Below are 72,089 nucleotides of genomic sequence, written 5' to 3' on the forward strand. Positions count from 1 at the left end.
AACTCCTCAATGAAGTTCAAACATCACTAATACATGGCAGCCCAGTATGATCCAAGCCATTTGGAATCCTGTTTTTTTTAATGTTTAATTAAATTTTAGGTTTAAATTTGATTGAGCAACAAACTGTTCTTGCAGTATACGGCCTTTCCCATTGCTATTCTTGCTCTTATTTCTGTGTTGCATTTTCCAGCATGGTGGCACAGTAGTTCGCAATGCTGTCTCACAGCACAAGGGACTCGGGTTCAATTCCAGCCTCAGGTGACTTCATTTTTCATTCATTCATGGGACATGGGTATCACTGGCTGGCCAGTATTTATTGCCCATCCCTAGTTGCCCTTGTTCAGAGGGCAGTTGAGAATAAACCACATTACTGTGGCACTGGAGTCACAGTAATGTAGGGCAGACCGGGTAAGGATGACAGATTTCCTTCCCTAAAGGACATCAGTGAACTAGATGATTTTTTCTGACAATTGACAATGGTTTCATCATCATCAGTAGATTCTTAACTCCAGTTAACTCGAGTTTGCATGTTCTCCCCATGTCTGTGTGGGTTTCCTCCGGGTGCTCTGCTTTCCTCCCACAGTCAAAAGACATGCAGGTTAGGTGGATTAGTCATGCTAACTTGCATCTTAGTGTCCAAAGATGTGTAGGTTGGGGGATTAGTAGGTAAATATGTAGGGTTACAGGGATAGGGCCTGATGTTGTTGGTGCAGCCTCAATGGGCCTAATGGCCACCTTCTGCACTATTGGGATTCCATTCTATGGAACTGTGGCTATTTTGCTCCCTAAATTTTTGAATCCTTGCACCTGTTCTAGTTCTTTACCTTCTATGAATATGCAAATAGTTCTTGATGATTTTGAGATATGTATCAAGTTGACTTTGCCAATGTTGGCATTCATGTCAAAGTTCATTTCTTCTGTTACAGTCTATTTACTAGTTCTTGTAATATTTCTTCTCTGATTCCTTTAAAGTGTTTTGTCATCTGCAGATAACTGATATTGACATTCATTCCCCAATTTTAATGCCAAATTCCACCCCCCCCACCCCTTTCCCCTGTCCCCCTCTCTGGAATCTAAACTTCTTTGTACTCTGTGCCTTTGCATCCACTCTCTTTTACAATTCTCAACACACCTTTCAATGCATGAACCATTAGACTAATTGTATGAAAGTCAGGAAAACGTTTGGCGCCTTTCCTGCGGTGAGCATTATTGTGTGTATGAAGTCTTCTGGCCATTCTCCTGATGAGTAATTATTTTTGCATGGCTTAATAAACATTGACATTAAGTTCTTTCTCATGTTTTTAAACGGTTCTGCTTTTCCAGTTTTCATCTCATCTTATTTCATTCATTCGTATTTCTATTCTTGTTCTTCTAATTCAATCATTTCATGTTTTTCACTTCTGCATAAAGTTCTTCAGTATGTTCCTTCTATATTTTCTTCTTTCATCAGCATTCGCTAAGGAAACACATTCCTTAACATCTATTGCTGTTTTCTTTCTCTCCCTCATGCTAAGTGCCAATCATCTACTTTGCTTTTACGTACATAAGATCTTCGCTTCTACTCTGTCCAACTACTTGATTAAACCAAACAGAAAATGCTGAAAATCTCAGCAGATCTGACAGCATCTGTGTGTAGAGAATAGAGCCAACGTGTCCCTTCATCAGAGCTCAATACATCAAGATCTATTCTCTCCCCACAGATGCTATGAGACCTGCTGAGATTTTCCAGTATTTTCTGTTCTTGTTTCAGATTCCAGCATCCACAGTATTTTGTTTTCAACTACTTGAGTATACCACAACACATTGTTCATCTGCCTTCGTATAGCACTATACCACTGAGAAGGCAAACAGAAACAGACATGTGAAAATGTAGGGAACATTCATCAAGTTGGGCAGCACTTACAGAGAGAAGAACAGAATTGAAAGGTCATTGATGTGATTGATTCTGTCTTCTCAGATGCTGCTTTATTTGCTGAGCATTTCCTGTATTCTATATCATATCACTCAATGGTGGATTTTTAAGACAGGTTGACAGGTCAGAATGAAGGTCTGAATTTTTTCATAGAATCACACAATTCTCTACAGCACAGAAACAGGCCATTCAGTCTGAAGGGCCCATGTTTACGATCAACTTCCCTTTCAGTATGCGTATATGCTCTCACAGTCTTTTCTTTATATAGTCCATGCTAGCTTAATCTTATTTTCTCTTCCTATTGCAATTCTCCTTCAGGTCGTCTGAGTGACAGGAACTGGAAACATTTAGTGTAGATTGGTACACTATGCCAGGTATTTTCCAATATCCTGCTATGATCGCACTGGAAGATTGGTGGTGACCATGAAGAAATACCGTCATTAGCATTCTGCAACATTTCTGCCCATAAGATTGCAGCAGTTGATGGGGACAACCACAACAGAAACTCAATTCTTTGTGTCCACTTTTGGCTAATTATGTCTATTGCAATTTCACTTTTTTTTCCAATTTAATGCAGGATGGTGTAAAGCAGCCTCCTGCTGTGTGTTGAATCTGCCTTGTTGGTTCGCCCTGCTGTTTAGGACTGGTTACACTTTATATAACAATGGTTAAATGTCGTGAAACAGCACAGATCCAGCACACATTGCAGGCCATTGAAGCGTCAAGTCTGGCTCAAGTTCCTGCTGCTGCGCAGGTGATATGCATCCAGCTCCAACAAAAAAAAAATGCCTTTACAGTGCACATTTATTATCATAATACATACTCAGGTCCTTTACAAGAGCACAGACAGACACAATTGACACTGATTCAAATTGAAACATTAGGAAAGGTGAGTAAAAGCTTGGTTATAGAAGTCAATGTGAGGAGCATTTTTAAAGGTGGACAGTTGGGTAGTTCAGGTAGAGAGTTATACAGGACAAATTGTAGAGCTAATTGTCCAGGCAGCAAGGCACATGGCTGCCAATAGAGAGGTGAAGTAAATCGGGGAATTGGAAGAATGCAGAATTGGAGGAGTGCAGAGATCTTCAAAGATGAAGGGGTAAGGCTTAACCATTGAGAGAATTGAACCTGAGAGTGAGGATATAAAAATTGATAGACTTCCAGAATGGGACCAATTGGTGATGGTATGGCTGGAAGGTGAACATGCAGCTGGACTGAAAATGATCCAGTCACAAGATCGGAATGATCAGGAAGACATAGGCATGGTGGCTCAGTGGTTTGCACTGCTACCTCACGGCGCAAGAAACCCAGTATCGATACTGGCCTTGGGTGCTTATCTGTGTGGAGTTTGCATTTGCTCCCTGTGTCGGCGTGGAGTTCCTTGGGGTACTTCAATTTCCTCCCACACTCCAAAGATGTGCAGGTTAGGTGGATTGGCCATGATAAATTGTCCTTTAGTGTCCCAAGATGTAAAATTTAGGGAAATTAGTGGGGTAAATATGTTGAGTTGCGTGGACAGGACCTGGATAAGATGCTGAGTCGGTGCAGACTAAATGGACCGAATGGGCTCCATCTACATTTTAGGGATTCTATGATTCTATGATTCTCACGCCCTGCTACCATTGCCAGCGAAAATGGAGATATTTACGCTCAACTAAATCTCCTTTCTCAGCAGCAGGACCAGATAATCGCAGCCATGGGTGAGATCGGAGAACTCTGGCCAAATTTCCTTTCAGTTCAACAGCACTTTCCTTTAGCAGTTTAAATGATTCATGTGTTCCCTTATCAAAGTGGCCCTGGCTGCATCGAAACATCAGACACTGAGTCTTCGATGTGCACATGAGAATCCGTGCAGATTTTCATACAGTTTCAGATAAAACCGTGAAAATGCATTTTTAAAGCGCCTGTCTCATTAAACTGGCCATGAAACAGTACTGACAAAATTTTTTGTAGCTAAACGTTTTCACAATAGACTGGATTGCTAAACCAGTTTAATTACATACAGTGAGAAAGCGAGTGTAGATGTAGCACAAATCTCAAATTACAAGTTTCAGCTCCAATGATCAAACTCTGATTTGCTGAAAGAAAACCAGGAACAACTCTGGCATTGGTGACAATGAATTTAAGAAGACAGGACGGGCAGACTCTACTTGGAAGCAGAAGTCGGTGATCAAGGTAAGGTTACTATTGGTCCCGAGCCTATCTTTCTTTGAAAGGTGATTTGATGTGGTGGGATTATGTTGCACAGAACTTTGTAGCTATTCCTTTCCCTTATGACCATGATCATTTGCAAAATGTCCCCTTGGACAATGAAAGCAGTGAAAGTCACAGAATCAGCTTTCTCCTGGTCTGCATTCTTCTTACATTTTTAAGTAAGAAGTCTCACAACACCAGGTTAATGTCTGTTATAGGTAAAAAAAACCTCTGACACTATTAGTGGATCAAAGTGCAGGTTTATTTTCACAATTGTGGGGAAGGTGGGGTTCCTAACAGTGGACACCCAGCCTTCTCTTCGAACACAAGTAAGAACAGAGTTTTATATCCTTTGGTATACAGATTCTCACTGTATGAGCTATCTCCAAGGCCGCGATCGTTCGTCATTGCCTTGAAACAATATCACAGGTTTTGCACAAACAAGTTAATCTGATATACATTCAGGAGACAACGGTTTTCCCTTATCTGGTCCGAATGTAAGAAACAATGAATTCTAACCAAAACAATGAATTCTACAGCACTTGTCATACAAGCTCTAAATATCACAGAGGTCATTTTGACACTTTGAGTTTTGAAGTTTATTAACCCATTCCCGACTTCAAGTCCAATAGCTTTATTTGGAATCATGATCTTTCAGAGCGCTGCTTCTTCACCAGGTGAGTCACCTGATGAAGGGGCAATGCTCCGAAAGCTCGTGCTACCAAATAAACCTGTTGGACTTTAACCTGGTGTTGTGAGACTTCTTATTGTGCCCACGCCAGGCCAACGCTGGCATCTCCACATCATGGCTACATTTCTAAGACGGATGGAGGGACATGAATCAATGTTATCCCATCTGAGGCAGCCACGATAGGTGGGGACGTGGACTCTTGCTCTGTAGGTGTTACCACACCACATGCTGCATCTTTTGGTGGATTTTTTAAGTAGGGGAGGACCAGGTTTGTGAACTCTGGCAGTCTTCGTTCGCCCAGGGTTTAGGCGCATCCATCCACCCCCCACCTCCCCAGTCCATACACAGAAACTCAGATTCTGAAAGCAGCCTCCGGAGTTAGGCGAAAACGAAAAAAAACAGGTTGTTAGTCAGACATTCCATAATGCTGAAATCAAATTATATTTAGTGTGGTGTCTGTTTCACTGAATGTCCTGAGCAGGAAATGATTTTTTTTTTAAATTTGGTTTAACTTTTGTAAATTTGTTTTATCATTCTTTTGCCTGAGTTTCACCCACTGGTGAGATTAATTTTCTCTGTTTTTTTAGTGAGAGCCTGTCTGATAAAATCAAACTGAAGCGGATTGGCAAGTCCTTGCCTCCAGGACCTCAGATAAAATCAATCTCACCAGTGACTGAAACTCAAGCAAAAAGAATGATAAACAAAAATCAGCTGAATACCGACGACTTCCACTGAGATAACGGGATTGGCTGCAATGAAGGGTGCGATTTTGCTGCAATGTGATGCTGCTGGACCACCAGGAGAGAGGAGTGGGTCAGTGCAGCTGGCCCAGTGGGATCAATGTTAAATGATCATAGCTTCTGAATTTGTGAGTCTCTCTGTATTCATTCCCTCCTCTACCCATTTAAAGTTACCTTCTTGCATGGTGCATAAACTCCTGTGTTAAATCTATCCCTTTGAAGCGATAACTATGGCTTAACTTATCAATTATAAATATTTTAATCTAATTAATTGCCCCACCCCCTCATGCACTCCCCCTCACTATATTTTCCACCATTGATGAGGTTTACAACAGGTTCCCCAGACGTGAACCTGTCGTGGGGGAAGAGGGTGCTGGGATGATCTGGGAGAAGGGGGCCAATCCCGGTGATGATTGGCAGGGTAGAGGGAGGAGGCCACAGATACCTTCGTGGTGGAATGGGGGTTGAGGGAGATTAATTTTTTTCCCAGTGATGTCAATGGAACCATTTCCCGCCTCTAAGTGTCCCTGCCTCACCAGAGTGATGAACAAACCACACTGATTATTTTTTGTAGTTAAAATGACAAGATCCAAGTGGCTAGATATAGCACTTGGGGCAAATGGGATCAAAGGTTATGGGGAGAAAGCAGGATTAGACTATTGAGTTGGACGATCAGCCATGCTCATGATGAATGGCGGAGCAGGCTCGAAGGGTTGAATGGCCTCCTCCTGTTCCTGTCTGCTATGTTTGTATCTGGAGAGAAATCTGGCCAATGGAACTGGAGAGTTCCATACCAGTTTTCTCACCAAAACTAACACGTTGCCAAGTAGTCGTAAGATCCAGCCCTTTGAATTTAAAAATTATAGATTGGAAATGCAGGTGAGCAGCAAGTTATCCAGCAGTTACCTCTGGATAAAACAATCATAAAGGCTGGAATTTTCCAGCCACATTCCCTGCCACTGCTGCAATTGGGGATGGAGATGGAGAACTTGGCGCTCACTAAAACTCCATTTACAGCAGCGGGACCAGAAAATTCTGCTGGTGTGAACAGCTGGAAAATTCTACCCGATGTATTCCGATTTGGATGCCTATCCCAGGAAGAACACTGTGGCTCTGGAGAGAATCCATTTCTCATTGTTTAAGTTAACACCTGAGATGAAGGGACTAGTATATGATGATGGATTAGGTTAAGTTTAATTATACTTCCAGGGATACATTGGTATCTAATTTATTGTTTCCCTCTTTATTATCATTTACCTGTGCTGATAATTCATTCTCTGTAATATTGTGTCAATTCTCTTCATGTTACATATGGACAGGAAAAGATTATTCACTCTGGATAGAAATATAGAGGAGTATAGGAATACAGAAATATATAAGGAGTATTCCATTTCGCCCTTCAAATCCACTCTGCCATTCAATATGTCACGGCTGATCCTCTATTTCAATACCATATTTCTGCTTTCTCCCCATACCTCTTGATGCCATTAAAACCTAAAAAAAATCTTTCCACTTTCTTGAATATTTTCAGTGATTTGGCCTCCACAGCCTTGTATGGTAGAGAATTCCCCATGTTCACTACCGTATTAGTGAAAACATTTTTCCTCATCTCAGTATCCTAAGACTGTGCTCCTTGCTTCTAGATTCCCCATTCATGAAAAACATCCTCCCTGCATCTATATTAGGGGGTCTTCCCTGAATGCTTTTGGAGCTGTCTTCAAGAAGCTCACTGGAACTTGTTTGAAGTTCCTCCCATTTAGCCCGGCGAATGCAATGGAAGCATTGCTCGTGAAATTTCTCTCTCAATCTTCTGTCACTGATGCACTGTCCAGGCGTTACTGTGGTACAGGTGTGTGACAAAACCAACAGCTCTGTATATTGGGACTTTTACTGAATTGAAGAGGTCTTTGTTGTCAAACACTCATTGCCATACTTTGTAGAAAGCTGAGCTGGGGTCAGTGTCAGATCTCTCTGCCAATAGTGGCCTTTGTAGAGAGGTTTCGATGCAAGTGGCTCAAATATTTGACTGGATTACTCCTTTTACTTTGTAAAAGGGTCAATGGATGGCTATGAGTGACGAAAATATTTACAGACAATGGGAGAGAATTGTGTCCATGCCTCACCATCACCCTGTCATGTCTGAGTCTGTTGCAAAAGAAATGGTAGAGATTGAATGTGATGATTGGGTCACAGCTCCATTAATTTTGTAGGTCCACTGACTGATAGTTCGATTGGGCACAGCACACACAGACAAGCAGACAAGCGGAGAATATTCAACAACCTACAATTTTATAGCACCGAACATAACAAATCACCCCAAGCCATTTAACAAGAACATTATCAATTCAGAAAAAAAACCAAATGACAATAGACACCGAAGGAGTGTCAGGGCAGGTGACCAAAAACTTTAGTCAGAGAGGAAGACTTTTTATGGACAATCTTAAAGGAGATGAGAAAATTAGAACAGCCAAGGGGCTTAAGCAGGGAATTCCAGAGGAGAGCATTTGGTCCCGCAGTTGTGGTTGAATTCTGATCAGGATGCACAACATCAGATTTGGAAAGTGAATGGGCAGGAAGGAGCGAAAGAGGGCAGGAAGAAGAGTGAAGGCCGAAAAGAGACAGAGGAGGTACAGGCAAGTGAGAGAGTGGCAGGAAGGGAGGTTGGAAGGGAGGAGCCATAGAGAGATTTGAGACACCAGGCCGAGGATTTTAAAGTTCAGTTGTTTTCAGATTGCAGTAGTTGTGGCTCAGTTATCACAGGAGTTGAATAAAAGATGTGTGCTGTGAGTTGAGACACAGAAAGCAGAGTTTCAGAGCAGTGATAAATCAGAGCTGAGTGTCATCAGCTTCCATGTGGAAAATGGTACAATCTTGCCATGTGGATGCATCTTGATGAGAAATAGAAGTGCATCATTGGGCACCTCCAGCGATAATGGTGTGGGAGTGCAAGAGAAACCAACGTCAATGATTCTCTGGCTACAATTCAATAGATAGGAGTTGAACGAGGAACCTTTGACACTGAATGAGAGTGGAGAGGCATTGAAGGAGGATGGCATGGCCAACCGTGTCAAAGAGTACAGGGAGGTTAAGATGAATGAAGATGCTTCATTTTCCACTGTCAGAGAGAACCATATAAGTTATTATTTGTGATGTTGGTAAGGACTATATTGGTATTATGGCAGTGTAGAAACTTGATTGGAGGTATTTAGACATGGAATTCCAAGAGACGGTACAATTTAGGGCTAACAACATGTCTAAGGACTTTGAAGAGGGAATGGGAGGCTGGAGATGGAACAGAGATTTGGAAGTACAAAGGGGACAAGAGTGAATGTTTTAAGGAGAGGGTGATGAAAGCTCCTAGATTGTGAAACACCATCAAATCTAGCAAACTTCATGGTGTTTGTGAGATTGCAAAACCTCTAAAGATATCCCCCAAAAAATTGCATCACTGCACGCTTTAAAGCTGTCAACGTTCTCCTTTCTCATTTTAATATTTACGTCTAACCCCACTGGTAATGTTGTATTTATCATAGAGCATTGGTATCTGGGAACACCAGTTAACATGATGGCTGAAGGTTCAAGCAGGGGAGAAGGTCCATCACCTCCTAAAGTAATGAGAATGGACACAGGTAGGTTCACAAAATATTCTAAATAAAATTCTCTCTTGATAGAGAGACCACTTGAGCCAGAATCTGCAGATCACACACAAAGAGGTGGCAGAACAGAGGCTGAGTAGAAAGAGAGAAATGAGTGATCATTTGAGAGGTGTCACAGCCACAACTGGAGGGAACCCCTGAGAATTGGAACGTTCCAACAGACAGGATGAATATTATGTCCCCATACTGACCACTTTGAAGGCCGAGCACATATAAAGTAAACTGGGTGACTGTCTCACTGTCTTCTTGCCCACCCCTGCCCTGCCATCCACAATACTAAGGTTGTTGGGCTGGAAAATTGTCAGGCACTTCCCTCTCCCAGGTTCTGAGGTTCTCAGTTGGTGATTTAATGGCCACTTAAGGATCTCACTTCACCTCTGCCACTATGATATGGGCGATTGGGCATAACGACCACCCTGCAGCTTTCACTACATTGACGAAAAGTAGACAGGATGGGAGGTTGCCTATTTTGGGGCATCCACATTGCCCCCTCGGATAATATACCCTTTTGTGTCTCCTCACTCTAGCCTCTAAAACCAAACACCCCACTTAACTGGTCCCGCTCGCTGGGGTTTCCAATTCCTGCCTGCCCTAGCGCCAGAATGCCTGGGCTTACCATAAATTCTATGAGACATCTTCTTCATTTCCAGGCCTGTCTGTAGTTCCAGCAGTGGTTAGTACACAGTTTTCTGGGACTACTGGGAATACAGAACTGCTGGTCAATGAGGTTGCCTCGCTGCTATCTAGAGCGGTACTACTTGTTGGTGAGGTGGGCAAATCCCAATCTCAAACAATTGAGGATGCCCCAGGTGAATTGAAACAGTAATTCAGAGGAAGGGTCTTTCTGAGCAACAGTGTGACACGAGGGAACGGGAGATCACCCTAAATGGGGTGGGGATGGGAAGCAGCAGGGATACAGAAATAGGAGAGCCATCGTAGTGGGATTTCTATGGTTCGAGGAATAGGCAGAAACTACTGCTGCCAGGAACAGATTCCCAATGGTAAGGTACTTTCCTGGTATCCAAGGGAAGAAGATCCTGGAAAGGTTGGAACCATTTCTGGGAAGAAAGAGGAACAAAAAATGGTCGGAAAAAGTAACATAGAAACATATTCAAAGGGGGAATGTTTGGACAGGTACTGGAGTCAAAAACACCACTGGTTTGTGTTAGTTGGGTTGCTTTGCAAATTGGTTAATTAAGGAGGGAGAGATGAACCGGCTACGTGTGCAGCCTCAAACCTCGGGCAAGATGGAAGGATTCTCATTCTTGGACTCAGTGGAAGGACAAGAACAGCTGTGATTTAAATCCAAAAATACAAAGCGTTTTGCAGGAAATGTGAATGGAAAAGTGGAAAGGGATAAACAATTTTAAAAAGTGGGACAGATACTTGTGGCTGGAATGGTGGAAGAAACAGCAATGGGTCATAAAACAGATCGTAAGATCTATGGAATATGAAAATTAGATTGCACAGGATATTAAATCAACAGAAAACATTCTTACGGCTGCATTAGAAAAAAGTGCATGGTTCGGAGCAATGTGGATCCTGTGAACACTGATATTTGTGATATTGTCAGTGAAAATAAGGAAATGGGGACACGCTGAATACGTGCTTTGCATCAGGATTTACAGTCGGAAGAGAACAATATACCAGGCAAGCCAAAAAAAATATTGAATTGGGGATAGAGACTGAACAAAATTAATGTAAGCAAAGCAGCAGTAATTACAAAAATAATAGGACTGAAGGGTGACCAGATGCCCTCTAGCCCAGGGTTTTAAACAAAGTGGATGAGACATTGTTCTTTTTCTCTTATGGGAATGTGAGCGTTACGGGACTGGTCACGACATACTCCACATCCTTATTTGCCATTGAAAAACTGGAGATGAGTAGCTGCCTTGAACCTTTGTATTCCAAGTGGTGCAGGGATTCTGGCATTCCTCGCGATTCCTGCATGCCATGAAAAATTAAAAATATTATTGATTTTAAAGTTGAGGTTCGTAGCACTTTGTTATACATGGGTAATAAGGGATTTGAGGCAAAGGTTTGTACATGGAATTAGGTCACAGCTATACTATAACAGAATTTTCAGAATGCGTTTGACAATATGGCTCACAGGAGGTTTTAGCCGCTTGCTATCTGGGGAAGTGTAAAAACATGGGTAAAAATTTGATGGTGTTTTGGTTCTATTTGTTTTCGCAGATCCGAACTCCACTATCTCTGAGTTCTTGACAAAGATTGATGAATACCAGCTATTCCAGTTGACAAAACTCTACCGCGATGGACTAACACAGGCGATTGAAGAAGAGGTGGAAGGAATCAGCTCATTGTTAACAAACGACAAACATTTCAGTGAACAAGAGCATCAGGTAAGTGGGAGAGAAAAATAATGAGTCAATTGCATAACCAGAACAGACAATACAGAATGTACAAGAAAGGGTCATAAAAGACCAGAATCTGTCCAGATTGCCTTCTAACATCCGAGCGGACGCATGCTGCACTGATAATTATTATAATCTCAGCTGGTATTAATATTGTACAAGTCAGATCACAGAGTGATATCTGGCTTGATAGATCCAAACTTCTTTTTAGAAAACCATGGAGGAAGGTTACTGAACAAATTCATATGAGGGGCATGGACAGAGTGGACAGTCAAAAACTTTTTCCCAGGGCGGAAGAGTCAATTACTAGGGGGCATAGGTTTAAGGTGCGAGGGGCAAGGTTTAAAGGAGATGTACGAGGCAAGTTTTTTACACACAGGGAAGTGGGTGCCTGGAAGTCCTGCCGGGGAAGGTGGTGGAAGCAGATACGATAGTGAGTTTTAAGGAGTCTGGACAAATACATGAATAGGATGGGAATAGAGGGATATGATCCCCGGAAGGGTAGGGGATTTTAGTTCAGTCAGGCAGCATGGTCAATGCAGACTTGGAGGGCCGAAGGGCCTGTTTCTGTGCTGTAATTTTCTTTGTTTTTTGTTCTTTCTGGTGAACTTTTGACATCAAGGTTAAGATAATTCTTAATATAAGAAAAAATAACTATTTTAGACCAGGCAAAAAGGTTGGGAAGACCTCAGTAAAAACACAAGAAGCTGCACATGCCCTAAGACTGGAAATTCCTGCCAGAGGTAGACAGACCTTTAAGTGGCCTGCTGAATTTTCTGTCCTGCAGGCAACGATTCCTGCGGATGGTGGGCTGGGAAATTTCCGATGAATAGCTTTTTACTTTCTTCACCAGAACGTAAGATCAAAAACTAACTGTTTATTGCTTCATATGCAGATAAACTTTTCATTTTGTTGCAACTATACAAGTCATCATGTAAAGTTACAAAGGTTTGATCAAAACAAAAGTCAATAAATATAACAAGTGGGATCAGCAGAATTTAAACATTGTAAAATTATCATCAATCAGTGCTTGCTTTTCTTTTTCCTCTCATTCCTGCTCTTGAACTTGACTGTTTTGTTTAAGTCCACAGGCCACCCACAACAGTCATCCATTTCATTGGCTGTTGGTGTAATTCAATGGTTCCCAAACTTTTTTCACTGGGCCGCACTTTCGGAATAAAAATTTGCTCCCGCCACAACGAATTTTTTATTGATAAGAAATACATTCAAAAACAAAAAGAAAACAACTCCTATCAGTGCTTGATTCATAACATAGAACACAACTACTTTATAATATGATCATGGGACACCCAGAAAGTATAAAACAATGCTTGTTTAAACCATGTTTAAATGTTTCTTTGATTGTCCTTGAATCTTCCCGCCACACTTGCCATCCTCTCTCGCTGCACCAGTGTGGCGCGCCGCACCCTCTGGGAACCACTGGTGTAATTCGATCTTCAAGCTAACTTTCTGAACTCAATTGTGGTAAATTCCCATTTTGAGACAATAAGATCAAAATGGCATCTTTGTGAATTTGCAACTAATTTGCCCTCTGATCAAAATTGCTTTTAGCCACATCAAGGTTGTTGTTGTGTTGGATGCAAAACTGGCTTAATTGCAGGACAAAAAGGATGGTGGTAGAAGGCTGTTGAAGTGACTGGAAGCGAGTATCCAGTGGCCTACCACAATGTTCAGTGTTTCTTCCCTTATTGTTTGTTATATACGTAAATGATATAGATGATAACGTGGCGAGAATGATGAGCAAGTTTACATATGACACCATGATTGGTAGGGTGGTTAAAAGTGAGGAAGGAAGTCATAGATTACAGGAAGATATAGATGGGTTGGTCAAATGGGCAAAGCATTGGCAGATGTTATTTAACCCTGATGAGTGCGAGATAATGCACTTTGGAAGTACATTCTCTCAGTGTCCCAAGTAATTGTTCCACCCCCAGGACAACATCTAATATTATTGTGACTACATAATGGTCACCTGGGAGTATCAAAATAATAATGCTGACTCGGAGTTACGTCTGGTGACCCAGTCTTGGCTCTGACATCACAGTTTTGGTGAAGCAATGTGACGTGCGCCAGGGAAATAAAGATCCCCTCCCTCAGCCTCCCTACACCCTTGGGAGTGGCCTGGCAGGCCATGGGTGTTTGTACATGTGGACTATGCAGGACCCCTTATGGGTTCCATATTTTTAATCATGGTGCATACACACCCCAGGTGGTTGGAGGTGCACTGCATGAATTCCATGACATTTCAGGGTACGATTGAGAAATTATGACAGAGCTTCAGTGTGCATGGAATACTGGAAGTCCTGGTTTCTGATAAATGCACAGCCTTTACTTGTGATGAGTTTCAGACCTTTGCGTTCTCCAATGGTATCTGACATGTCCAAACTGCACCTAATTGCCCATCATCAGACGGACTGGAAGAATGGGCGGTTCAAACCTTCAAAGACGACATGAAGAAACAACTGGTGGCATCCATGAAGACCAAACTGGCATGATTGTGGATCGACTGTGGGACCATAGTCCCACAGTTGTTTGTTAAGGCTGCTCGTCCCAAACTCCCACCCACCTGACGTAGGGGCAGCCTGTTCCGAAAACTAGTGGCTTTTGCTCCCAAATAAACCTATTGGACTTTAACCTGGTGTTGTCAGACTTCTTACTGTGTTATTCCCAAACCTGGCAGGGAGGGTGGAGTCCCAACAAGAAAATCAAAAATAAGTTATGACTCTGCAAGGACAGAAAGAACTTTGACTATGGGTGATCTGGTTCATGTGAGAATCTTTGAGAATGGTCCCAATTGAGTCCCTGTGATCACTATTGAGAAAACTGGACCAATGTCTTACGACATCAAATTCCAGGATAAAGCACTTGGGCCATCTTAGAGCCCGGAAGCCCATGGTGAACATGTTGCACTACCAGCCATGGAGATGGCAGCTCAAAGCCCTTAGCTCAAAGATAACTCCGCATTCGATCATCCAGATAGTGAAGATATGGACTCAGAGATGGAGGCTGAAGGAGCGGGCCTGTGGGCTGAAACGGAACCTGAAGAGGAATTCCCATCAGTAACTTTGCAATGCTCTCTCCAGAAATAAAGGTCCCCTGTCCGGTTTATGCCGCCTGACGCAGCCCCGCCCTTGATGGACCTCAGACCATTCACTAAACGATGGAAAGAACTTTCACGCAGTAATGGTGCTGAGAAAGACATTGGGGTGGCACGGTGGCACAGAGGTTTTAGCACTGTTGTCTCACAGCGCCAGGGGCCCGGGTTCAATTCCAGCCTTGGGTGACTGTCTGTATGGAGTTTGCACATTCTCCCCATGTCTGTGTGGGTTTCCTCCGGGTGCTCCGGTTTCCTCCCACAGTCCAAAAATGTGCAGGTTAGGTGGATTGGCCATGCTAAATTGTGCCTTAGTGTCAGGGGGACTAGCTAGGATAAATACATGGGGATAGGTCCTGGGTGGGATTGTGGTCGGTGTAGACTCGATGGGCTGAATGGCCTCCTTCTGCACTGTAGGGATTCTATGATAGCCACGACGTCCAGGGGATTTTTAAACCTGTTGCTCAACGCAGACTAGTGTTGTAGGTCCTGAAGTGTAGTCAATCTAGCTGTAAGCCACAAACATGGCCCTTCTCTTTTGTGCACAGTAAAGGGTGTTTGTGATGTGGAACTGGCATTTGGCTGAATTGCTACAAATCTGCACTCTCCCAGAAATTCATTTGGTTTATTCACATTTATCTGTTGCTAATGATTCAAAATTGATGTGAAAGTAATCCACTTTATGGATCATTATCTGCTCCAATGATTGCTTCATGTGCTCAAAGCAATTGCAAAATCCCATTGTTGAGCAGATAGTTTCCCTCTCATTCTCATTGTTTATCTTTCACTCTGCTCCTCAATCTATTCATTATTACTCTTTACAGAAAGTCTCTGAGCTCGTGGAGAAAGGAAATCGGAAGGACAGTTCTAAACTTCTCCTAACTCTGGTAATGGAGAAAGGAAGTTGGGCCCGAAGGGTGATGTGGGAATCCTTTGTGAAAATGCACCAGAGATTGCCAAAGTTGGATAAAATACTGAAAGAAATAAAGGAACTTGGTACGGTAAAATCACCCCGAATTCAATTTCACTTTCAAACATTGCAGTGTTTACCGTACATATGAATTAGGAGCAAGGAAAGGGCATTCAGCCCCTCAAGCCTGCTCTACCATTCAATCAGATCATGGGTGTTCTGCCGACCCCCAATAGTCATTGACCCCCCTTGTTTGTCAAGAATCCATCTACTTCTGCTTTAAAATATTCAATGGCCTGCCTTCACCACTCTGAGGGGAAGAGAACTTGACAGATTCCTAACCCCTGAGGGAATTTTTTTCTCATCTCTGATGTATATTACTGGAGATGCCTTTATATCCCTCGTTCTCATCTCTCCTATAGGAGAAACATGCTTTTAGTTTCAATCTTGTCATGTCCCCTCAGGATTAATATGTTTCAACAAAATCACCTTTTATTCTTCTGAACTCCAGTGGATACAGACACAACATGGCCAACTTTTCCTCATAATATGACCCTCTCCCTGCTCCCAGTATCATTCTAATGAATCTACTCAGTACTTTTTCTAATGCAATTATACCCTTTTGTAAGTGAGCACAGCACACAGTACCTGAGAGGTGTTTGTTTTTCTATTTTGGAGGGTGGGGAGAGCGGGGAAGGGGATGACGTTTAACCTTCAAAACCACTTTACTCAGTACTAATTTGTCATTTTGCGACTGTAACCATTCAGACAACAGGAAACAATTTAGTGATGAAACTCAAGAAGCATTTGTTAAGCAACAAAATGTTTATTAATAAAGCCAGGCTGCAACTTTACTGGCTCATTGTTGTTCTTGCTTCTTGATGCAGCTTAGGGCATGAGGCGACGGGGGGCTTCTCACTCTGCAGTCCTCTGGTCTTCTGCTTTCAGCTGACAAACAGTCTTCAGTTTCAAATTCAGCATGCTCCTAGCATGCTTGTGAACTCTTTCCAAACCACGTGCGTGCAAGATTAATGTTATCGATTACTGATTGCTTTCTTATTTCTTGTGAATGATCACAGAGTCATACAGCGCAGAAAAGGCCCTTTGGCCCATCCAGTCTGCATCAACAATAACTACCACTAAAGTCGCACTAATCCCATTTTCCAGCACTTGTACCGTATCCTTGAATGTTATGATATTTTAAGTGCTCATCCAAATGCTTTTTAAAGGTTATAAGATTTCCGGCCCCAACTACCTTGCCAGGCAGTGCACTCCAGAGTTCCACCACCCTCTGAGTGAAAAAATGTTTTCAAAAATCCCCTCTGACTCTTCTACCCCTTACCCTAAAACTATGCCCCCTTATGATTGGCCCCCTCAACTAAAGCGAACACGACTTCCTAGTCAACCTGTCATCTATTGATAGAATTTCCTGTTCTCTCCTGATTGGCACTCTAAAGTGCCAATACATATGGGACTGCCCCTCTCATTGCAACCTTTGTCACTTTAAATTTTTTAATGACTTTCTAAGATAACGGGGGCCTTCTGCTTATGAGAGTTAAGAGAGCATGTGATGTCTCGTAACAATGGACTCAAACGTTCCAGATGTCGAATTGGTCTAAGGTATTGTATGTCCTGTAGTACACTCACTAAGAACATAAGAACTAAAGTTTATTTATTATTGTCACTTGTCGGCTGCCATGAAGTTACTGTGAAAATCCCCCAGTTGCCACACTCCAGTGCCTGTTTGGGTATACTAAGGGAGACTTTAGCATGGCCAATGCACCTAAACTGCATGTCTTTTGGACTTTGGGAAGAAACCTGAGCACTCGAAGGAAACCCACGCAAACATGGGGAGAACTTGCAAACGCCACACAGACAGTGACCTGAGCCAGGAATCGAACCCAGGGTTCCTGGCACTGTGAGGCAGCAGTGCTAACCTCTGTGCCACCCTGGCACCCCTAAGAGCAAGAGTAAGCAATTCAACCCCTCGATCCTGCTCCACCAATCAAGATGATCAGAGCTGATCGTATCTCCACTTTCCTATAACTCTTCATCCCAGTACTAATTCGAAGCCTATCCATCTCCTCAATTTTTTTTCAGTGGTCCAGCATCCACTGTACTCTGGGGTAAAGAATTCCATAGATTCACGATCCTTTGCGTGAATTAATTTCTCCTTATTTCTATTTTAAATGTGCCACCCCTTTGCCTAAAACGATGGCCTCATTCTCCAATGTCCATTAAAGGGAAACATCCACTCCCTGTCAACCCCCTTGAGCATCTTTATATGCCTCAATTAGATCCCCTCTCATTCTTCTAAACCCCAGCTAGTATAGATCTAAACTGCTCAATCTCTCTTTGCAAGACAAATCCTTCATCCCTGGAACCAATTTAGTGAACCTTCTCTGAACTGCATCTAATGTATTTACATCCTTATTGAAGTAAGGGGATCAAAACCGTGTGCATTACTCCAGATGCAGTTGCAACAGCACTGCCCTAATTTTATACTCTATTCCATTATCAATGAATACCAAAATTCCATTTGCCTTCCTTATTACCTGCTGCCCCTGCATACTAACTGTGATGACAACCACGAAGGCCACCCGTGAACTTTGTGGAATACGAGCTGCCTCATTAATCGAGCGGAGGCTTGTCCAATGGGAAGAAGCCAGTGAGGGATTTTAAGCCTGTAACTTTATTTGGGTCGGACTTGTAGGTCCAGAGGTGAAAACAACTGACTGTAAGCCGCAGGAGCGGCCTTTTCCTTTGGTGCACAATAAAGGGTGTAGGTGATGGGAAACTGGCATTTGGCGAAGTTACTCCACTAACTTTCTGCGATTCATGCATGAAAACACCCAGATCCCTCTGCACCAAAGCATTTTGAAGCTTCAAAAGTTTCAAGACAGGTGCTTATCAGTGTGATGTGGTTGAGAGCTCTGCTTTGCCATTGTTTGTTTTTGTTGCATCTCCCATTTAAATTGATTATAAATCAATTTAAAATACAGAACGGTGAATAGGCCTTATAGGAATGAAATAATTAAAGAAGTTGCTTAAAGTTTCAGTAAAATACACATAAAATCAGTACTTAAAAGTGATTGGTTTGTTAAAGTTAAGGCAGCTAGAATCACTAAAAGACATAACATGACACATTCAATTAATACATATTTCTAATTAATAAAATTCAAAAGAACTACACAGCTACAAATTTAATTCTGGTTTTTAATCAAAATTAAAGAATCAAAAATGATTAAATACTGTGATGGGAAGTCATTGCAATAGGCCCTTGAAATTTAAGGGCATATCCTTGAATCTGGGAATCTGAAAATCAAATGTTGTAGGAACAGAATTGAACATGACCAGTCATTGATCCACAACGGTACATGTATTCAAGGTACAATTTATATGATTTTTGTTGCATTCTGTAAATATGTTTTAATGGCGAGGGAGGCCACAACTGAACTGTTCAGGGAGGTTGATGGTCCCAGACCAGACTGTTTAATCTTGATGTCTTGCATCACTGGCCTGAAGAATATGTTCTTTTCTCCATTGTCATATGTGAGTGAGATGCAGATAAAGATCAAGTCATATGGTGTGCTCGAGTCCCATAAATCAAGATGATATCATATTGGGTTAAGAGACTTCAATTGCTTGATTACTACACAGGACTAAACTACTAATTGCAAGTAATTATCAAAGTTAAACTTTTGTCATTATTGCCCTTTATAACTTACAACAGCAAGACGAGCAAGTTTGCGATTCGAGCAGGCAGGCCGGCAAAAGCAAATCGCAAGAGGCTGACAGCCACCATGAGGTGAAGTGAGCTGCCGAGGGGAATTTCGGGACTTATATCTCACTGATGCTGGCCAGCCCTGGTCGGGTCGCAAACCTGCTTGCTTCACCTGCTCCACTTGGTGGTTGACCTCACCTTGTGGTAGCTGTTGGCGCCTTGTGCCTTACTGTTGCTGGAAGGCCCTGGTCAAGTCGTAAACCTGCTCACCTTGCCTGCAGCTCCCCTCAGCGGCTGACACCTTGTGGTTGCTTTCGGCACCTTTCTGTTGCTGGACTGCCCTCAACTGGAAAGCCTGTGCTCTTTCAGACTCACTGGAGTCTGATTTCGGTCTCTATTGCTTTGTATTTGAGCCCATCAGCAATTGCAGAGCATTCAGACTCTGATTGGATGCCCAGTGCACTGGGCGGCACTGGGCCCTTTATTGGTGGGGTGCTGCGCCTAGGCATGGTGTGTTTCATTGCAAAGGTGCCTCTGTTGCCTAACCCTAACCCTTCCTTATCACTTGCTGTACCTACACAGGAATCTGTACCTACACAGGAACTGTACCTACACAGTACCTACCCTGATTCATATACCGGGACACCTTGAAACTTCCCTACTTGGAGTTATGTAAACTGTCACCATTCAAATAATATATTACACAGAAATGATTTAATGGAAATTCATTGCCTTTAACAGAGCGTAGTACATCTGCTTACATGAACATTGCAAAAGGTTTATCAGAATTACCCAGTGACCTGAAAGGTAAGAGGTGAAATAAAGATTTCTTGCAATTTCTCTTTTGAAAATTGAAATGATTAAATGTCACCTTTGCATATGATGTCAGAGTCTCAGGTCGGAATGTTACAGCCGTTCACTCCAGCGGGATTTTCCCATCCCGCTGTCGTGAATGGAGATTTGACTGGATGCCGATTTCTCCAACCTTGGTGCAGCAGGAGCATGGCGTGAACAGCTGGTAAGTTTGCGCTCGAGGAATCTAAAAATTAAAGGCTATGGAAGCAGGGTTGAACAGAATTCGTAATTTATCCACAACCATGTGTGTTTTCAAGTTATAATTCATATATGATTTTTGTCGCATTCGGTTAATATGTGGACCTCGTAAATTTTCACTTAAACCTGTTGCTGATCGCTATTACTCCTTACATCTTATACACGCTGGCAGAATTCGGCTATGCTGTGAATCTTAATATAAGCTTCTGTGCTACACAGAGGCTCTGTCCGCACAGTAAGTGAAAGTCCTCTAGCCAAATGTTGAGGACAATCTATGCATTGGAAAATTATTCCTGCCATAAACAAATCAAAATACCTAGCAGCGAAATCCCATAATGTCCATTAAGTCAATCTCACTATATGAGGTCTTGAGCATTCTGGATAAACTTTCCTTCCCAACCAGAAAAGACAATGATGGGGGTAAATGTAGAAAACCCAGAGCAAACGTGTTTGTAATATGTCTGCATGACTCCCTCACTGATAGAACACAATCCAGGCAATCACAATACACAATCATTATCTATAATCCACTTAGCCTCCACATCATGTGTTCACTGCAGAAAGAGACTTTTCCAGTTCGCCATTACTGCAGCTGGAACCATATTCCAGAGGCTTGCAATTCTCTGGGTAAAAGAAATGCTAGCTGACGTCTCTTCCTACATTAACATAGTTTAAACTAGTCCTCCCCAGTTTGATAAACTGGAATAGTCTATCAAAAGGGTCTCGATCAGTTCAATTATTCAAATCAATCCACAGCACCTTGATTCGGCATATTACAATCTTGCAAATTCAACACGGAGTTCAACAAATTCAGGTCATAATTTCTGTCTCATTTTTTGAACATTAGTTGTTATTTCCATTCACATATCAGAGGAGAATCTGTTGCTTCTTTACTTATCCCATCTAATTTTGTCATACGCCATCATTCCTTTTGTCACTTAACTTTGTCTTTAAAGTTTATTCATTACATTAACACTGCAATGAAATTTCTGTGAAAATCCCTGAGTCGCCACACTCCAGCACCTGTTCGGGTACACTGAGAGAATTTAGCATAGCCAATGTACCTAACCAGCATGTCCTTCGGCCTGTGGGAGGAAACCAGAGCACCCGGAGGAAACCCACGCAAACACAGGGAGAACGTGCAAACTCCACACAGACAGTGACCCAAGCCAGGAGTCGAACCCAGGTCCCTGGCGTGAAGCAGCAGTGTTAGCCATTGTGCCAACGTGCCGCCCATGGGGTCTTTGACTCCCATCGCTACCTTCCCATTTTTGACTTCTCTCCTCTTCTCTTTTCTCTAACTCAATACTTACTTAATATCAGTTTTGTTATGATCCCAGTTGACGGTGCTACTTTACAAGTCAGACCCCAGAGTGCACCTGGTGTAATAGGTCCTAACTCATTTTTTATAGAAACTGTGGAGGTCAGCTACTGAAGTCACAGGAGTCTGCTGACGAGCTTTAACAAAGATCAAAACATTTCACTTTCACTTCATTTTTCCAGCAGTTGTGCTCATTTATTTTCTACCTTATGAACTTTCTAATTCCCCTTTGAACCATCAGAATGTCAGTAATCTTTACCTGTGAGTATCAAGTGTGGGGAATACCAAAATATTGAGTCCAGGTTCCAAATAAATGGCAATTTAACTCCTGTTCCTGGCAGTGCACACAATAACCCAGAAAACCTGCCCAAAACATGACAAGAGAACATTGAGGAGGAGGCAGATAGATGTAGAGAGAGAATCCAACAATCACGATAACTAAAATCCACACTCGCTCTCTGTCTTTTCTGTTTGCAGATATTCAGCAGAAACACAAGGATACACTCCGGGTACAAACTGAAACACTGAGAGTGAACACTATCTTAATAAAGGAGAAGGTTAAGATTTTCCAGCTGGTTGATCGATACGCTGAGCTAACAATCATTTCTACTGTTCGTGATCGAACACTTGTAGAACATGAACTGCTGGCAAGAGGCCGAGACCATGAAGAGTGGAGAGAGAAACATTTCCGGGGAGAACTGGAAAAAATCCGAACTGATGAATTGTTCCACAAAAGTTTTGCCCAGAGGCGTGGCTGGCTCCAGAAAATAATCTCATATGTATACCAACCTAGTCCTGGTATTTCAGCAGCAGTGAGTGGAGTCCCAGGGATTGGAAAAACAACAATGGTACAAAAGCTTGTTTATGACTGGGCCACTGGGAAAATTTACCCAGATTTTCAATTTGTTTTCAGTTTTAAATTCCGGGATTTGAACACTGTTAACTGCAGAATAAACCTAAGAAATCTGATACTGCTTTTCCATCCTGACTTTGGGAATGTCCTGGGAGAGCTCTGGAAGAACCCAGAGGGATTGCTGTTTATATTCGATGGTTTGGATGAATTCAAGGACAGGATTGATTTTGCTGACAAACGGAGAAATACAAAATCTCAGTTCACGTGCACAGATCCTGAATGCTGGTGTGAAGTGTCTGACATTGTGTTCAGTTTAATACAGCACAAACTGCTCCCAGGATGTTCAGTGCTCGTCACCAGCCGCCCCACTGCATTACATTTATTGGAAAAGGCTGAGATCAGTGTCTGGGCTGAAATCCTGGGATTTGTTGGTGATGAACGGAAGGAATATTTCAACAAGTTTTTTGATGATCAGGCAGTGGCAGCAGCTGTGTTCAAACACGTGGAGGAGAATGAGATTCTGTACACCATGTGCTACAACCCTTCCTACTGCTCAATCCTCAGTCTGTCACTGGGTCCCTTCTTCACACAAAAAGACAGGAAACAGCAGCAAGTTCCCAAGATCATCACCCAACAATATTCCTACTATATTTACAACATTCTGAAAAACCATGGCCGAGAGATTGAGAAGCCCCGTGATGTGTTACTGAAGCTTGGTGAGATGGCCTTCGCAGGAATCTCCAAGAAGAAGATTGTGTTTAGAAATGAAGATTTGATCACGTACAATCTACAACCTTCCCAGTTCCTGTCTGGGTTCCTGATGGAACTTTTGGAGAGAGATGATTCTGCCCAGAGTGTAGTTTATACATTCCCACACCTCACCATCCAAGAGTTTGTAGCTGCACTCTCACAGTTCCTGACTCCAAATCCTGGGGACATCTGTAAACTCCTCAGTGAAGCCCACAATAAAGAAGATGGACGATATGAGATATTTCTCCGTTTTGTTGCTGGTCTCTCCACCCCACAGTCAGCTCAAGCCCTGGAGGAGATTCTGGGTCCATTTCTTCATCAGACAAAGTGTCAAGTGATTGACTGGGTGAAGGAGATGGTTGAAGGACAAATTGGAAACACAGCAAGTGAAACTGGTAAAAGGAACCTCCTGAACACATTTCACTACCTGTTTGAGTCTCAGGATAAAGCACTGGCTCGGGCCACAGTGGGATCTATGAAAACACTAAGAATGAGTAAATTGCGACTGACCCCAATTGACTGTGCGGTCCTGTCTCAGATCATTGGACTCTGTGACACAATAAAACACCTTGACTTATGGGGTTGTGCCATTCAGTGTGAAGGTCTCCAGCGATTGGAACCCATTCTGTACAAGTGCCAGGAGTTGAGGTAACTGCGTGTTTTGTCATGCAGCTGATATTTTCATTGTTCAGAACCATTTGCTTTGCTTTAAAAAAAACAAATGTGCTCGCCGGTTCAAGTAACTGGAAGCAGAGTCTGAAAAAAAAACCACAAAATAGATTAATATAAAATTCCAAGCTGGAAATAGAAGTGTTTTTACTAACAAGTTATTGATTTATTTAGTGGTGACTTGAAGGACGGAATCTGTCCAAACAAATTCAAAGTGCCACAAAAGTCTGAAAAGGGAGTGTTCCACACCGGTGTTTTGGGCAAGGTCGGCACTGCAAGCTTCTAACATTTAATGCAATGAAAGAGCCTCCATGTGAATCACACCGGCATGGAGGCTCCAAGCGCATGACTTGCCCAAAGTGCCCGCCGTTAGGCAGAGGAAGCTCCATTTAAACACTAATGATGCACACACGGCTAATCATGCCAGGAAGATGGCACCACATACAGCAGCTCCACGGTTCACGGATGCGGAGCTGGGACGGCTGCTGGATGCTGTGGAGGAGAGGAGGGCCATCTTCTTCCCCTGGGATAGAACACATACAACATAGAACAGTACAGCACAGTACAGGCCCTTCGGCCCACGATGTTGTGCCGAACCTTTTCCGAAACCAAGATCAAGCTATTCCACTCCCTATCATTCTAGTGTGCTCCATGTGCCTATCCAATAAGTGCTTGAAAGTTCCTAAAGTGTCTGACTCCACTATCGCAGCAGGCAGTCCATTCCACACCCCAAACACTCTCTGAGTAAAGAACCTACCTCGTACATCCCTCCTATATCTTCCACCACGAACCTTATATTTATGCCCCCTAGTTTCCCTCTATCCCACACCTCCTTACTTTCTTCATGAGCCGACCAAGGGGGACCTTATCAAACACATTACTAAAATCCATGTATATGACATCAACTGCTCTACCTACATCGACACACTTAGTTACCTCCTCAAAAAATTCAATCAAATTTGTTAGGCAAGACTTACCCTTCACAAATCCGTGTTGACTATCCCGGATTAAGCTGCATCTTTCTAAATGGTTGTAAATCCTATCCCTCAGGACCTTTTCCATTAGCTTACCGACCACCGAAGTAAGACTAACTGGCCTATAATTACCAGGGTCATTCCTATTTCCTTTCTTGAACAGAGGAACAACATTCGCCACTCTGCAGTCCTCTGGCACTATCCCCGTGGACAGTGAGGACCCGAAAATCAAAGCCAAAGGCTCTGCAATCTCATCCCTTGCCTCCCAAAGAATCCTAGGATATATCTCATCTGGCCCAGGGGACTTACTGACCATCAGGCTTTTCAAAATTGCCAATACATCTTCCCTCAGATCATCTGCCTCCTCCAGCCTATCAGCCTGCATCACACTCTCAACCTCAAAAACATGGCCCCCCTCCTTGGTGAACACTGAAGAAAAGTATTCATTCATCGCCTCTCCTATCTCCTCTGACTCCATGCACAAGTTCCCACGACTGTCCTTGACCGGCCCTAACCTCACCCTGGTCATCCTTTTATTCCTCACATCAGAGTAAAAAGCCTTGGGGTTTTCCTTGATCCGACCCGCAAAGGACTTCTCATGCCCCCTCCTAGCTCTCCTCAGCCCTTTTTTCAGCTCATTCCTAGCTAACTTATCACCCTCAATGGACCCAACTGAACCTTGTTTTCTGATCCTTACATATACTTCCTTCTTCCTCTGGTCGGTGGTCCAGGGGTCAGGCTGGCAATGCGGCCTGGTATGTGATGGCAGCGGCAGTGAGTGCCCATGCATTGGCATGGAGGATTGGCATGCAGTGCCAGAAGAAAATTAATGACCTCGTTTGGGCAGCAATGGTGAGTGTCAATCCCCTCCTGGCATCAGTCCTATCTGTCACTTCTGGAATGTCCATGTTCGGTCACTCCCTGACACACCTTGACCTTCCAGCACCTGACTCCCTCGCACTTTCCTCCAATCCCTCCAGCAACCCCCATTCCAACCCTTGCCTGCCAAGACACGGTCCTGACATACACCACCAAATCGCCCCCACCCCAACACCCCCGAGCAGCTGCATAGTTCACGGAAGGGGAGCTGGGACGGCTGCTGGATGCTGTGGAGGAGAGGAGGATCATCTTCTTACCCTGGGATACCGACTGGCAACACCCTTCCAGCCATCAATCTTCTGTCCTCACAGGAAATGATGGCCCAGAATCACCGGAAGTGGGCCAAGAGCGGAGGTGGGGTTCCCGACTTGCACATCCTCACTGTGTTCGAGGAGCGAGATCTGGAGCTGTTGGGGGAGTCAAATGATAGATCTGTGAGCGACAGTCAGGCTGGGGTGTACTGCAGATGTGAGGAGCAACAAAACTTTCATTAGTATGATCTATGTCAATTAAGTTGCAATCTGCCCAGATACCTGTCCCTCCCTTGCACTTTCTGTTTTGCAGGAGATAACCCTGATGAGGTCAGGCCCTCAGGAGTCAGCTGTTGCCCAAGAGGAGACCTCAGTTGGCACCTTGGAGAAAGACTCCGATGTCACCTCCGAGGAAACCACCTAACCGTCGACACAGGCATCACACACACCATCCACCAGCGCAGTGACAGTCACCTCAGGGAACATGTTAGCAATCGGTGGGACATATTAGCAATGAGGCTTCTGGGACACTTTCTGGTGAGTGCCACACAGCCATTGATGCACATCAGGTGAAGGTGGAAATGTCCGAGGGCTTGGGCACGTGGAGGTCTTCCAGAGCCGAGGAAACAGCTCGCACCCAGCCAGATGCTAGTCCGTTGGGATCAGTTCTCCTGAAGCTGCTGGAGATGCAGCAGCAGGGTGAGGGATTGCAGGAGGGGTTGTCAGCAAGATTTCAATGACTGTAAGGCTGTTTGGAAGAGTCCCACAGCGTTCAGTTGCAGGAAATGATGCTGCCATTGCATGGTATTGTTTTTCTTGGGGCTAAAGGGATCAAGGGAATGCGAGGGAAGGGGGATTAGGATATTGAATTTGATCATCAGCCATGATCATAATGAATGGCGGAGCAAGCTTGAAGGGCCGAATGGCCTACTCCTGCTTCTAGTTTCTGTGTTTCTACTATGCCAAGGCCAACACTGAACGGTTATCAGTGGAAAGTCTGGGGTGAGAAATGATTGCAATGTGTGGCAGAGAACAAGACCTGGCCAAGTCACGAGGGATCATGGCTGAAGGCCCTGGCAGCAAGCTTGAGACATAATGGCCCATAGCTGCGGGCCTCAAGAACTTGACCCAATCTTAAGGTTCTGTCGATCAGGGGATCCAGAGCTTGGCCCAGTCTCACAGAGCCATCGCCTGACACAGGGTCTGACGCAGTTGGGCCTCCAGGACTGACAGAACAAGTGATACGGAGTTCTGTGGAGCTCACTCCAGCTGCATTTCCATCCCATGGAGTATCCCAGGGGCCCAGGGGCACCCTGAGGGAGGAGGAGGGCTGGAGCCCATGCTGGGGCTTTCCACCCAGGAGGCTCTGGCAGTCTCCAGTCCTTCTGAATCTCCCCTTCCTGGCACCTGTGCAACTCCCGGGCAGCGGGATAAACAGGTTGGCATGGCTACATCCATGACCGTGACACCCGAAAGGCAGCCAGGGCCGTCCTCATCCCGGCCCCCCAGGGGATGCCCACAAAGTGCATCACAGGCCATGGGTAGCGCGACAGAGCTGACCGCCTCCTCCCACTGATGTGCATCCTGGGGTCACCTGGATGTATCGGTAGGCCACATAAAAGGTTGTACCGGGTGAAGGCATTCTTTTGACCAACCAAATAAATGAAATCAAATTAATTGAGGGACAATGTAAGAGGGGTGGCCCCTTAAAAAGAGGGGGGATCCACCCAAAGCAAAGTAAACCAAAGTGTAAAGGAAAATTAAAACATCAAACCAAAATGTGGTTAAAGGGGTCGACAATACACTCCAGCCTCTGCAGGTTTAGCAGGCGAAGGCGTGCACTCGTTAGGGATTTGTTAATTGCCAATTAGAAAATCACTAATAAATGTTATTGTACTCCACAGCTGTGACTGATCTGCCTGTGACCCACCTCCCACAGGGATAACCGTATCCCAAGCTGATGCATAGAGGCCCACAGCAATGTTCTGCACAATAGGGGCCCTTCATCCATCAGGGTCTGCGATCCCCAATTCCCAACACATAGCCAGACACATAGCCAGACCCCTGAATGCCGTGGTACACCAAGCACTCATCCCATGTTGTCCCAGCAGTCAGGGCCCTGTAGGCCCACAGCGACAGACAGCCTGGCATGGCAGCCCCAGCACCCACCAGCCCCTGGGACCGGACCCCACAGCACCACACCCCCCCACCAACCCCTGGGGCATTGTACCGGATGGTGGTGCCCCCAGTCCTCACTAGGGCATGGGCCCAGACACCAGTGTGCAGTCAGACTTGTGTGGCAACAGGGCTGCATCACAGTGTGCTGAATAGCTAGTCATCACAATCCTCCTGTCTGGACCAGTAGATGGCTAACATGGCCAACCCAGGCCCATCACCTTGGAGTAATGTGAATAGGACCCATGGTGGGATGTGTGGAAAAGGGGTGAGGGACATGGGGGAGGGGGGGGGGGGCGGGGAGGGTGTAGGGGGCTCGCTGTGGAGTGGGGGTGTGGTGTTTGGAGCTGCAGTACACCATACCCGCTAGTCTGAGAACCCTGTGGCAATGATGGCCTCCCCCGCCCCCTAGCCTCCATCCTCCGGATCCTCCTGATCCCCTTCCTCCTCTTCCTCCAGTGTGTCTCTCCACTGATGTGCCAGGTTGTGGAGCGCACGATGTAGGAGACCCTTGCGGGGCTGAAGGGCACCACCAGACTGGTCCAGGCAGCGGAACTGCATCTTCAGGAGCCCGATGTTCCTTTCACAGATGGACCGGGTGGCAGCATGGGCCTCATTGTAACAGGTCTCCGCCTCGGTCTGGGGCCTCAATACGGGTGTCATCAACCATAACCGCAGTGGGTCGCCCTTGTACCCCATGAGACATCCCGGCAGCCTCGACCGGTCCTCGAAGAGCCCAGGGTGAAGCTGTCGTAGACGCTTCCCAGATGATGGGCACACACCTGTATGATGTTCAGCAGGTGGTCACACACAGTCTGAACATCCAGGGAATGGAACCCCTTCCTATTAACAAAGTGCTATCTCTGATCATGCGGGGATCACAGGGCGATGTGTTCCATCAATAGCCCTTGCATGTGGGGATCCCGGCAATGATAGCAAAGCTTGCAGAAGGGGCTTCCGTTGGGCCTGGCCCACATCGCAGTTGTTATAGTCGGCTGCACAGGCGTACAGGGCATCCGTCACCTCATGGACGCACTTGTGCACAGATAACGGGGCGATGCTGCAGAAGTCTCCAATGGTGGCCTGGAAGGATCCAGTGATGGAGAGGTTTAGAGCCACCGTGACCTTCACTGTCACCGGGAAGGGATGTCCTCCTGTCCCGAGAGATATCAGGTCCATGAGGACATTACTCAAGTGCCACACTGTGTCCTTTCTGATCTGGACCCTGTGGCAGCACACGGCATGTGGCAGCCTATTGAAGGACACGCGGGTCCTATATAGGTGGGGTCCCCATCTCTGACATCCCCTTGAGCCGACGGGTGGCCACACCCCCGACCAGCCGCTCCTTCTCCTCCTGCCCCGTCTTCTTGCCCTGGGCTGACCTTGCAGTGGCCAGGCATCTCCCTCCTCATCTTCAGCAGCCGCAAGTATAACAGGCAGCTCAACTGGCTCGATTCCAAAATCCATTATTCCTTTAGGGTGGTGTTGGGGGAAAGAAGAAAGAGAGAAAGAGAGAGAGGCAGTCTGGAAGGTTACCCATCATGGGCCCCTCATTCCCTCCCAGCAACCCATGTCCCCATGAGTGTGGATGCTGGCAACCCAGCACCATCCCATGCTGTGCACCACCACAGTAGGCTACCAACAGCTGCCAAATTATCACCATGGCAGGCCCAGGGAGCCGAAGGGTGGTTGTGAAGGGGGTCCCCATTAGGAAGCCCTAAAGCACAGATATGGGTTCAATGGCTGTTGCAATGCCTTCCACATGTAGCTTGCAGTTCAGACAGATTTTGGAGAAGCACCCTTGTAACTTTGATGAGATGGGTGGCCATTGTATGGAACACTGCAGAGTCCATGCAGTGTGAGGCCATGTTAACACCTGCTGAGTTCCCTTGTTTGGGATAACAGATGCCAGATCTGGTGTTTGTTAGTGGGGCTTGGGATAAACCACAGAGCCTGCCCAGCAGATAGAAAGCGACGTAAGTGGGACTGGGAATCAACCTCATAAGCAACCCCTCAGGGGTCATTCAACAGCCAGGGTAAATGCATGCAACACAAGCCCCAAGCCAGTGCCGACCCAAACCTGAGGACCTGGTGACTGGCACGAGTCGCCACAAACCCCGGCACTCATGCTGGGTCCCCACCCCACCCTGCACCATTGTGGCAGCTGAGACCCCACCCCAGAGGTTGGTGCTCAGTGGTACTCACATCTGGCATCTGTACTCACATCGTCACTCCCCTCACTACTGTTGAGCCTGAAACACATTGTTATAGTGCAGTAGTGATTTGCGCCAGCGTAACATCACGACGGTGAGGTGGAGAGATTCTGGGAAGAGGAACATGCTGACCTCGTTAATGATATTGAAATTGATTCAGGTTCGTGCTAATAGGCTTCATGCCCATTTTGGGCGCAAAGCAGTTCTTGCTGTGAAAAAGAGACTGGGAAGATACCAAAGCGTTTGGTGCTGGGCACAAATCTGACTTTTTGCATCGTTTGCAATCTTCCCAGCGCACCATGTTGATTGACCAACAGAATCAGGTGGCAAGATCACGCCTGAAGACTTTGATCATGGAATTACGATGAAAACAAACAATGATATCCATTCCTGAGAAGAACAATATATAGATGTTCTAAAAATATTAAATACTTAAATACAAGTTTTATGTCTTGCATTCATCAGGGCAGATAAAATAATTCCAAATTTCAAAGGGAAGAGTTTATACTGCATGAGAAACAAGGGTCGGAATTCCCTGGCCATTCACATCCTGCCGCCAATGCCAGCAAGAACGGAGAATTTGGCACTCAGCCAAATCTCCATTCACTGCACCGGTCGGAGAATCCGGCCCAGGTTGCTGACTGGTTGGCTAGTGGATTCTGATTATCATGAAAAATGCACCAGGGATCAGTTACCCCAAAGCATTTGTTTAAATTCCAGTGGCACAGTTGGTAGCACTGCTGTCTAACAGCGCCAGGCACCCAGGTTCAATTCCCGGCTTGGGTTACTGTCGGTACAGAGTCTGCACATTCTCCCTGTGTCTGCTTGGGTTTCCTCAGAGAATTCTGACCTTTGTTTCTAATGCAGTTGGATCATTCGACCCCTTCAACCACCTACTGCCTGGACCTGTTCACGATAACTTTGTCCAGTCCCAAGAAGCAGACCAATGAGGTAGCTTTATCCTACTGCTGTCGCGGAAGAGGGGCTCTCTAACCCCTCTCATGGCCTCCAGCTCAGCATCGCTAAAGTGAGGGAATCCCTGGTCCCAGTGCCAGACCTCTGGCTTCCCCATGACATCTCACGCCCCTCTGGTGCTGCGGAGGCTTTGACATAAACTGAGAATCTCCCTCAAGACAACTAGCAGCCTCGGTAATGGCTGCCATGTGAGTCTGAATGAGTCCACACTTCATCTGACCCGCCTTATTGGTTTTAAGTGACAAGAAAGCCATCTTTATATCAGGGAAAATGCTGATGTAGTGGTAATATCACTGAATTTGTAATCCAGAAGTCTGTAGACTCTGCTGAGTAATAGCGTAAGTGAAACTATCATTGTCATGAAAACACATCAGATTCATTTACATCCTTTAAGGACATTATCTGGCCTGGCCTACATGTGACTCCAGATCCACAGCAATGGACTACTTTCTGAAGTGCCGAGTAAGTCACACAGTGCAAGGTCAATTTATGATAGGGAATAAACTTTGGCTTTGCCAGCGATGCCCACATCCTGTGAAAAAACTAAAGCATAAATAATGTCTGTGTGCAAAAATCGTTACCTAAGATTCTCAGTTCAGACTTCTGATCTGAAAATAAATCCAGCTGTTGTTTCCTGTCTGTGGTGAAAATTCAGACCAAATTTATCATGTTTCTCACCCTCTGCATTTAGCCTGCAGACAAATGATCTGGGAGATTCAGGAATGAAAATACTTGCTGAGGCTCTGAAGAACCCTAACTGTAAAATACAGAAATTGGAGTAAGTAACAGACAGTGAGAATGTGTTTATAATAACTGATGATCTAACACTATTATTAGAAATGGTTATTAATGATAGCCCACCCATTATTATCAATAACATTAATCGTATTAATATTAAACTGTGGAGTAAAATTGGACATGGACAGGGCTGCAAAAAAGGAAAAAATCATGTTTTTGGTGGCTGCAAGAACATTGGATATTGAGGTCCGGTGAAGTACATCGACATCACAGACGACCTTTGTAGTATTGCCCATACTGCACTTTCATGTTGAATTTCACCCCTGCCCAACTGCATCCTTATTTTCATTGTGTTTATGTCTTCTCCAATCTCCAGGCTGGACAACAACGCTCTCACAGATTCTTATGTGGAGGATTTCAATGTTGCTCTCAGGACAAACCGTTCACTGATAAGTTTGAACTTTGATTATAACGAACTGGGAGATTTGGGAGTGAAAGGATTGTGTGCAGCTCTGAGGAGTCCAGACTGTAAACTACAGGAGCTGAGGTTAGTACCAGGCTGTGAGTTTGTGTTTATAATAATTGAATCACCAACACTGTAAGTTATCATTAGTATCAGCAATATTGTTATGAAGAAACACTGCATATTATCATTACTATCAGTTTTAGTGTTATTAATAAAAACCATGGATTTACTCTGATTCATATAATGTTTCCTCCTGAACTCCTGGTCGGATAGCAACAGCGTCACATATTCTCACCTCCTCTCAGTATAAACCGGTCACTGATGGGTCTGAACCTGTGTCACAATACACTGAGAAATTCAGGAATGAATCCTTCAAAAATGATCGACCGTTATTCTCAAAAACATGAATCACAATGAAAAGATGGACAAAATAATTAAATATCCATCAATTTTATGTACTGTATTATATGTTCAACTTAGTTTAATTGTACATTTAGATAACTGATCTTGAAAATTTTAAGCTTCCCAGTTGGCTTATAAGTAGAAAACTTCAACAAATATGTTGGTGAGGCAGTTTTTAAAAAACTATCAAAATGAATAAACTATCTGAGTCTGTGGCTCAGAGAAAGCAACTATAAAATAGAGAAACTGTAAATAGAAATAGAGAAATTCTTTGTGATCATCAGTACAATACAGTATCATTAGTATCAGTCATATTGTCATTAATATCAACAGCAACTTGCACATCTGTAGGAAAATGTCCAAAACCACTTCACTTCACCAGATTTGTGTCAGTCATATTGTCATTATTCAGGTGTGTCCAACCTTTTTGTGCGAGTGGTCACTGTTCAATATTTTCTCTCATTCTGGGGCCGTTAAGAACTTTCTGGAAAGATAACGGCCAGGATTCTACCAGCCTGCTGCGCTGCTCAAATCGCGCTGTGGGCTGGGAGACATGAGCGGTGGCTATTTAGTGGAATTCACGCTGGGGGGGTGGGAGCTTATGATGGAGGCAGGGGTTGCAAAGTTGCTGGATGAGGTGGGAGAGTTTATTGAGTGGTGGGGCTGCTGTCCCCAGGCCCAGGGTCGTTCCATTATTCAGACTCTGGGGTGGGGTGAGGGAGTTCACTGAGTTCAAATGGAGCTGCTGTCAGCAGCCACAGGACTGTTTCATTATTCAGGCTGTGGGATGAGGTGAGGGAGTTTACTGAGTGTTGGGTTTTTGGACGCGGGAAGTGCTGCTTGAGGGCTCATCAAGTCAGGCAGCTGGTGCCCCAAGCAAGGGAGCTCATGTTAACACAGATACTCAAACAGCATGGACTCTGCAGTGAATGGGAACCCATATTGTGATAATCAGTAGGCTGTCCCTGCCCCATGTGTCTGAACTGCAACACCTACCTGGAATGCAATGCAGTATTAGCACCCATGGTAATGGCTCAAGAGTGCGTAATGGCCATGCCTGCACACCAACCTGCATGCTCTCCCTGTCTGGCGTGGCCACAATGCCAATGGCAGGCAACCTATTCAGGTGACACATCGCACCCTGGCTTGTGCTGGGTTGCCAGCATCCACAAGTGAGCACACTAGCCCCAGTGAGGGAGTGGGGGTCCTGGGATAATGAACAGCAAAGATATGTATCTATCTATCTCTCTCTCTCACTCTCTCTCTGGATTTTGGACTGGGCATTGAGATGGCCATTATTGTGGCAGCTGCTGAGGAAGAGGAGGCTCAAGAGATGGATGGAGTCATCTGGCCATTGCTAGGCTAGCCAGTGCCAGAACCTGCAGAAGGTGGTCAGGTACAGGATGCGGCGATGCAGTCTCCCACAGCGTGATGGGCAGAGGAAGGAGGATGTTGTTAAAACTCTTACATTGATTCTGTGCGACAGAGTTTGTGTATGTGTGTGTGCGAGAGAGAGTTTATGAGAGTTTGTTTGCATGTGAGTGAGAGAGGGAGAGATGTGAGAAAGTGTGAGACAGTCTGTGTGTGTCAGAGAGAGTATGTGTGGACGTGTGAGGACAAATCCATGACCCAGACTTTCTATTGTGGATGCCACCCTTGCAGTGTTGGCCTGGGTACCACGCTGTGCCGGCAGCACCACCTGCTGACTGCTCAGAACAGCCTTGCAGTCACTGCATTGTTTCTGCCAGCTCATCTCAATCTGTGTATCCATCTCAATCCCAGTCTCAGTATTCTCACACTCTCTCTCACCCACCCACACGTTCTCTCACACATGCACACACTCTCACTCCCACACACATGCTGTCTCTCTCTCTCACACACACACACAGACTCTCACTCTCTCTCAAAAACACATTCTCACGTACAATCTCAGACAGACACACACACACACACACACACACACGCACATGCTTTCTCCGAAAGCTAATGGCATTTGCTACCAAATAAACCTGTTGGACTTTAACCTGGTGTTGTTAAAACTCTTACTGTATTTACCCCAGTCCAACGCCGGCATCTCCGCAACATCACAGAATCAATCACATACCTTTGCCTACTTTTTTTCTGAGGAGTTTGGAATGGCTTTGAAGATGGTAATACCTCCTCTGTGCTCTGACTGACATTCCAGCTGCCTTGGGTGACCCTGTTCCCACAGCTCTTGCTCCTCGTGGACTCTTGATCCACCACCTTAACTCCTGTAGTCCTGTAGAGGGACAGCACTCGAATGGTTCGGCAAAAATCTTGTCTTTCTCTGAGTCTCCACTCCATTGCCCTTGGCAAACAGTTTCTTCCCCCCACTGCCCAGCAGACAGCCTTTCCCCCGTCAAACTACACAACCCCTGGACTCACGGTGAGACAGCCTCTTGGTTGCAGTCTCCCTTCCCCAGTCCACACTGCACTCTGCTGTTCAAATCACAGGCTGTTTTTCTTCCACATGTGCTCCTGCAAACATGGGAGAGAAACAGCCTGGAATTGCAGCACTTTGCAGAATCTGACATTTCCAGTGATGTAAATTTTGAACACCGGTCTGCAGGACGGTAGAAATCCTTGCTGGGCAAAACTCTGGCTTGTGAGTTGTATGAGAGTTGTGAGTTGGACAACCTTGGTATACAATGGAATGCAGCTACTCACAAAGGCTCCTTCAACAGCACCTTCTAACCTGCAACCTCCACCATGTAGAATAACAAAGGGAGCAAATATATGGGAATGGCAATATCTGCAAGTTCCCCTCCAAGCCACTCACCATCCTGACTTGGAACTATATCACTATTCCTTCACTGTCGCTGGGTCAAAATCCTGGCACTCCTCCCACACTGCATTTTGGGTGCACCTACATCATATGGACTGCAGTGGTTCAAAAAGACAGCTCACCACCCCTTTCTCAAGAGCAATCAGGGATGAGGAAGAAATGCTAGCCTAACTAGTGATGCCCATGTGCATGAAGTGGACCTAAAATGAACATGCTTGATAGACAGAACTCCATGTATGATAATCTCTGGATTAGTACCTATGCCAGGAGCAAATTGGCATAGAGTAAATAAGATTAAAGAGTTGAATGCATGGCACAAAGCTCGGTGTGGGAGAAATAGGTTTCGATCCCCAGTACCAGGGAAAGTGGGAGCCGCACTGTTGGGACATTTTTTACCTGAACTGTGCAAACAGGCGCTTCTGTCCTGCTTCCTGAGGACAACCACTGTGGAACAGTCTGAGGGACCTACAGAGCTGTGAAAAATAAATAGTGATGGACAAACTAAGCAAAGAGTGTCTGCGTGGCACATTCAGTTACAAACTTTTAAAATTGTATTTCAGTCCTGACATTTCATCCTGCTCTGGATCGAGGTTGAAGCTAAAACATAAAAGCTGTCTGGCCAATCGGCTTGCCCGCCAACCATAAAAGCAGATGGGCCGCGTAAAGTTGCATTCCACTGGCCCTTAATGGTCTAAGTTGCCTGCTTGATTGTCAGCAGTTCTGCTTCCGATTCTCATAGCTGACTGAAATATTACACGAGTGTGTTGTGGTATCAGGACGTGCACCCAATGGCTTCTCGCATAATTTAATGTGCTTCTGGATTGAGTGCATGCCCATCCCAGCAACATTAAATTCAGGCCCTAGTTTATTTAATTGAATTTAAATTCTCCAAATGTATGATGGGATTGAAACTCATGTCCCCGAGTTCATTAACTCAGACCTCTGGATTACAAATCATGTGACACAACATATGTTTCCATCCCCTTAAATTGCAATGATTTCAAGTTGTGTAATATTCAGATAGTACTTAGTCTATGGGTCCAGGATGTCACGAGAGGGAGATAATGGTTTGGTCACTGGGTTAATAATCCAGAGACCCAGGATAATGCCCTGGGTTCAATGATAAACCAGATAAACCAAGTGATAAACCAGGGTTCAAATCCCACTATGGCAGATGGTGAAATTTGAAGTCAGTAAAATCTGGAATTAAAAGTCTAATGATGACCATGAAGCTATTGCCAATCATTGTAATCCTTTCGGGAAGGAAATCTAACATCCTTACCTGGTCTGCCCTCCAGATCCACAGCAATGTGGCTGGCTCTTAAATGCTCTCAGGATGAGCAATACATGCTGGATGCACACATCCTGTGAACAAATTTTAAAAAAGATGCTTACCCACTAGGAATTGCTAGTAAATGCATTGCACAAGGCTTTTGCAGTCAGGCGGTAAGTAGGAGTTACATTTCATCAAAATCTGTGTGCAAAGCTGAAAGGTTAATGTCTAACCCACTGTCAAGCCAGCAATCAGGTGAAAGTATTCTGAAGCTCTGATGTCGGGTCATCCAGACTTGAAGAATTTTCAGTTTTTGTTTGTGGAAGTATTCTGAATATGTTCTCACTGCATTCTGCTTTCAACACATTGAAGGCATTTAATGTAGTGCTTTTGCAACTGCCTTGACTAAAAACAGTAAACATATAATTCAGTTTCTATGGTATTGACATACAAAGTTAACTCTCACCTTTCCTGCAGAGAACCTGGCTAACCCTGCATGCATGCGCGGAAGCGCACAGTCTGCTGGGAAATCGATGCCGATGACAGTGGTCAATGTCTTGAATGTCTCTGCTTTAAATTAACTGGTGAATGGAAGGGACCATCTGACAGGAGCTAAAGCACAGGGAAACAGCAAAGACACAAATTGAAAATACTGAAAAATCTCAGCAGGTCTGACAGTATCTATGGAGAGAGAGAATAGAGCCAACAACTTGAGTCTGGATGACCCTTTGTCAGAATTGATATAAAATGGCAATTTGGGTCCTGAGTACCAGAGTGTGACAGGAAGGGACAGAACATACAATGGCAAGAGTGCAGCAACAGCAAATAAAGCCAGAGACTGCTCTGGTGAAAACCAGGGAAAATAATAATGAGTTTAAGGCCCTGTAACTGATCGCAGCACTTGCAACGAAAAGGATCATCGAAACTCTTCAACGCAGAAAGAGGCCATTCGGCTCATCGAGCCTGCACTGACAACAATCCCACCTGGGCCCTATCCCTGTCAACCCACGTATTTACCCCGCTAATTCCCCTGATACTGAGGGGCAATTTAGCATGGCCATTCATCTAACACACACATCTTTGGAGTGTGGGAGGAAACCCACGCAGACATTGGGATAATGTGCAAGCTCCACACAGGCACACACCCGAGGCTGGAATTAAACCCGAGTCCCTGGCGCAGTGAGGCAGCAGTGCTAACCACTGTGCCACCATGCCACCCACACTTAGCGCAGATTATGAGCACAGGCAGAGATAAATATGTATGCTGATATGTGCATTACAGAGACGCGGTTGAAAGGTGAACAAGCCTGGGCATGAATGTTAAAGGGTATTTGACAATTGGAATGATAGGAAGCTCGGAAAAAGGTGACGGGATGGCTCTGTTATTTGAGGTTAAGATGAGATCATTACTGAGAGATGTCTTTAGCTTGAAAGAGCAAGATAAGAGTTCACTTGTATGAGTAATTTATAGCCCTCTGCAAGTCCCCACACTGCAAGGCAGAGTGTACAGGAAGAAATAAATGTGACGTGTTAGAAAGATACAGCAATAGTCATGGATGACTTTATTCTAAATGTAGATTTGGTCAATCAAATAGACAAAGGTAGTGTGGAAAATGAGTTCATAAAATGTTTTCGGGACAGTTTCTTAGAAAAATGCATTCTCAAGCCAACTTTCTCTTGGGTGAATCAAGTGAACTAATTAAACAAACTAATGAACAAACAAGAAGGGCAGCCCCCAAAAAAGGGAAGCGCCTGAAAAAAAAGCAAAGCAGAGAGGAAACTTAAAACATTAAACATCAAACCAAAATGTAGTTAAAGGGGGTCAATAATAAAAGTAGGTTATTATAGACCTGGTCATGTGCAATGAGTTAGGATTAATCAATAAACTCATGGTAATGAAGCGTTTAGGTGATAGCGTTCACATCATGATAGAATGTTGAAAAGGAGAAGTGTGGATTCATGACTCGCGTTTTGAACCTCAGTAAAGGTAATGATGAGGTATGAAGGCAGAGATGGCTAAAGTGAATTGGGATGTCATGTTGCCCATTGAAGTTAGAGAGTAGTGGTGGAGGGTGTTGTTCTGTCTTGAAGTCCGTGACTGGGGTGTTCCATAGGGATCCATTCTGGGACCTCTGCTGTTTGTGATATATATAAATGACTTGGATGAAAACGTAAATGGGTGGGTTAGTAGGTCTACAAACGACATAAAGATAGATGGAATTGTGGATAGTGTAGAATATTGTCAAAGGATACAGCAGGATACAGATCATTTGGAAATATGGATGGAGAAATAGCAGATGGAGTTGAAGCTGGGCAAGGTACTGCACTTTGGGAGATCAAATGTTAAAGGTTAACGGCAGGACCCTGAACAGCATTAATGTACAGAGGGATCTTGGGGTTCAAGTCCATCTAGCTCCCTGAAAGTAGCCACGCAAGTAGATATGGTGGTAAAGAAGGCGGTTGGCATGTTTGACTTTTTTGGTCGGGGCATTGAGCACAAGAGTCAGGCTGTCATGTTACAGCTTTATGAAACTTTGGTTAGGCCGCACTTAAGAGTATTGCATTCAATTCTGGTTATGACATTTACAGGAAGGATGTGGAGGCTTTGGAGAGGGTGCAGAAGAGGTTTACCAGTACGCTGTCTGGATTAGAGGTTATGAGCTAGACGCAGAGCAGGATCTTTTGTCCATATCAGGAGCAGTCTGAAAGGAGCTTTCAGATGCTGCAGGCAGCTGTTCTTATACCCATTCAGGGCACACTGGAGCCTTTGCTCAGCTGAGGATTCCTTGCTGTGACTCCAGGCACCACCTCCCACTCTCATCCAGCCATTGCTCTGCAGAGCTCATGGAGATGGTGATGACATGCAGGTCAGTATGTATCTCCAGTGGGTGATATACTGGATGTGGCTTCCCCTGAAGATCGGCAATCTCTTGCTGGAGGATGCCTTGTGTGTTCATGTCAGAGACCTGGCAGAATGCATAGCATCAATAGACAAGGGTATAAATGTAAATTGGGAGAGTAATTTTGAGGTTCAGGGTGCAGTCAGATGAGTCATGATCTTATTGAATGATGGAGCAGGCTTGAAGTACCAAGTGGCCTACTCCTGCTCCTAATTAGTCTGTTCTTATGACCCGCTGTCCTTGGCCGACAGGAGCACATATTCTCAGGAAGCTCTGCCAGATGCTTACACACTTCACACTTCTTTTCCAGTACCTGCCCACCTGCCTTTTTATTGATGAGATATCATCAGCCGGACATTTGATAACTTTATGCCCTCTCAAGTGTCAATGGCCTCGGCTCTCACTGCCTCCATCAGCTGCTTGGATGTGTCTGTTCTGTGCTCACCAAATTGTGACCATTTTGCTAATCACATGTGACGACCCACCACTGTAACACAAACTGCGCTGGTGAAGGATGTTGATATGCATATTGCCCCCCCAGTCACTCGTCTTTCTCGCAAATCAAGGGCTACAGTGATCGACCGATAGCTATCTACCTCTGAGAAGGATCTCAGAGGGTGTACCATCATATCAATTGCCTTCAGACTACTCTAACTGACCAGTGATGGATACATGCACATTCTGCTTGCCGTTTGCCCAAGGGTTTCATGGATACATCCGTCTCGTAGTTCCACCATCAGTGGTTGCCAGCCCTGCCTGCAGGGTTCCCTTATCCAGCACTTCATCTTCCACTGGCATAATGAGGGCACGATCTGAATACCACCACTCATTTTGGTCCCTCATGTGTGTACTCTTCTACAAACACATACATCTGAGTTGCTACTCACCCACCAAAGACACAAACTAGCCAATGCTGGTTGGCAGCTTGACCACCATGGCTGCCTCTTGCATACAGCCACTCAGTTGCGGAAGTGCAGGAGTCAACTCCGACTGACCGGAAATCTCCACAGCGAGGCTGACCTGCCTCTGACAGCCAATGCTACTGCCTGAGCATTGTCAATGGCTAGTTAGGGATGACCATTCTACTAATTTGACTTCCATCCTTTGTTACTTATAATGTTGCAAGCTGAATATTGTGCTGTGGTCACCTTGCCAGAAAACATCAAGACATTGATCCTTTTGCAGCTTTGTATCCTCATGCACTGCAGATGTTCACGTGCTCAGAAATCTCCATTCAAATTTGCTTGGATTGAATAGGATCTCCCTCTGAGTCTGAACAGCCTGGGCACACTTCCCAAGGGGCATCAGTGAATCCGGGACCAACCTTTGATCAGCCTTTTCCTTCAGTAACTCGATTCTCTCACTAGTCCCTCCAGAAATGGTGCATTTGAAAATATTACTGTCTGCCAACAGGTAATGCCAAGATTGTCTGAACCGGGACCTCTCCTGTCATACTACCTGAATGGACAGGGCCCACAGCCTGTCAGCTGTTAGTCTTCCAGCTCTGACAACATAGCAGCACGGTGGCACAGTAGTTAGCACTGCTGCCTCACAGCGCCAGGGTCCCGGGTTCAATTCTGGCCTCAGGTAACTGTCTGTGTGGAGTTTGCACATTCTCCCCGTGTCTGTGTGGATATCCTCCAGGTGTTCTGCTTTCTGCCCACAGATGTGCGGGTTAGGTTGATTGGCCACGCTAAATTGCCACTTTGTGTCGGGGGATTAGCAGGATAAATATCTGGGGTTAAGGGGATAGGGCCTGGGTGGGATTGTTGTCAGTGCAGGCTTGATGGACCAAATGGTCTCCTTCTGCACTTAGGGATTCTGTGATTCTATGGTCAATATCTGTGCCTACTCTGCCCACATGGCCATTCCAGCCGCTTCCGATCTTGATGTTGGGACAACATGTCTTCTGGAACCATCACAGTAATTATCTTCAACCCCATCGCAAACTGCAATCCTGAGCCACTGACCATCTCCTGAAACTAACCTTTGTATTCAGCTCTGTAGTTGGCATCTGCAAGACCCACTGAATCTTGGCCTTCTGCACATGCTGATCACATGTATGGTTTAGATTTTTTATGTTGGTCAGACCCATGCGCTTGGCTTGGAGCAGAAGGCAAAGGTCCCATGCACACATACAAAAAGCGAAAACTCAAAAAAGGTACAAAAATCCCGGGAGAGAAAGACAGGGAAAGGTACAAAAGATGGGAGAGGACAGGGAGAAGTTGAAAACAAAGTTTTTCAGTTCCAGTGATGGAAGAAGACAGAGAAAATGGGAGGTGTGCCTCAAAATGTTTTTCTAGTGTAGAGGTGTGCAGTGATGTATAAAAGGTTGGGAACGTTTGATATTATCACTCCTGTGCTTCCATTTTATTCTTTCCTTGCCATCCCCATCACCCATTTCCCTGTCATAGAATCATAGAATCCCTTCAGTGCAGAAGGAGGCTATCTGGCTGATCGAGCCTTGACCGACAACAGGCCCTATCCGCATAACCCCATATATTTACTCTGCTAATCCCCCTGACACTATGGGTCAATTTAGCATAGCCAATCAACCTAACCCACACATCTTTGGACTGTGGGAAGAAAGCGGAGCACCCAGAAAAAATCCACGCAGACACAGGGAGAAAATGGAAACTTCACACAGACAGGCACCCGGGCTGTGAGGCAGCAGTGCTAATCACTGTGCCACCATGCTGTCATTTAAACTCTATCATATTGCTCCGTATTCCCTGATCTAAAGGTGGCTCATCGAACTTGAAGTTAACTGTGTTTCTCTTGTCAGAAACTGCCTGACATGCTGAAATTTCCTGCATATTCCTTTTTTGTTTGTAATTTTTAATGTTTGCAATATTTTGCCTGCTGTGTAACTGGAAGTTGTGTTTCTTGAATGACTCAAAATGTACATTATCGTTGATATGACTCATGTTGTTTGAAATAATGGGGACTTATGCTGATTCTTGTTATTTTCCTTTCTCTTATTCCCAGTCTGAAAAATAATGCCCTCACAGCTTCTTGTACCATGGATCTTGCCTCTGCTCTCAGTATGAACCAGTCACTAATAGATCTGAACCTGAGTTATAATAATCTGGGAGATTCAGGAGTGAAACCACTGACTCTCACTCTGAGGAATCCGAACTGTAAAATACAGAAACTGAGGTAAGTACCAGACTATGTGAGAATGTGTTTACAACAAGATTACTAACACTGTATTTTGTGCATTTAGCATAATAAATGAACACCATTCATCATTATTAGTGTCAAAGGTAGTGTTATTAACTTTAAAAACTGCATTTACTCTGATTCCTGTTACATTCCTTCTTATTTTCCCAGCAGCCCCATAGATTTTAGTCCTGAGGGTGTGGGGAATTATGCGGTGGTGCATCCTCTGAGGTCCCTCTTTCTCTTCATAAATTGAAGGCTGACCCATGGGCATAGCAACACTTGATTTGGGAGAGAGAGAGAGAGAAGAGCAATTAGAGAGCAATGCATATTCAAACATGTCCTTCTGATTACTCTGTGTGAATATGAGAAGATCAGAAATAGGAGCAGGCGTAGGCCATTCAACCCCCTTGTTCTGAATCTCAATTAGATCATGGTCAATTTTCTCCTTCAACATTTTCTTGCAATATCCCAATATCCTTTGATGTTTTTAATCTGTAGAAATCTATTGATCTCAGTCTTGAACATCCTCAACAATTGACTCTCCACACCCACTGGGACAGAGAATTCAAAAGATTCACAGCCCTCTGAGTGAAGAAGTTACTCCTCATCCCAGTCCTAAATGGTTGAACTCTTATTCTGAGACTGTGGACGAATTTTCTCGTTCCGTCCACCATGGGAATTGGAGCAGGCGAGGGGCGGACCATGGAAAGGTCCGTTGATTTTGGGTGGGATTATTCAGTTTTGGGGCGAGTGCAGCCGGAAAATCCCGCCTTATGTCTGATCCTTCCTGTGTTGAACCCTGAAAGAATGTTGTATGTTTGAATGAGATCACTTCTCATTTATCTAAACACCAGAGAATAACAGACCAGTCTATTTAATTCTTCCTTATAGGATAATCTCTCCATCCCAAGAATTAATGTGGTGAACCTTTCTTGCACTCCTCCTATGACAACCATATCTTTCCTAAGCTCAGGAGACCAAAACTTCACACAATACTCCTAGTACGGTCTCAACAAGACTGTATATAAGTGCAGTAAGACATTTTTACTCCTATACTTAAATCTTCTTGGAATAAAGGCCATTCTCTTAGCCGCTGTAAATTCCTTAAAGCATCTCTGCATCCTCCTCACAGTTCACACTTCGACCTAGTTTTGTGTCATCTGTAAAATTGAAAATATTGCATTCAATCCCCATATCCAAACCATGGGTATAGGCTGTGAATAGAGGGGATCCAAGAACTGGTCCTTGGGGTGATCCTCATCACGGCCTGCCAACATAAAAATGACCCATTTATTTTGACTCTTTCTCTATTTACCATTTCTCCATGCATGCCAGAATATTACACTCAATTCCATGTGCTCTGTTATGCTTTTATTGAGTAACTCCTTGCTTTAGATCATATCAAAAGCTTTTTGAGAATCTATTTGTCTCACATTCACCTTTAACTATTCAGTTAGTTAGATTCTCAAATACTCTCAACAGGTTTGTTAAACATGATTTTCATTTATGAATCCATGTTCACTCTACCCAATCCTACCTTTACTTTTTAAGTGTTCTGTATGACATCCTTTATTATAGATTCTAATATTTTCCAAGACTAACAGAATTGGAGTTCTATGTTTCCTCTCTCTCCTTTCTTAAATAATGGGGTTACATTTGCCACCTTCCATTCTGGAGAAACCATTCCAGAGTCTGCAGAATTTTGAAAGATGATCACCAATCCACCATCTCTACAGCCACCTCGTTGAACACGCTAGGTTGCAGATCATTAGGTTTAAATGATTTATCTACTTTCAGCCCTATTAATTTCTGTAGTTTTTAAACAGTATTTAAAATTACTGGGCGGCACCGTGGCACAGTGGTTAGCACTGTTGCCTCACAGCGCCAGGAACCCGAGTTCAATTCTGGCCTCGGGTGACTGTATGGAGTTTGCACATTCTGCGTTGATTTCCTCTTGGTGCTCCGCTTTCCTCCCACAGTCCAAAGATGTGTGGGTTCGGTAGATTGGCCATGCAAAATTGTCCTTTAGTGTCAGGGGGATTAGCAGAGTAAATACGTGGGGTTACGGGGATAGGACCTGGATGGGATTGTTGTTGGTGCAGACTTGATGGGCCAAATGGCCTCCTTCTGCTCTGTAGACTCTATGATTTATACTTTGCTGTTCCTCCTTTAAACCAGTTTCTTAATTCTCCATTATTTGAGAGTTTTCTTTTAGCATTTGTCTCCATGAAGCCAGGCATGAAGTATTTGCTTAGTTTCTCTGTTGTTTCCTTATTCTCTATTATGCTGGCACAGTTTGAAATGGACAAATTTGTTTGGACCCACATCTGCTTTGGCTAATCTTTCCTTTTTTAGGTACCTCTAGAAATTTTAACAGTTCAATTTGATGTTTCTTTGTAGTTTACTCTCATATTCCTCTTCAATTTCATAATCATTGCCTTTGTCATCCTTTGAGAACTCCTTTTATGACCAAGGATGAACACATGAACATTGTGTTTGAGGTCGTTAGAGGATCTCCTGAATCCATCCGTTTGGCTACTCACTCTCAGCTCCACAACCCATGTTGCCATTAGTGATTATCTGCCCTGCATCCAGGTCTTCCAGCTCCATCTTCATCTTCTATTGGCATCAGGCTGGCAGGATCCAGATGCTCCGCCCTTTTTGAGTCATTCCCAGATGTTTTTTGCTCTCTTCTACAAGCACATATACTTCCATTGTTACTCACCTATCAAAGACACACACTATCCTGTGCTGGTGGCACACTGACTGTACATTAAATCTCCACAGGAATGCTTCCTGCATGCGACCACTCCAACTTGGCAGTGAACAGTCAACACTGTGACCATCCGTAGAGAGGCTGACATGTCTCTAACAGTCAATGCTGCTGCCTGGGCATTGCCAATATCTGGATGGAGATTACCTTTCTACCAATATCACTTTAATCTTTATTCACATAAAAGGCTGCAAGTTGAATATTGTGTGCTGCACTCACCTTGTCAGAAACATCAGGACAGATTGTTTCTGCACTCTCAACTACATGCCCCACACCTGCTCAGTAATTTCCATCCAGACCTGGTTAAATTGATGGGACCAATCTCCTCCTCCCATTCCAAAGGAGCGGGAGCTCCCTCCAAACCCAAGTGGCCTGAAGAAGCACCTCCAGAGAGGCATCAGCAATTGTGGACTAATCCTTAGATAAAAGCAAATTACCTGGATGCTGGAATCTGAGACAAAAACTAAAATGCTGGAAAATCTCAGCAGGTCTTGGACAAATCCTTGATCGGCCTTCTGTCATTTCAGTTTTTCATTCAATAACAAGAGCTCTCTCGCTGGTCCTTCCAGAGCTGCTGTGTTTGAAGGTCCTGCTGGCTGTCTTTGAAGATGGTGCCAGCATTACCTGAACCGGGACTCGCTGTGCCCACACTGCCTGACTGATTAGCCCCACCCATCATCCATTAATTGTCTGGCTCTTACAATATCACATTCATAACTCTGCCTATCCTGTCCACACAGACACACCACCCATTTCCAATCCCAATGAAGGAACTTTATAGCTTCTGATAAAATCACACCATTACCTTCAATCTGATCACAAACACCATTCCCAAGTCACTGACCATCCCATGCCCCCTCTAGCAACTCAGGGTAAGGACAGTGATCCTGAACTTTTGTATTTTAATCACTCCTGCGTTTCCATTTTGTACATTCCTTGCTTCCCCCTCCTCCATTTCCATGTTGTCACTTAATACAATTTAATTTAAGCTATATTCCAGTTCTAACAAAAGCTCATTGAGCGAAACTCTTTTTTTTCTTCACAGGTACGACCTGACTTGCTAGGTATTTTCTGCATTTTTATTTACATTTCAGATTTATAGCATCAATAGTATCAATAGCTTTATATATCAATGGAAGTTGTGTTTCTTGAAAGTAGCACACTATATATTATAATTGTCCTTAATATTGTTCTTTAAAACACAGTGGATTGACTGGTTGCTGTTATTTTTCACCCTCCTGATCCCCAGTCTGTGTAATAACGCTCTCACCGGTTCTTGTGCTGAGGAGCTCGCCTCTGTTCTCAGTTCAAACCAGTCACTGACGAATCTAAATCTGAGTAGCAACAAACTGGGAGATTCAGGAGTGAAACTGCTGTCTGCGTCTCTGAGGAACCCGGACTGTAAAATACAGAAACTGGGGTAAGGGCCCAGATTGTATAAGATAGTGTTTATAGTGGCAGGGTATCTAACAATGTATTTTGAGCAGTATTTTCAGTATAAAAAAGAAACACTGTCTATTTTAGTAGTCATGATGTGGAGATGCCAGTGTTGGACTGGGGTGGGCACAGTAAGAAGTCTCACAATACCAGGTTAAAGTCCAACAGGTTTATTTGGAATCACGAGCTTTCGGAACAGCGATCCGAAAGTTAATTATTCCAAATAAACCTGTTGGACTTTAACCTGGTGTTGTGATACTTCTTACTATTTCAGTAGTGTCGGTAATAGTGTTATTAATTTTAAAAATTTGCTTTTATTCTCTGATTATTTCTTTCCCTGATCCCCAGGCTCTTTAATGTTGATCCAGCAGGTTTTTGTGCAGAGGATGCAGGGGAATAATGTTATGCTGCATCCTCTGAGGTCTCTCCTCCTCATCAGAGATGGACAGTTACCTCCTCCCAACCCCCACACCACCAAAACCTTATCCTGCCCCCACCACATTTTTGCCTCATTCCCTGCTATTGCGTGCTCTCTTTTAGAAGCACAAACATTTCCATCATTGCTCACCCATCAAAGTCACACATTAGCACAATGTCACTTCCGTCTGAGCCACTTATAATGCTTTAAGCTTAACATTGTATGCTGCCCACATCATGATAGAACACATCAAAACTTTGATCATTGAGCAGTTCTGTAACCATGTGCCCAGTGCCTGCACACCTCCTTGGTAATCTCGACACAAATTCGGTTTGACGGGCCAATCTCCACCTCCCACACTGAAAAGACAGAGTATTTTGTCTTACACCGTCAGCCCTTTTTCATTTAATCACAACTGCACTTACCTTTTGTTTTTTTCCTTCTTTCCCCACCCCACACTTCTTTTTCACTTAAATTTTAATTCAATCCTATTTTACAGTTCTAACAAAGCATGAACTCTGTTTCTCTCTTCAAGGATTCTGCCTGACGTGCTGAGTATTTCCAGAATATTCTATTCCTATTTCAGATTTATGGCATCAATAGTATTTGCCTTCTAAATAGAACATAGAACAGTACAGCACAGTACAGGCCCTTCGGCCCACGATGTTGTGCCGAACCTTTTCCGAAACCAAGATCAAGCTATCCCTATCATTCTAGTGTGCTCTATGTGCCTATCCAGTAACCGCTTGAAAGTTCCTAAAGTGTCTGACTCCACTATCACAGCAGGCAGTCCATTCTACACCCCAAACACTCTCTGAGTAAAGAACCTACCTCGTACATCCCTCCTATATCTTCCACCACGAACCTTATATTTATGCCCCCGAGTAACAGCGACATCCACCCGAGGAAATAGCCTCTGAACGTCCACTCTATCCATCCCCCTCATCATCTTATAAACCTCTATTAAGTCGCCTCTCAACCTCTTCCGCTCTAAAGAGAAAAGCCCTAGGTCCCTCAACCTTTCCTCATAAGACCTACCCTCCAAACCAGGCAGCATCCTGGTAAATCTCCTTTGCACTCTTTCCAGCGCTTCCACATCCTTCTTATAGTGAGGTGACCAGAACTGCACACAATATTCCAAATGTGGTCTCACCAAGGTCCTGGACAGTTGCAGCATAACGCTACAGCTCTTAAACTCAAACCCCCTGTTGATAAACGCTAACACACTATAGGCCTTCTTCACGGCTCTATCCAGTTGTGTGGCAACCTTCAGAGATCTGTGGATATGAACCCCAAGATCTCTCTGTTCCTGCACATTCCTCAGAACCCTACCTTTGACCCTGTAATCCGCATTCAAATTTGTCCTCCCAAAATAATCACCTCACACTTATCAAGGTTAAACTCCATCTGCCATTTTTCGGCCCAGCTCTGCATCCTGTCAATGTCTCTTTGTAGCCTACAACAGCCCTCCACCTCATCCACTACTCCACCAATCTTGGTGTGATCCGCAAATTTACTGATCCACCCTTCAGCCCCCTCCTCCAAGTCATTTATAAAAATCACAAATAGCAGAGGACCCAGCACTGATCCTTGTGGTAAACCACGGGTAACTGGTCTCCAGTCAGAAAATTTTCCATCCACCGCCACCCTCTGCCTTCTATGAGATAGCCAGTTACTTATCCAATCGGCCAGGTTTCCCTCTATTCCACACCTCCTTACTTTCTTCATGAGCCGACCATGGGGGACCTTAGCAAATGCCTTACTAAAATCCATGTATATGACATCAATTGCTCTACCTTCATCGACACACTTAGTTACCTCCTCAAAAGATTCAAACAAATTTGTGAGGCAAGACTTACCCTTCACAAATCCATGTTGACTATCCCAGATTAAGCTGCATCTTTCTAAATGGTCGTAAATCCTATCCCTCAGGACCTTTTCCATTAACTTACCGACCACCGAAGTAAGACTAACCGGCCTATAATTACCAGGGTCATTCCTATTTCCTTTCTTGAACAGAGGAACAACATTCGCCACTCTCCAGTCCTCTGGCACTATCCCCGTAAGAAGTTTAACAACACCAGGTTAAAGTCCAACAGGTTTATTTGGTAGCAAAAGCCACACAAGCTTTCGGAGCTCCAAGCCCCTTCTTCAGGTGAGACTCACCTGAAGAAGGGGCTTGGAGCTCCGAAAGCTTGTGTGGCTTTTGCTACCAAATAAACCTGTTGGACTTTAACCTGGTGTTGTTAAACTTCTTACTGTGTTTACCCCAGTCCAACGCTGGCATCTCCACATCATGACTATCCCCGTGGACAGTGAAGACCCAAACATCAAAGCCAAAGGCTCTGCAATCTCATCCCTTGCCTCCCAAAGTCTCCGAGGATATATCTCATCTGGCCTAGAGGACTTATCGACCTTCAGGTTTTTCAAAATTGCTGATACATCTTCCCTCAGAACATCTGCCTCCTCCAGCCTATCAGCCGGTATCACACACTCATCCTCAAAAACATGGCCCCTCTCCTTGGTGAACACTGAAGAAAAGTATTCATTCATCACCTCTCCTATCTCTTCTGACTCCATGCACAAGTTCCCACTACTGTCCTTGATTGGCCCCAACCTCACCCTGGTCATTCTTTTATTCCTCACATAAGAGTAAAAAGCCTTGGGGTTTTCCTTGATCCGACCCGCCAAGGACTTCTCATGCCTCCTCCTAGCTCTCCTAAGCCCTTTTTTCAGCTCATTCCTTGCTAACTTGTAACCCTCAATGAACCCAACTGAACCTTGTTTTCTCATCCTTACATACGCTTCCTTCTTCCTCATGACAAGTCATTCAACCTCTTTGGTGAACCATGGTTCCCTCACTCGGCCGTTTCCTCCCTGCCTGACAAGGACATACCTTTCAAGGACATGCAGTATTTGTTCCTTGAACAAGCTCCACTTTTCATTTGTGCCTTTCCCTGACAGTTTCGGTTCCTATCTTATGCTTCCTAATTCTTGCCTAATCGCATCATAATTACCCCTCCCCCAATTATAAACCTTGCCCTGCCATACGGCCCTATCCCTCTCCATTGCAATAACGAAAGACATCGAATTGTGGTCGCTATCTCCAAAGTGCTCTCCCACAACCAAATCTAACACTTGGCCCGGTTCATTACCCAGTACCAAGTCCAATGTGGCCCCGCCTCTTGTCGGCCTATCCACATATTGTGTCAGGAAACCCTCCTGCACACACTGTACAAAAACTGCCCCATCCGAACTATTCGACCTGTAAAGGTTCCAATCAATATTTGGAAAGTTAAAGTCACCCTGACAACTGCCCTGTGACCTCCACACCTATCCATAATCTGCTTTGCAATTTCTTCCTCCACATCTCTATCACTATTTGGGGGCCTATAGACCGCTCCTTTCGTATTTCTAACTTCAGCCCATATTACCTCAGTAGGCAGATCCCCCTCGAACTGCCTTTCTGCAGCTGTTAAACTATCCTTGATTAACAATGCTACTCCACCACCTCTTTTACCATCTTCCCGACTGTTACTGAAACATCTATACCCCGGAACTTCCAACAACCATTCCTGTCCCTGTTCTAACCATGTCTCGCTAATGGCCACAACATCGTAGTCCCAAGTACCAATCCACGCTCCAAGTTCACCTACCTTATTTCGGATGCTCCTTGCATTGAAGTAGACACACTTCAACCCACCTTCCTGTCTGCTGGTCCACTCCTGCGACCTTGATATCTTCCTCAGTACCTCACTACACTCAACACTGACTTCTGGACTATGAGCTCCTTTTCCCATCCCCCTGACAAATTAGTTTAAACCCCCCCAAAGAGCTGTAGCAAATTTCCCTCCCAGGACTTAGGTGCAACCCGTCCTGTTTGTACAGGTCCCACCTTCCCCAGAATGTGTTCCAATTATGCATGTAGCTGAAACCCTCTCTCCTGCACCATCTCTGCAACCACATGTTTATCTGCACTCTCTCCCTGTTCCTCAACTCGCTATCACGTGGCACCGGCAACAAACCAGAGATGACAACCATTGTCCTGGCTCTCAGCTTCCACCTGAGCTCCTTAAATTTCTGTTTTAAATCCCCGTCCCTTCTCTTACCTATGGCGTTGGTACCGATGTGTACCATGACTTGTGACTGTTCCCCCTCCCCCTTAAGAATCCTGAAAACACGGTCCGAGACATCACGGACCCTGGCATCCAGGAGGCAGCATATCATCCGTGAGTCTCTTTTACTGCCACAGACTTGCATTTTTGTTTTTTGATTGCTTCACATTGCACATTATTATTGTCAATCATACTGTTTATTAAACAGAGTGATTCCAGTTATTTTCCTTCCCTGATTCCAGGTTGTATGAAAACACACTCTCATATCATTGTGCCAAGGATCTTTCCTCTGCTCTTAGTGCAAACCAGTCACTGATGTTTCTGGACCTGGGTGATAATAATCTGGGAAATTCAGGAGTGAAACTATTGTCTGAGGCTCTGAAGAAGCCAAACTGTAAAATACAGAGACTGGAGTAAGTACCAGACTATGAGAGATTGTGTCAGTGCCTGTGATAATGTTATCCACCAAAGAATTGTATTTGCTCTGACTATTGTTGTATCTCTCTTTGAGCCTCAGTCGACAGAATGTCCATCCCACTGATTTTTTGTAGGATGTGGGGGAATAATATGACAGTGCACGCTCTGAGGTCCCTCAACCACCCCCCTTTCCCACCCCACCCCCTACCTCCTCCTCAGAGTTGTATGGCTTTCCCCAGCTTGATTTGTGAGAGAGAGAAGAATGATTGGAGGATAATGCACATTCCAACAAGTTCTTCAAACTACTTTATGAGACCGATCAATACACGAGTGATATGTTTTAATGTTGCCAGAGGGTGTCCCTTGTCCATCCTTTTGGCCAACCACACACTCAGAACACCAAAACCATCTCTCCATCAGCGATTCCTTTCCCCTGCTTCCAGGTCTCCCTTCTTCTTCTTCCATTGGTGTGAGGTTGGAAAGATCTGGATGCCGCATGTTTCCTAGAATCTCAGAACTTCACATCTTCCAGTAAAATCACAGTCTACTCTAAACCCCATCACAAACTACATTCCCTAACCACCACCTCTTCATGCCCCTCCCTGGCGACCCAAGATGGAGATGTTGAGTGCTGTTCTTTTATGTTGCTCCATCGCATCTTTTGTCATTTCCTCTCTCCTGTTTTCCCATTTTATTCTTTCCTTGCCACTCCCCTCTTCCATATGCCTTTTCCTTAAAATCTGTCAATTCTCTAATGTTTCATAGTTCTATTGAAAGCCCATTGACTAAAATGGTAACTCTGCTACTCTTTTTACCTGACCTGCCGAATATTTCGAGCATATTCCATTTATATTTCACATTGACAGCCTTCTATATAAATGGAAGTTGTATTTATTGAATGTCTCAAGCTGTATGCTATTATTAGTATCAACATATTCTGTAAAATTCAATGAATTTAGCCTGATTCCTGTTATTTTTCTCGGAATCCCAGACTTGAAAAGAACGGTCTCACAGATTCCTGTACTGAAGATCTCGCCTTTGCTCTCAGTACAAACCGGTCAATGATGTTTCTGATCCTGAAATCAAACCTCTTTACAGATGCATCTGTCCCTGCCCTCCGCCACATCATCCTGAACTGCAGGAGTCTGGAGCAGATTGAGTGAGTGATTGTGTTGACTTTTAATGTAATTTATAATGTCTTAGTAGAATTCAGTACTGTTTATTATTCGTATTCTCTTTCATTTATAATTTAATTATTAACTCAAGTCACCCTGTTATTTCCACTGTTGGTCAATCTATTTATTTCCCATTTAATCTTTGATCTGTTTCAGCCTGCAGGGGAGTCAACTCAGTCAGAATGGAAAGAATCAGCTGAAGTCACTACAGGGAACAAGAGTTGGACTGAGCGTTGAAGTGTGAACATCTCCAGTTGCAAATGTTAATTGCCTCAATGTGTAAACATTTTTCTCCGATTTTCTCCGCTTCTCCTTGAGGGCCATGCTCCAGGAGTGGCACAGTGGTTAGCACTGCTGCCGCACAGTGGTTAGCACTGCTGCCTCACAGTGCCAGAGATCCAGGTTCAACTCCGGCCTCGGTCACTGTCTGTGTGGAGATTGCACTTTCTCCCCGTGTCTGCGTGGGTTTCCTCCGGGTGCTCCGGTTTCCTCCCACACTCCAAAGATGTGCACGTTAGGTAGATTGGCCATGTTTAATTGACCCTAGTGTCAGGTGGATTAGCAGGGTAAATGTGGAATAGGGCCTGGGTGGGATTACGGTCAGTGCAGACTCGATGGTCCGAATGGCCTCCTGCGCTACAGGGATTCTATGATTCTATGAAACCTTACCAGCTGTTACCAAGTTTCAAGTAATTGGAAAGCTAATGAGACTAAAGGCAGACATTTTCCCTGGACATGATGGCCAACCTGAATAAAAGGGAAATGAGCAATGGGCTGAGAGGTGGCAAATGGAGTTTTATGCGGAAAAGTGTGAGGTGATTCACTTTGGAAGGAGTAACAGGAATACAGAGTACTGGGCTAATGGAAAGATACTTGGTAGTGTGGATGAACAGAGGGATCTGGGTGTCCATGTCCATAGATCCCTCCAAGTTGGCACCCAGGTTGATAGGGTTGTTAAGAAGGCGTACGGTGTGTTAGCTTTTATTGGTAGAGGGATTGAGTTTCAGAGCCAGGAGGTCATGCTGCAACTGTACAAAACTCTGGTGCGACCGCACTTGGAGTATTGCATACAGTTCTGGTCGCCGCATTATAGGAAAGATGTGGAAGCGTTGGAAAGGGTGCAGAGGAGATTTACCAGGATGTTGCCTGGTATGGAGGGAAGATCGCATGAGGAAAGGCTGAGGGACTTGAGGTTGTTTTCGTTAGAGAGAAGGAGGTTAAGAGGTGACTTAATAGAGGCATACAAGATGATGAGAGGATTAGATAGGGTGGATAGTGAGAGCCTTTTTCCTCAGATGGTGATGGCTAACACGAGGGGACATAGCTTTAAATTGAGGGGTGAGAGATATAGGACAGATGTTCAAAGAACAAAGAACAGTACAGCAAAGGAAACAGGCCCTTTGGCCCTCCAAGCCTGTGCCGCTCCTTAATCCAACTAGACCAATCGTTTGTATCCCTCCATTCCCAGGCTGCTCATGTGACTATCCAGGTAAGTCTTAAACGATGTCAGCGTGCCTGCCTCCACCACCCTACTTGGCAGCGCATTCCAGGCCCCCACCACCCTCTGTGTAAAAAACGTCCCTCTGATATCTGAGTTATACTTCGGCCCTCTCAGCTTGAGCCCGTGACCCCTCGTAATCGTCACCTGGGAAAAAGCTTCCCACTGTTCACCCTATCTATACCCTTCATAATCTTGTACACCTCTATTAGATCTCCCCTCATTCTCTGTCTTTCCAAGGAGAACAACCCCAGTCTACCCAATCTCTCCTCATAGCGAAGACCCTCCATACCAGGCAACATCCTGGTAAACCTTCTCTGTACTCTCTCTAACGCCTCCACGTCCTTCTGGTAGTGCGGCGACCAGAACTGGACACAGTACTCCAAATGTGGCCAAACCAGCGTTCTATACAGCTGCATCATCAGACTCCAGTTTTTATACTCTATACCCCGTCCTATAAAGGCAAGCATACCATATGCCTTCTTCACCACCTTCTCCACCTGTGTTGCCACCTTCAAGGATTTGTGGACTTGCACACCTAGGTCCCTCTGTGTTTCTATACTCCTGATGACTCTGCCATTTATTGTATAAATCCTCCCTACATTATTTCTTCCAAAATGCATCACTTCGCATTTATCCGGATTAAACTCCATCTGCCACCTCTCCGCCCAATTTTCCAGCCTATCTATATCCTGCTGTATTGCCCGACAATGCTCTTCGCTATCCGCAAGTCCAGCCATCTTCGTGTCATCCGCAAACTTGCTGATTACACCAGTTACACCTTCTTCCAAATCATTTATATATCACAAATAGCAGAGGTCCCAGTACAGAGCCCTGCGGAACACCACTGGTCACAGACCTCCAGCCGGAAAAAGACCCTTCGAACACTACCCTCTGTCTCCTATGGCCAAGCCAGTTCTCCACCCATCTAGCCACTTCTCCTTGTATCCCATGAGCCTTAACCTTCTTAACCAACCTGCCATGTGGGACTTTGTCAAATGCCTTACTGAAATCCATATAGACGACATCCACGGCCCTTCCTTCATCAACCGTTTTTGTCACTTCCTCAAAAAACTCCACCAAATTTGTAAGGCACGACCTCCCTCTTACAAAACCATGCTGTCTGTCACTAATGAGATTGTTCCGTTCTAAATGCACATACATCCTGTCTCTAAGAATCCTCTCCAACAACTTCCCTACACGGATGTCAAGCTCACCGGCCTATAATTTCCTGGGTTATCCCTGCTACCCTTCTTAAACAACGGGACCACATTCGCTATCCTCCAATCCTCAGGGACCTCACCCGTGTCCAAAGAAACGACAAAGATTTCCGTCAGAGGCCCAGCAATTTCATCTCTCGTCTCCCTGAGCAGTCGAGGATAGATGCCATCAGGCCCTGGGGCTTTGTCAGTTTTAATGTTCCCTAAAAAACCTAACACTTCCTCTCTTGTAATGTTCGAGGTAGGTTCTTTACTCAGAGAGTAGTAAGGACATGGTGCCCTGCCTGCAGCAGTAGTGGACTCGTCAACATTAAGAGCATTCAAATGGTTATTGGATAAACATATGAATGACATTGGAATAGTGCAGATTAGAGGGGCTTTAGATTGGCTTCACTGGTCGGCGCAACATCGAGGGCCGAAGGGCCTGTACTGCGCTGTAATGTTCAATGTTCTATGGATATGAAATTTACTGACAGGAAACAATGAATAGTGATTGATGGATGTTTTTCGGTCTGAACGAGGTTTTGTAGTGGAGTTCCCGAGGGGTCACTGTGGGGATATATTAATGACCTGAATCTTGATGTACAAGGTACAATTTCTCGGGTCTTAAACAAAGCTACAGAGGTGGTGGGTGCATTGCTTTTAATCTTGCAAAATTCCCTAGATTCTGGGCCGGTCCGAGCCGATTGTAAAATTGTAAATCGCACTTTTATTCCAGAACGTGGGGAGACAGAAAACAGGAAACTATAGGTTCGTCTAACTTCTGTGTTTCAAATAATATGAGAGTAAATGATTGAGGACATTGTCGTTGGACATTGAGATCATAATACATCAAGAATATTCAACATGCTTTTTTGAAAAGGGAAATGTGTTTGACAAATTTATCAGCATTCTCTTACCGTGGAACAGAGGGTGTATAAAGGGATACCACTTAATATAGTGTATTTGGATTTGCATGAGTCATTCAATAAACTCCTTCCTAAAAGGTTACTACTCTGGATAAAAACACAAGGTATTTGGGTAATATTTTAGCATGGATAGAGGATAGACAAGCTAAGAGGAAGCAGAACTGAGTGAAGTAGGTCAGTTTCCAGTCGGCACACTATCAGTGCCCGGGCATCAACTGTTTACAACCTATGTTAATGACTACTGAAGTGACTGAACATTTCCTATAATGTTGGAAAGCAGTTTGTGAGGAGGGCGCAAGTAGTCTGTAAAGAGAAATGGATACATCAAGTGACCGGGCAGAAAATTGGCAGATTGATCTTGGTTTCAGATAAAGCTCGGCACAACATCGTGGGCCGAAGTGCCTGTTCTGTGCTGTACTGTTCTATGTATGTTCTATAGAATGTAATATGGGAAAATGTAAGGCTGTTCATTTTGGTGGGCAGAATAGATAAGAGGAATATGATTTATAAGGAGAAAGTCTTCAGAATGCTGCAGTACAGAGGGATCTTAGTTTCCTCATATAAACATCACAAAAAGTTAGCATTCGGATACAGCAGGTGATTAGGAACTTAAAATCATAGAATCCCTACAGTAAAGGAGGCCATTTGGCCCATTGAGCCTGTGCCAACAACAATACCAACCTACCCCCATAACCTCACATATTTTCTCTGCTAATACCCCCGAAATTAAGAGGCAATTTAGCATGGCCAATCAATCTAACCTACACATCTTTGTCCTGTGGGAGGAAACCGGAGCACCTGGAGGAAACCCACGCAGACACGGGGAGAATGTGCAAACTCCACACAGACAGTGACCCAAGCTGGGAATCAAACCTGGGTTCCTGACGCTGTGAGGCAGGATTGCTAACCACTGTGCGAACCATTTGAAGGAAATGTTAACCTGTTATTGCAAGGGGATGGAGTATAAAAGTAGAGGATGTCTGATAACCAAATATGATATTGCTGAGACCACACACAGAGAGTTGCATGTAGTTTTTGTTCCTTATTAAAGGTGAGATATTCTTGCATCAGCTACACTCGCTCCATCACCTCCTCCAGTACGCCTGTGCTGTGATCAACAAATTGTAATCCCTTTATCTTATTGGAAAATGTTGAACTGGTTAGATCAACTCTTGTTTGGAGTTTAGAAGAGCAAGAGGTCATCTTTATAAAATATATGTGATTCTGAAGGAGTTTGACAGGATGATTACTGACAGAATGTTTCCGTCAACATAATGTCAACATAAACTTTCTTTCATAATAACCAGAATGCGAAAGATGTTTCCTTTTTCCTCTCAAAGATATTAATCTTTGAAATATTCATACCCAGACAACAGAGGTAGCGGAAAGGGTGATTAGGGCAATGCTATTGATGTATTGTATGTGGACTTCCAAAAGGCATTAGATACAATGTCGCACAACAGACTTGTGAGCAAAGCAAGAGCTTTGTGCGGCACGGTAGCACAGTGGTTAGCACTGCTGCCTCATAGCACCAGAGACCCAGGTTCGATTTCCTGCTTGGGTCACTGTCTGTGTGGAGTTTGTACGTTCTCCCGTGACTGCATGGGTTCCCTATGGGTGCTCCAGTTTCTTCTCACATTCTAAAAGACGTGCTGGTTAGGTGCATTGACCCGAACAGATGGGCTGTGGCGACTAGGGGAATTTCACAGTAACTTCATTGCAGTGTTAATGTAAGCCTTACTTGTGACTAATAAATAAGGTTTATGGCTGTAAATTGGCAGAGCGGAGTGTGAAGCGGGATGGGTGTCCTTGTGCACCAGTCACTGAAGGGCAGCAGGCGGTAAAGAAGGCAAATGGCATATCGGCCTTCATTGCGAGAGGTTTCGAGTACAGGAGCAGGGGTGTGTTGTTGCAACTATACAGAGCCTTGGTGAGGCTACAGCTAGAATATTGTGTGCAATTTTGGTCTCCTTTTCTGAGGAAGGATGTTCTTGCTCTTGAGGGAGTGCAGCAACTGTTTGCCAGGCTGATTCCGGGGATGGCGGGACTGACGTATGAGGAGAGATTGACTAGGTTAGGATTCTTTTCCCTGGAGTTCAGACTAATGAGGGGGGATCTCATAGAGGCTTATAAAATTCTAACAGGTCTAGATCGGATAGATGCAGGGGGGACGTTCCCGATGTTGGGGGAGTCCAGAACCAGGGGTCACAGTCTGAGGATTCAGGGTAGACAATTTAGGATGGAGATGAGGAGACATTTCTTCACCCAAAGAGTGGTGATCCCGTGGAATTCATTACCACGGAAGTAGTTGATGCCAAACATTGAATGCATTCAAGAGGTGGCTGGATATAGTACTTGGGGCAAATGGGATCAAAGGTTACGGGGAAAAAGCAGGATGAGGCTATTGAGTTGGATGATCAGCCATGATCTTAATGAATGGCGGAGCAGGCTTGAAGGGCCAAATGGCCTCCTCCTGCTCCTATCTTCTATGTTTTTATGTTTCATGAAATAAAAGGGAAATTTGCTGGCAGGAAACAATAATGGATTTTTTTTGGGGGCTGGAGGAAGTTTTGTAGTGGAGTTCCCGAGGGGTCACTGTTGGGACCAGTGCTTTTCCTGATATATATTAATGACCTCGATCTTGATGTACATGGTACAATTTCAATATTTGGATGGAAATATTGAAAACTGTGAGATGGATAGTGTTGGACTTCAAAAGGACGTAGACAAGTTGGTGGAATGCATGGACAGGTGGCACATGACATTTAATGCAGAGAAATGTTAGGTGATTCATTTTAGTAGAAGAAGCATGGAAAGATATAAAACAGGGGTACAACTTTTAAATTGGGGGTGGGGGAGGACTTGGATGTACGTGTGCATAAATGATTAAAGGTAGCCAATCAGGTTGAGAGAACAGTTCAAAGCACACAGTATCCCTGATTTCATTAGTAGGGGCATAGAGAACAAGAGCAAGGAAGTAAGGTTTAACTGTTTGGTCTCGGGTGAAGTATTGTATCCAGTTCTGGGTACCGCACTTCAGGAAGCCATGATGTGGAGGTGCCAGTATAGTCCTGGGGTGGACAAGATGAGAGGTCACATGGCACCAGGTTATAATCCAACAGATTTATTTGACATCACAAGCTTCACCTGATGAAGGAGCAGCACTCCAAAAGCTTGTGATTTCAAATAAACCTATTGGATTATAATCTGGTGTTTTGTGACCTCTCAAGTTGCAGTTTAGGAAGGAAGTGAAGGCATTAGATGGGGTGTGGAAACAAAATCATGAGAATTGTTCCAGGAATGAAGAACTTCAGTTATGAAGATAGATTGTAGTAGTGATGATTATTTTCCTTGAAAAAGAGAAGGCTGAGAAAATATTTGATTGAGGTAGGACGGCACGGTAGCACAGTGGTTAGCACTGCTGCTTCACAGCTCCAGGGACCTGGGTTCGATTCCCAGCTTGGGTCACTGTCTGTGTGGAGTTTGCACATTCTCCTTGTGTCTGCGTGGGTTTCCTCCGGGTGCTCCGGTTTCCTCCCACAGTCCAAAGGTGTGCGGGTTAGGTTGATTGGCCATGCTAAAATTGCCCTTAGTGTCCTGAGATGCGTAGGTTAGAGGGATTGTAAATATATAAGGATATCGGGGTAGGGCCTGGGTGGGATTGTGGTCGGTGCAGACTCGATGGGCTGAATGGCCTCTTTCTGTGCTGTAGGGTTTCTATGATTCCAAATTATGAGTGCTCTAGCAGAATATCTGGGCAGAGAAACTGTTCCCACTCATGAAAGGATTGAGAATGAGAGTGTACAGAATTTGCAAAAGTAATATCTGATATGCGAAAAAAAGTCATTTTTTCAAAGAAGAGCTGGGGACTTATCCATGGTGTCCTGGCAAATATTTAACTCTCAATTAAAATCACAAAAATCAAACAGATGAATTAGTGATGTGAGAGTGTAGTGGGGTCAGATTCAACTGAGGCTTTCAAAGGACCATTATCAGAAGAGGAAAGGGCTACAGAGAAAAGGCAGGGGTGTGGGACGAGGTGAATTACTCTTGCTGAGAGCTGGAATAGACATGATAGGCCAAATGGCCTCCTGTACTGAAGCCATTCTTATGATTCTATAAGAAGGACAAGAGCGGTAAGAAGATGACAAGCATAAAGGCCAAGGTGAAAAAAACAAGTGGGCCAAAGTCGTGCCAGAATCAGCAAAATCAACATCAAAACACCCAACAAGATGTTAAAAAAAAGTAACTTGTAAAAATTCTGAACACAGAGGCTCTGAGAGTCACCGCGGCCAGAATTTTACTGCAGAACAGCATTCTCCGTTAGCCTTGGGTGGGATCTTACGTGCCTCCAGCAGGCAAAATCATAAAATACCGACCCACATCTCTCAAATGAGCTGATATAAGAGCAAATGCACTGTACAGTAAAAAGAACAGTTTAAATAATGTTACATTTGGTGTTTGATTGAACAAACTGCCTGGAGCTCGTCTCCATCCTCATTATTCCAAGTGTCCAATTCAACGTGAACAATTATTGTGTGCTGATTTGATTTATTATTGGCACATGTATTAGTATACAGTGAAAGGTATTATTTCTTGAACACTATACAAACAAAGCATACCGTTCCTAGAGAAGGAATGATGTGGAGATGCCGGCGTTGGACTGGGGTGGGCAAAGTAAGAAGTCTCACAACACCAGGTGAAAGTCCAACAGGTTCATTTGCTTCACCTGATGAAGGAGCAGCGCTCCGAAAGCTTGTAATTCCAAATAACTCGGATGGACTTTAACCTGGTGTTGTGAGACTTCTTATGGAGAAGGAAAGGAGAGGGTGCAGAATGCAGTCTTTTCTGTGTTCTCCTCTCATCTTCATTGTTCGAGTGTGGAGCCATCTACTGGTCGCAAGTAAGAACTGTAACAAAGACAGGAGTTAAAGCAAAGATGGTAAAAGTTCAAAAGCGAAGATGAGGGTGAATTTCACACTTAAAGAGAGAGTTCATACAGGAAATGCCATTAAAGGTGATCTCTGAGACAGGTAGTTCAGATAAGAAAAGATCCAAACAAAAAGCAGTATATCAGTTGCAGAGTCCATCTTATATGGAGAGCTGGTCCAAGATCACAGCCATACACAGAAAGTGCCGAGTGAAATCATGTTTCAACTTCCATTTTTCTCTATTGTATGCCAGAAGGAATCCCACAAGATATATAGGTGCCAATTGTGGGAACTGTTGCTGGATTTTGCTTATAGTTTAAAACCTATGAGATGTTCCTGGGATGCTTTAGCTCTGGGGTTAGAAGTGTAGAGGGTTTTGAAACTAGGTCAATTTTTAAAGGTCTGTTTATGATAGCCATTACTGTGGGTAAGTGTAATTATTTTCCTTCTGTAATTTACTGTTAAACATAAATAAACATTTACTTTCTTTAATTATCACAGACTGGAACATTCTTCCCTGTTCTTCGCATCTTTCCTCATATTATAATAAATTGTGAAAACTACAGTTAGGAAGTAGCATTCCAAGATTCCCATCTGGGATTTTGAATGCCCCAGCATTTAACATTGGCTAGGTGTTTAACTGTGTCTTAGAAAATTCTGTTACCTTGGGTCCATGATGACAGACGATCTGTCTCTTGATGCAGAACTCGATACAAGGGTAGGGAAAGCAGCTCCCACCTTTAGCCAATTTGTGGATCATGCAGGGTAACGTCAAGCTGACTCTCAGCACCAAGATGATGGCTTCTGTGTCTCTTTGCACTTGTCTGGCTGTGAAACATGGATGATTCACAGCAACCAAGGAAGGAAGCTCAACAACTTTCATCTTTGCTGTTTGTGGCACATCTCATGGAAGATCAGAATCACAAATGCAGCAGTGCTCCCAAAGACAAATGTCCCAAGTATGCTGAAACCCATCAAGCAGAGTTATCTTCACTGACTCCAAGAAGTGTCATGTTGGAATCAAAACATTAGCTCTGTTTCTCTCTTCACTGATGCTGCCAGACCTCCTGAATCTTTTCAGCATTTTTTTATTTTTAGCCAATAAGAGGCTGCTGGTCCCTCCTCAATGGTCTTGTCCGTACCTGGGTGGCTCCGGCGAGGGAGCTTGTGGTCTCCACTGGTCTGGTTAATACCTTACATCACCAATGACTACCTCAGTGTCGAGAGTGTCTCATAGACCCAGGTAAAAACATTCTACTTTAGTTAGAAAGTTTCTCTTAACTCATGTTGAGTCTTTGTTGCTAATTTTGGGTTCTTTTAGTTTGATTGGACAATAAGTTTGTGAGAATAAGAGAGGAAAGACCATTCCAGAAAAACTAGAATTGCCTATTCTGAATTTCTATCCTGGATTTACAGTGATGACTTCTGTGCATTCCAGTTACACAATATTGGAGGAGATTATTTGCAAATGGGTATCGCAACAAACATTACATCAAGTGAAATGTCACTCACTCATCAGGACCTGAATATCATCTGACTTTGAAAATGGAAGGGGAAATGTTTGTTCCATCTGTAGGAAGAGGTGTTAAACATCTGTGTGACTGGAGTATCACACACGCACGCACGCGCACACCCAACTCAGCAGGTCGGTTGACACACTCACACTGGGAGAAACCGTACACTTGCTCCGTGTGTGGGATGGGAATCACTCTGTTGTCCAGCCTTCGCTTACACCAGTGAGTACTGATGAAAGACCTTTTAAATGTTCCAAATGTAGGAAATGCTTTAAAATCTCGCCAGATCTCATCTATTTGTGCACAATGATAAGAGACTGTTTGCTTGTTCTCAATGTGAGAAGAGATTCAGACATGTGAGAAGAGATTCAGACATGTGAAAAGAGATTCAGACATCTCACCTCATTCAACACCAGTGAGTTCATATCGGGAAGAGGTCATACAGCTGCTCCATGGGAAGGGATTCACTTCATCATCCAACCTGGTAATACAGGAATGGGTTCACACAGGGGCGAAGATATTCATCTGCTCCATGTGTGGGAAAGGATTTTCTCAGTCATCGAACCTACTGACACATGAGCATGTTCAAACTGGGGAGAGGCCATTCACCTGCTCGGTGTGTGGGAAGAGATTTGCATGATCATCTCATTGACACACCAGCGAAGTTCACAAGTAACTATAGAGGTTGAATTTTAAAATTTTAATTGAAAAACTAAATTTAATTGTAAAAACTTAACATACTCAACTGATCCTGCTGTCATTTAATCTTTGGTTATGTTTAATGTTGGTTTCAGCATTCTGCATATCATTATTTGTATAACATGGTCACTATTACTGAGACTAATTTTATATCTGATAGATTGCACGAGCTTCTGTGGTGGGATTTCCACAAATGTGCCCAGGGCATTAGCTTGCGCCTCTAGATTAGGAATCCAGAGACATTACGATGATGGCACCATCTCCCCAGGGAGATCTTGTGGTCCATTGGGTAGCATCCCTGTCTCTGACTCTGGATTTGAGTCCCACCCCAGGACTGATGACTAAGAAAGGTGCCTTCTTAATATGGCCAAACAGGTTGAGTATTAACCTGCAAAATCCTTCCAACACATGCCAATGGTAGGCAGTAATAGCAGGAGAGACTCCTTAATGGGGAGTGCTGCCCGTTAACTTATAAGCCTCTGGCAACAGGCTAGTGACTTGTTCAAGGGAAAAACTAGTTAAGGAAAAGATTAATGTCTGCTTTGTTCACTACTAGTTGCGAAAAGAGAAAAAGCAACTACTATCTCCCCATTACTAGATTATCAAACTATTATCCCTACTACAGAAGATCAAATGTAACTGTTAATTTGTGAATGTCAAAGTGACCAGATCAAAATGGCTCATTAAAAAAATTAGCAGGGATCTTGTTTGGGACACTGGTGTTTGCATTTCTAACAGGGAAAGACAGAACAGGGGCTTCTAGCCATATGGAATCTACTGATTGGACCAAACTGTAGTTAGGGAGATTGCATGAAGGGGAATAGTGGTGATAACCAGATGGATGAATTAATTCATTAATACACATTGAACAGTTAATGTGAAATATATACAAAAAAAGATTGAATTGATAAAAGATGTTTGGATAGGTGTGATCCCATTCTTTCAGAACAATATGCAGTGAGGGCGTTCCGAGAGTTCATTTGGTACTCAAAGTACTTAACTGACAACTATGACTTGAAGTTAATGAATCATCTATAAGGCTACGTTTATATGACATCCCTAGTCCATCTACCAATGCTGAACTACTGAGCCAAAGGATCTATAATCTCCATCAGTTAGAACAAACAAAGAAAATTACAGCACAGGAACAGGCCCTTCGGCCCTCCAAGCCTGCATCGACCATGCTACCCAACTTAGAAGAGCAAAAAGGGGTCACGAAATGTTCTTGGCAGACAGGATTAAGGAGAATCCCAAGGCATTTTATTCATACGTTAGGAACAAAAGGGTTGTTAGGGAAAAAATTGGACCTCTCAGGGACAAAAGTGGGGACTTATGCTTGGAGCCCAAAGAAGTAGGGGAGATCCTAAATGAATACTTTGCGTCGGTATTCACAAAGGAGAGGGATGTGTTGACTGGGAGTGTCTCGGAGGGGAGTGTTGAACCGTTGGAGAAAATCTCCATTACAAAGGAGGAAGTGTTAGGTTTGTTAGAGAATATAAAGACTGACAAATCCCCAGGGCCTGATGGAATCTATCCAAGGCTGCTCAGGGAGACGAGAGGTGAAATCGTTGGGCCTCTGACGCAAATCTTTGTCTCGTCACTGGACACAGGTGAGGTCCCAGAGGATTGGAGGATAGCCAATGTGGTCCCGTTATTTAAGAAGGGTAGGAAGGATAACCCGGGTAATTATAGGCCGGTGAGCTTGACGTCCGTGGTGGGGAAGTTGTTGGAGAAGGTTCTTAGAGATAGGATGTATGCGCATTTAGAAAGGAATAAACTCATTAACGATAGTCAGCATGGTTTTGTGAGAGGGACGTCATGCCTCACTAACCTGGTGGTGTTTTTTGAAGAAGTGACCAAAATGGTTGACGAAGGAAGGGCCGTGGATGTTGTCTATATGGACTTTAGTAAAGCGTTTGACAAAGTCCCTCATGGTAGGCTAGTGAAAAAGGTTGGATCCCATGGGATAAAGGGGGAGGTGGCTAGATGGGTGGAGAACTGGCTTGGTCATAGAAGACAGAGGGTGGTAGTGGAAGGGTCTTTTTCCGGCTGGAGGCCTGTGACTAGTGGTGTACCGCAGGGCTCTGTATTGGGACCTCTGCTGTTTGTGATTTATATAAATGATCTGGAAGAAGGAGTAACTGGGGTGATCAGTAAGTTTGCGGACGACACAAAACTGGCAGGACTTGCAGATAGTGAGGAACATTGTCAGAGGCTACAGAAGGATATAGATAGGCTGGAAATTTGGGCAAGGAAATGGCAGAATGAGTTCAATCCTGATAAATGCGAAGTGATGCATTTTGGTGGGAATAATGTAGGGAGGAGCTACACGATAAATGGAAGAACCATAAAGGGTGTAGAGACGCAGAGGGACCTGGGTGTGCAAGTCCACAGATCTTTGAAGGTGACGTCACAGGTGGAGAAGGTCGTGAATAAGGCATATGGCATGCTTGCCTTTATAGGACGGGGCATAGGGTATAAGAGTTGGGGTCTGATGTTGCAGATGTATAGAACGTTGGTTCGGCCGCATTTGGAATACTGCGTCCAGTTCTGGTCGCCACACTACCAGAAAGACGTGGAGGCTTTGGAGAGAGTACAGAGGAGGTTTACCAGGATGTTGCCTGGTATGGAGGGGCTTGGTTATGAGGAGAGATTGGGGAAACTGGGGTTGTTCTCCTTGGAAAGACGGAGGATGAGGGGAGACTTAATAGAGGTGTATAAAATTATGAAAGGCATAGATAGGGTGAACGGTGGGAAGCTTTTCCCCGGGTCGGTGGTGACGTTCACGAGGGGTCATAGGTTCAAGGTGAAGGGGGGGAGGTTTAACACAGATATCAGAAGGACATATTTCACACAGAGGGTCGTGGGGGCCTGGAATGTGTTGCCGGGCAAGGTGGTGGAGGCGGACACACTGGGAACGTTTAAGACTTATCTAGACAGCTATATAAACGGAGTGGGAATGGAGGGATACAAAAGAGTGGTCTAGTCTGGACCAGGGAGCGGCGCGGGCTAATTGTTCCTTGTTTCTCGTTTCAAGGCTTCATTCTATGATCATCTTGCTGGTGCCAGTACAGAGCGAGACTGCCGATAGTTGGGAACCTGTCTCGGGGGCAGGGAATTCATATGGTGTTCGTGGAAGTGGAAATGACTAGGGTTGGGAAGCATTTCCTGATCAGGGCCATTGTGATCTCCTGGACTCGTTTCGATCGCCTCAGGGGGTCGGAGAGGAATTTCCCAGATTTTTTTCCCCATATTGGCCCTGGGGTTTTTCACTCTGGGTTTTCGCCTCTCCCTGGAGATCACATGGTCTGGAATGGGGGGGTGGGGGTGAGTTAATAGGTTGTATTGAACAAAGCATCATAGCTGTGAGGGACAGCTCGGTGGATAGGATTTTGGTGTGTAGATAGGCTGGAAAATTGGGCGGGGATCCTGGATTCAGGATTCAATCCTGGACCGGGGAGCGGCGCGGGCTTGGAGGGCCGAAGGGCCTGTTCCTGTGCTGTATTGTTCTTTGTTCTTTGTTCTTTGTTAACTAAACCCCCTACCCTCCCAGGGACCATATCCTTCCATTCCCATCCTATTCATATATTTGTCAAGGTGCCCCTTAAAACTCACTATCGTATCTGCTTCCACTACCACCCCCGACAGCAGGTTCCAGGCACCCACCACCCTCTGTGTAAAAAACCTGCCTCGTACATCTCTTTTAAACCTTGCCCCTCGCACCTTAAACCTATGTCCCCTCATAATTGACTCTTCCACCCTGGGAAAAAGCTTCTGACTATCCACTCTGTCCAGATCTCTCATAATCTTGCAGACTTCTATCAGGTCACCCCCCAACCTTCGTCGTTCCAGTGAGAACAAGTTTCTCCAACCTCTCCTCATAGCTAATGCCCTCCATACCAGGCAACATCCTGGTAAATCTTTTCTGTACTCTTCCCAAAGCCTCCACATCTTTCTTGTAATGTGGCGACCAGAACTGAACACTATATTCCAAGTGCGGCCTAACTAAGGTTCTATAAATTTGCAACATGACTTGCCAATTCTTAAACTCAATGCCCCTGCCGATGAAGGCAAGCATGCTGTATGTCTTCTTGGCTACCTTCTTCACCTGCGTTACCACTTTCAGTGATCTGTGTACCTGTACACCCAGATCCCTCTGCCTATCAATGCTCTTAAGGGTTCTGCCATTTACTGTATATTTCCTATCTGTATTAGGCCTTCTAAAATGCATTACCTCACTATGGCTATGTTTTATAAATATAGGGGTGTTATGCCATGGAATAGACCATTTACCTTGGCAAAATCTGTGCATTTCCATTTTTGCATGGCAATTATAACAATGTTCTGGGGATCAGATTGGAGACACAAGCAGAGATCTGGGGAAATCAACTGTGTTAATGTGGGATTGTCAACACACTTGTAAAGGGCTTTAGAAACTATTACTGTTGCAGAGGTTCCATATAAAACATGCTATAGTTAATGTTGGCTGTGGGATGGTATTTGATTGCTTGTCTGGGCAACGAACACGTGGGTACAATCACAATGAAGAAAGACATCTTCACCAACTGTATGTGGAAAGGGATTCATTCGGTAATCATGTTTACTGACACACCAGCAGAATCACACTGGAGAGAGACCATTAAGAAGGGATTTAGTCCATTTTCCCATGTGCTTTTTTTGGTAATCAAAAAAACCAAATCAACAGATCAGTTTTCCCACTTGTAAACTCTAGATTTAAAATTTCAATGCATTTATTACACATTCAGCGCATTCTGACAGGTGAGAGGCTGTATCAATGTTGCATGTATTCAAAAATGAGTAATTCATTCATCCTACCTGGTGACTCATGATTGGGCTCACAGTTGACTGTATGGGTAGTTTCTTATGTTATTGTTAATCACATTTAAGATAGCACTATGGCAGAGAACCAATCCGCTGGAGTTGTTGAAGTGATTAATTGCTAACTTTGTGTCTGGATCCTTTGGCTGCAATCCTAATTGGATCACAAAATATCATTTAGAATTAACCAAGACTGATATTTAATGCTGGTGCTATAACCCATCATTCACCATGGGGAAGAAAGTGAGGGATAAAGATAGGTTAAGTGAATGGGTAGAGAATTGGCAAAGAAATATAATGTGGGAAAATGTGAACTTGTCCACTTTGACAGGAAGAATAGAAATGCAGCACATTATGTAAATGGAGAGAGATTGCAGAAGTCTGTACTACAGAGCGATCTGTGTTTCTTGGTAATGAATCAAAAAAAGTCATTTGCAGGTATAGCAAGTGAGTAAGAAGGCAAATGAAAGGATAGTGTTTATTGCAAGGGAAATGGAATATAAAAGTCGGGACGTTTTGCTCCGGTTGTACTGAGCGCTGGTGACACCACATCTGGAGTACGGGGTATAGTTTTGGTCTCCTTACTGAAGAAAAGATTGGTGCAGAAAAGAACCAATTGGTTGATTCCTGGGATAAAGGGTTTGTCTTGTGAGGAAAGGTGGACACATTGGCTGGAATTTTACCACCACGCCTGCCCCAACATCAAGCTGGGAGCGGCTCGCAGAACGGAATTCTCTGTTGGCCTCGGGTGGGATTTTACAGCCTCGCCCGACGAGGTTGGAAAATACCGGCCATAAGGTCTGTGTCAAAGAATGAGAGGTGATCTTATTCCAACAGATCAGATCCTGAGAGGACTTGACAGGGTGGATGCTGAGAGGATGTTTTCCCATATGGGAGAAACAAGAAATGGGGAACATACTTTCAAAATGAGGGTCTGTCAATATAGACGGACATGAGGAGAACTTTTTATCTCTCAGATGTATTAGTTTGTGAAATTCTCTTCTTGAGGTTGGGTCACTGAACATTTATAACACACTGGTTCTTGATTGACAATGGAGTAAAAGATTTATTTATTTATTAGTGTCACAAGTAGGCTTATATTAACACTGCAGTGAAGTTATTGTGAAAATCCTCCAATCGCCACACTCGAGCACCTGTTCAAGTACACTGAGGGAGAACTTAACACAGCCAATGCACCTTACCAGCCTCTCTTTCAGGCTGTGGAAGGAAATTGGAACACCCAGAGGAAACGCACGCATACAGGGAGAATGTGCAGACTCTGCATAGACAATGACCCAAGCCAGGAATCGAACCCAGGCCCCTGGCACTGTGAGGCAGCAGTACCAACCACTGTGCCGCGCTAAAAAAAAAGCAGGAAATAATGTAATGTGTAGCAAGTCCATTGGTATCTAACTACTGGAGGGGATACAATAGATCACAATCAGATCAACATGATTTTATCAATTAGTGCAGCAGGCTCGAGGGTTTGAATGGCTGACTCCTGCTCCAATCTCAGATTTGACAACACGTTTCCAGTATTCAGCATTGTTCTTCCTGATTCTAAACCCAGTTGTAAAGTAGCTTCTGTTCTGTGTCTCGAAGTTCTGAACCATGAAAAAGAGCTGCTGTGACAAATTTCTAACACACCTTGGGGTTAACCCACACGTTCACAGAATCACAGAATCCCTACAGTGCAGAAGGAGGCCATTCGGCCCATCTAGTCAGCACCGACCACAATCCCACCCAGGCCCTACCCCCACATATTTACCCGCTAATCCCTCTAACCTACGCATCTCAGGACTCTAAGGGGCAATTTTTTTAAACCTGGTCAATCAACCTAACCCGCACATCTTTGGACTGTGGGAGGAAACCGGAGCACCCGGAGGAAACCCACGCAGACACGAGGAGAATGTGCAAACTCCACACAGACAGTGACCCGAGCCGGGAATCGAACCCGGGACCCTGGAGCTGTGAAGCAGCAGTGCTAACCACTGTGCTACCGTGCCACCCGTGCTACGTTCAGCCATGGATGTGATGAACAGCAGCAATAACAGCAGAAATCAAACCCAGCCGTCACTCGTGAACTTGCTGGTGTCTCAGCAGATGGGATAGATCTGTTAATCGAATTTCACACATGAATGGCCTCCCGCCTATGTGAACTCACTGGTGTTGCGGAAGGGGGAAAGCCCAACAGAATCCTTCCCACAATAGGAGCAGGTGAATGGCTTCTTACCAATGTGAACCCACTGGTGTTTCAGCAGGGTAGAAGATTTAATGATCATATAACGCTGCTGTAAACTGGATAAGTGAGAGAATCCTTTCCCACACTCGGAGCAGGTGAATGGTCTCACCCTGGTGTGAACTTGTTGATGAATTTCTGGGTCTGATGGGTAATTGAAACCCTTCCAATAGTCCCCACACTTCTACAGCTTATCCACGGGTGTCCTTGTGTCTCTCCAGGTTGGACAAACAATTGAAGCCTCGTCGACACACAGTTTATGTGTATGTATTCTCTGCTGTATGGTACAATGATTTTTCAGGGTGTGAAACTGACTAAAGCTCTTTCCACAGTCAGTGCACTGGAGCACTCTCATTCTGATGTGTGTGAATTGGTGCTTTTCCAGTCACACTGATGTTTGAAATCTTTTCTCAGAGACAGAACAGACAGACATTTCTCCTTCCACATTCAAAAACCGATGATATTCAGATCCTGATGAACTGACAGTCTGTCTCATCTTGGTGTGATGTTTAGCTTTAATTTCCTGTCTATGAATCCTTATCCAGCAACACCTGGAAACGGAGGTTAGAAAAGTCATTTCTGTAAGTCCAGGATAGAATTTCAGAGCAGATAATTCTAGTTCCTATGGAATGTGGTTAACTTTTAACTGTCTCCTGAAATGGCTCCAGCAAGCCACTTGGTTCAAGGCCAATTGGGGATGGGCAAAAAATACTGGCCTTGCCAGGGA

At 44.4% G+C, this 72,089-nt stretch overlaps 1 protein-coding gene across 1 annotated transcript; it reads left to right on the forward strand.

The window, feature by feature from the left end:
• Positions 1-4,886: 4,886 nt before the first annotated feature.
• Positions 4,887-53,875, forward strand: LOC144505275 (NACHT, LRR and PYD domains-containing protein 3-like). Its single transcript, XM_078231329.1, has 14 exons — positions 4,887-4,979; positions 5,384-5,664; positions 9,070-9,165; positions 11,389-11,555; positions 15,507-15,678; positions 20,058-20,123; positions 22,168-23,941; positions 32,121-32,207; positions 32,544-32,714; positions 43,003-43,173; positions 47,202-47,372; positions 52,165-52,335; positions 53,331-53,498; positions 53,671-53,875. The coding sequence occupies exons 3-14, from the start codon at positions 9,099-9,101 to the stop codon at positions 53,756-53,758; spliced, it is 3,273 nt and encodes a 1,090-aa protein (XP_078087455.1). The 5' UTR covers positions 4,887-4,979; positions 5,384-5,664; positions 9,070-9,098; the 3' UTR covers positions 53,759-53,875.
• Positions 53,876-72,089: the final 18,214 nt, after the last annotated feature.

This window comes from Mustelus asterias, chromosome 16, assembly GCF_964213995.1.
Source record: "Mustelus asterias chromosome 16, sMusAst1.hap1.1, whole genome shotgun sequence".
In the NCBI taxonomy this organism is placed as follows: domain Eukaryota; kingdom Metazoa; phylum Chordata; class Chondrichthyes; order Carcharhiniformes; family Triakidae; genus Mustelus; species Mustelus asterias.

What these genes read in the sequence shown, in the direction of transcription:
- LOC144505275 (XM_078231329.1), top strand. Translation starts at nt 9,099, where the DNA reads ATGATGGCTGAAGGTTCAAGCAGGGGAGAAGGTCCATCACCTCCTAAA. An exon ending in TGTAAACTACAGGAGCTGAG is followed by an intron (nt 32,715 to 43,002) that starts GTTAGTACCAGG and finishes TCTTATTCCCAG; the next exon opens with TCTGAAAAATAATGCCCTCA. An exon ending in TGTAAAATACAGAAACTGGG is followed by an intron (nt 47,373 to 52,164) that starts GTAAGGGCCCAG and finishes CCCTGATTCCAG; the next exon opens with GTTGTATGAAAACACACTCT.